At 35.0% G+C, this 72,089-nt stretch overlaps 1 pseudogene across 1 annotated transcript; it reads right to left on the bottom strand.

The window, feature by feature from the left end:
* Positions 1-21,427: 21,427 nt before the first annotated feature.
* On the bottom strand, positions 21,428-22,577 carry LOC116556563 (annotated as a pseudogene). Its single transcript, XR_004271072.1, has 2 exons — positions 22,217-22,577; positions 21,428-21,965 (listed from the first exon to the last, which is right to left on the bottom strand). The product of XR_004271072.1 is annotated as an rRNA-processing protein FCF1 homolog (transcript).
* Between the last annotated feature and the right edge of the window lie 49,512 nt (positions 22,578-72,089).

Genomic DNA, 72,089 nt, shown 5'->3' on the forward strand with positions numbered 1-72,089 from the left:
TAGAATTAGAATGGCATGTTCCTGGAGTTATTGTTAGCCAATGAAGTTAGTAAGGATGAATTTATAACAGGAAACATCCATGTGATTACCAATGCTTTCTATAAAAATGAATCTAACAAAGGATATAAAGGACCTCTTCAAGGAGAACTACAAACCAACCACTGCTCAACAAAATAAGGGAGGACACAATATGAGATGGAAAAACATCCCATACTCATGATTAGGAAGAATCAATATTGTCAAAATGGCCATACTGCCCAAAGTAATTTATAGATTCAATGCTATCGCCACCAAGGTACCTATGACTCTCTTCACAGAACTGGAAAAAACCACCTTAAACTTCTTATAGAAACAAAAGAGAGCCCACATAGCCAAGACAATTTTAAGCAAAAAGAACAAAGCTGGAGGCATCATGCTACCTGACTTCAAACTATACTAAAAGGCTACAGTAATCAAAACAGCATGGTACTGGTAACAAAACAGATATAGACCAATAGAACAGAACAGAGGCCTTGGAGGCAATACCACACATCTACAAACAACTGATTTTTGACAAACCTGAGAAAAATAAGCAATGGGGAAAGGATTCCCTGTTTAATAAATGGTGTTGGGAAAACTGGTTAGCCATGTACAGAAAGTAGAAACTGGATCCCTTCCTGACACCTTGCACTAAAATTAACTCCAGATGGATTAAAGACTTAAACATAAGACCTAACACCATTAAAACCCTAAAAGAAAACCCAGGCAAAACCATTCAGGACATAGGCATAGGCAAAGACTTCATGACTAAAACACCAAAAGCATTGGCAGCAAAAGCCAAAATAGACAAATGGGATCTAATTAAACTCCAGAGCTTCTGTACAGCAAAAGAAACAATGCTTAGAGTGAACCAGCAACCAACAGAATGGGAAAAAATTGTTGCAATCTACCCATCTGACAAAGGGCTAATATCCAGAATCTACAAAGAACTAAAACAGATTTACAAGAAAAAAACAAACAAACCCATACAAAAGTGGGCAAAGGATATGAACAGACACTTTTCAAAAGAACACATATATGAGGCCAACAAGCATATGAAAAAATGCTCATCATCAGTGGTCATTAGAGAAATGCAAATCAAAATCACATTGAGATACCATCTTACACCAGTTAGAATGGCAATCATTAAAAAATGTGGAGACAACAGATGCTGGAGAGGATGTGAAGAAATAGGAATATTTTTACACTGTTGGTGGGAGTGTAAATTATTTCAACCATGGTGGAAGACAGTGTGGCAATTCCTCAAGGACTTAGAAATAGAAATTCCATTTGACCCAGCAATCCCATTACTGGGTATATACCCAAAGGATTATAAATCATTCTATTATAAGGACACATGCACATGTACATTCATTGCGGCACTGTTTACAATAGCAAAGACCTGGAACCAACCAAAATGCCCATCGATGATAGACTGGACAAGGAAAATGTGGCACATATACACCATGGAATACTATGCAGCCATAAAAAACGATGAGTTTGTGTCCTTTGTAGGGACATGGATGAACTTGGAAACCATCATTCTCAGCAAACTGACACAAGAACAGAAAATCAAACACCGCATGTTCTCACTCATAGGTGGGTGTTGAACAATGAGAACACATCGGACATGGACACAGGGAGGGGAGCATCACACACTGCGGTCTGTCGTGGGGGACTAGGGTAGGGACAAGGAAGGGTGGGGAGTTGGGGAAGGATAACATGGGGTGAAATGGAGGCAGCAAACCACATTGCCATGTGTGTATCTATGCAATAATCCTGCATTTTCTTCACATGTACCACAGAACCTAAAGTGCAATTATATATATATCAATCTAAGGCTTTTGTTTTCTGTTGGAGAAAACAAAATTCTGTGCCAACCCAAGAAGAGGAAACTCACAGTCTAGGTGAAGGGGGTGGGCAAATCTAGGAGGCCAGGGAAGAGATATTGGAATTATCTATTTTGGGGTTCATACAGAAGGTACATGTGTATAGGATTATAATGAAGATTAAGAGACTAGACAGAACAAAGAAAGTGAAGAACAAGTTCACAAAGAGTGAGAAACATGTAAAAGTGAAAAGATTCGCTGTTTGAAATTTGGGTGGTGGTGCTCTGCTGTCAGAGAAGTGGGAACTTGGTCATGAGTAAAAGGAGAAAAGCAGAGATTGCTAGAGCTATTAAGATTTAGGAGTTAGGAGGTTATCCAAAGTGTTATTGGCATCTAGGTAGACTCTTTTTTTCTGTATCTAGGTAATCTGCCCTGTGTTGTGAATTCCATGCCTGAAAGGCGCCAAGAGTTTATGTAACAATTTTATAATATATAATAAATTAACTTCATTTCCATGGCACTTTATAATGTGATGTCACAGTGGTCAGTGTCCCTTTCTTCTTAAGACCCCTTTCTTATTATAACAGCACCATTCATTCAGATGTGTTCACTTTTTCTCTGTGAAAGCATCTTAAGACTGTGAAAGATGAAGTCAGCTTATTAGATATTAAAATATTAAGATGTTTGCAAAATTGGAAAATATGTATATGAGAATGTCTTTTAGGTTTGAGCAAAGTCAGTTTGAAATTCTCATGTTGAAAACATCCAATCTAACTGATTTAGGAGCTGAGGGCATTGAGTAAATAGAACAATATTTATACGAATGGGTTATTTAAAGAAAGCAAGGAGTTCTTGGATTGGGCTTCACTCCTTCATATGATTGCCATGAACTCATTTGTAAAACAAATATATATGTTTGTCTTAGGTAACTAAGTCCATCAAACCATAGAACAACAGCCACTAATAGGTTGCCATGACCAAGCAGCAGCAGTTTAGTGGCTCTGAGTCGTGAAAGCAACATGACACCAGTGTGTTTGTCGAGATTCCAGCGCTGCTTTCTCAATGCCACCTGCGTCAGCAATTCATTTGCCAATTGTATAAAATTCCCAGTACTACTGATTTATTAATTTTCCCTTTATAAGAAACATAAAATTCTGTATTGGTTGAAGTTTAAAAAAATCCACCTGTGCTTATTAAGCTAAATAAATTGATTTTTGCATTACAGTTATAAAATGTATAAATGTATATCATCGTTTTGACTTATTTCATTTTTGTTGGAACAGAGTAATAGATACAACATAAAATATAAATTAGAATCTAAGGTCCACAGTGGGAACTGAAATTACTGTTAGAGTTTGAAAAATGAGGTAATATTTATGAAATTATAGCTATTTATTACTGGGCTTCATGTTCAAAGACCTTTCTGCTGATGGTTTATAATCTTTCAATGTGTTATAACAAAGACACAAATATGTGAATAGAAATGTAAGGTTATCTTTTAATGTCTTTTGGTTTTTTGACTACCATATTATTTTCAAAGACTTATTCTATTAGCATGTGTGTATTGTTATTACATTTATTTTCTTTAAGTGGGGGACTACTTAATTGTGCATTCTTAAGATATGTCATTTCCTTTACTTGTGTTTAGGAAAGAATGACTCAAAGGCCCACAGAGCTCTTATGTCTAGAAATTGAATAATTTGGAAACAAAAGTAAAATCTCCCTTTCCTCAGTCAAGTTCCTGAATACAAAATTGACAAATGTTTTCCTTAAAACAGCACACTACTGGGCTGTTTCAATCTCTACTGCTTTTAAAAGCCAGGATACAATTTTTGAAGGGTGTTTTAGTGTGTCCTTAAGGATCTTATTGTACCTTTCTCCTTTATAGTTCTTCCAATTCGGTTTGTCAAGCTGTAGCTTTTTTTAATACCACATATTCCTTCTATCACGTATGTGTTTCTAGTTGTAAAAATGATTGCTCAAAACAAACTCAATGAAAACAAAAATGAATTATATTCTTGTTGCCTTAAATACCATTCTTAATGTGGAAACTTACTATAATCTAGCAGGTTTATTATGCCCAATAGACTTATTTAGAATATCCAGCATAATCATCTGCCTATAGCCACTAATGCAATAGGCAGGCCCTGTCACAATTTTAGAAATACTACAAGCCTTGTTGCAGAAGGAGGTCATGACTGCAATCAATAATCAAGTTCACCTGGCTACTCTTGTAGATTTACTTTAAGTCACAGTTTCAGGAACTGTTTCTTTTGAGATCAATTCCTCACCTTATGACTCAGTTATTTATTTGGACTCTAATATCAGTCCTGATCTTGATAAACAATGAAGCATTTCAATGACTTCAGGATTGGAAGTCTGATTTTCTTATGCTCCCATCTCTGCCATTAGAGACCTGATCCTTAACTTCAAACTGTATGCCACAGGGCTGGATTCCTGTTTACTCTTATCTCTTAACAAGTAGTGGCCTGCTAGCTTAATATATCTGAATATATTTCCTTCCTGGAGGTCCCTGTTATTTGTGCCTCATACGCCAGCTGTTTGTGCCTTTACTGCAGCTCTGCAGGATGATCTGTTACCTGTCATTTTCTCTCAGGATAACTAACTTTTTCTGTCTGGCTGGACTTCCTCACCTCTCCAGAAACATTTTCCCTAGTTTCAGGTCCAGAATCTGTAGGACTTGACCCCTGTCTTGAAATTAAACCTACTGGGAAAAACCATTCAACAGAGAAAATTTAAATCATCCATGTTGGTTAGCATTATCTATTTCAAGATCTCTTTGCAGATGGCTATCAAAAATATTTATTATCTATTATGTATTTTGTTCAAAACTTTCTACAAACCTTCTATTCTCTCTGAAAATTAGACATTAATATCTCCAACATCCAGTAGACATAAGAAGTATAAAAATATAGATAAAATGTGAAGGTTCATTTAAAAATATTTCATTTTATTACATATAATATATATATATATATATATATATAAAGTATAACATTACTGCTTAATCTATTAAAACATGTTGTCTATTTAAGTGAGCCATTGTTAAGTCCATCATGTACAAAAAAATCAGTTAAATGCTGAAAAAAAACAAAAACAAAAACAAAAACAAAAAACCCAGTGCCTCTGTTAAGGTGACATTCAAATTAGTAAATGAAGTAAAAAAGAAAGAAAGAAAGAAAAACATCAGAATTACAGAGAAGAAAAAAATACGAACTTGTGCTTGCCTCTTTCAACATCAATAGATTTTTAAAACTGGAGCTAAGTTGAATTTGATACACATGTTCAATTTGTGCTTGAAAATATTTTTCTCTAGAAAAATGAAGTTTTTTAACATTAAACCCCTTGTCAACTTCCCTAATAGTCTAATCTAGACATGTCACTTTCTTAAATATACCACACATTATTTTCTTGAAATGTATCCATTAACATAATTTGATATAAAACAAACCCATCCAAAAGTGGGCAATGGATATGAACAGATGCTTTTCAAAAAGAAGACATATATGAGGCCAATAAACATATGAAAAAATGCTCATCATCACTGATTATTAGAGAAATGCAAATCAAAACCACACTGAGATACCACCTCATACCAGTTAGAATGGCGATCATTAAAAAATCTGGACACAACAGATGCTGGAGAGGATGTGGAGAAATAGGAACACTTTTACACTGTTGGGGGGATTTTAAACTAGTTCAACTATTGTGGAAGACAGTGTGGCAATTCCTCAAGGACCTAGAAATAGAAATTCCATTTGACCCAGCAGTACCATTACTGGCTATATACCCAAAGGATCATAAATCATTGTATTATAAGGACACATGCACATGTATGTTCATTGCGGCACTATTTACAATAGCAAAGACCTGAAACCAACCCAAATGCCCATCGACGATAGACTGGACAAGGAAAATTTGGCACATATACACCAGGGAATACTATGCAGCCATAAAAAATGATGAGTTCATGTCCTTTGTAGGGACATGGATGAATCTGGAAATCATCATTCTCAGCAAACTGACACAAGAACAGAAAATCAAACACTGTATGTTCTCACACATAGGTGAGTGTTGAACAATGAGAACACAGGGAGGGGAGCATCACACACTGGGGTCTGCTGGGGGGAGCCAAGGGAGGGACAGTAGAGGGGATGGGGAGGTTGGTGAGGGATAACATGGGGAGAAATGCCAGATATAGGTGACGGGGGGATGGAGGCAGCAAACCACATTGCCATGTGTGTACCTATGCAACAATCCTGCATGATCTGCACATGTACCCCAGAACGTAAAGCACAATAATGAAAAAGAAAAAAAAAGACATAAGAAATAAATTCATCATAATGTGGTTCAGAGGAACATATCCATTTCTGGGACAGTAATTGTTAGGATGACACTAGGAAAAATAGTATCAAACAAAATATGAATCTTCAACAAAAATCTTCCAATTTTTAAAATTCTCCTAATAAATAGTAATACTTTTTTAGAGGCAGCATATCAAGGATTTAAAGAATTTGCATGAGAGAACCGAGTAAACAACATCCATTTCTTCCACGTATTTGCTGTGTAGTCTTTGACAAGTCTTTCTCCATCACATCCTTTGCCTGCTTATCCAGACTTTTAAAAAATACTGAATGAGCTCCTTTATAATAAACTGTTTAGTAGTATGCTTAGCATATGGAAATGCCTAATAAACAGTAGTTAGCATTATTGTTATTTTATCTATCAACAATCATCACATTTCTATAGTTACTGACATTTATTTTCATTTCCATTAAAATGCTCTCAAATGCCATTAATAACAGGTAAGATTTTCTCACAGACTTACGTGTGGGAATTTTTAATATTGAATCTGGCTGTCACTTTTTGCTTTTGCTGAAAGATACGTTGAGATATGTAGAAAAGACAAAAACATTTTTAATAGGTTGATTTTAAGTAGTTTATTTCATGACAGTACATTCAGAGCATAGGAAAATTGATTCTTTCACATGCATTCTTTAAAACCTCTTGCCCAGAGGGCCTGTAGCACCATTCTTCATTTCCTACTGTTTATATATCCATCGCATCTTTTTCCTTTGCTTTCTGTATGATCTCCCTATTTCTCCTAATTATTCTGGCAAGCAGAACTAATCATGAATAAATTCATATTTGGGACAAAAGAGAAGCTCAATGGCTAGATGAGACCTTAAGTCTCTCTGGCCCATGGCCCAAAGTAATCTTATCCATCATGAGAAAGAGTCTATTACATCCCAGCTGTGCACAAGGCTAGGATAGGCATTAGAGTAAATTAAATGGTCATGATCTGCCAGCCTGGCAGGAATCTTTTTTTTTAACTTTTATTTTAGGTTCAGGGGTCTATGTGTGGGTTTATTATATAGGTAAATTGCGTGTCTTGAGGGTTTGGTGTACAAATTATTTCGTCACCGAGGTAATAAACATAATACCCAATAGGAAGTTTTTCAATTCTCACTCTTCTTTTGCCCTACACTCTGAAGTAGGCTCTGGTGTCTTTTGTTCCCTTCTTTGTATCCCTATGTCCTCAATATTTAGCTCCCATTTATAAGTGAGAGCATGCAGGATTTGTTTTTCTGTTCCCATGTTAGTTTCCTTAGGATAATGATCTTCAGCTACATCCACACTGCTGTAGAAGGTATGATTTTATTCTTTTTCATGGCTTGTAGTAGTCCATGGTGTATATGTATCGTATTTTCTTAACCAGTCTACCATTGGTGGGTATTAGGTTAATTCCATGTCTTTGCTATTTTGAATACTGCTGTGATGAACATACATGTGCAAGTGTCTTTTTGGTAGAACAATTCATACTTCTTTGGTTATATACCCAGTAATGCAATTACTGGGAAATCACCCACCAAACTGCTTTTCACAGTGGCTAAACTAATTTGCATTCCCACAAGCAGCACATAAGCATTCCCTTTCACCACAATCTTGCCAACATCTGTTATTTTCTGACTTTTTAATAATGGTCATTCTGTGTGGTGTGAGATGGCATCTCATTGTGGTTTTGATTTGCATTTCTCTAATGATTAATGATGTTGAGCATTTTTTCATGTGCTTGTTCAGCGCATCAATGTTTACCTTTGAAAAGTATCAGTTCACGTCCTTTGCCCACATTTTAATGGGGTGGTTTGTTTTGGGCTTGTACATTTGCTCAAGTTCCTTATAGATTCTGGATATTAGACATTTGTTGGATGCATAGCTTGCAAATATTTTCTCCCATTCCATAGGTTGTCTGTTTACTCTGTTTATTGTTTATTTTGCTGTGTAGAAGTTTTTTAGTTTGATTAGGTTCAAATTTGTCAATTTTGATTTTTGTTATGATTGCTTCGGGAATCTTTGCCATGAAGTCTTTTCCAGGTGTTAGGTCCAGAATGGTACTTCCTAGGTTATCTTCAGAGTTTTCATAGTTTTTGGTTTTAGATTTAAGTCTGTAATATATCTTGAGTTAATTTTTGCATTAACTCAACGGGCCTTTGCACCCAAAAGGCATCTGTAAGTGTTGACTTTTTCGCATTTATCAAATGTCCCTTGTGCAATCTCTGTCAAAACAAATCAAGGGCCTGCTTTGGAAAGCCTTGTGTCTTAATAAGACCAAAAGGAAAATATATGCTGATAGCCAGAGTAAAAATATATAGGAGATGCTAGGCATAAATTTATGTATTTCATGGTAAAGAAGAAAAACAAATAGAATATATTCCTCCTCCTTATCCATTGTAGTACCATGACATTGATGTTGCTGACTTACATTGTTGATGGTGGAGAGAAATTTGAGATAACTGGTAATAAGAACTCTTGAAAACACATCCCTGTCTCTCGTTTTACTCAGAAACTCCCTTTTTAGTTATCATTTCCTCTGTGAGTCAGAAAACTTGCATTAAACATATTTAGTGTTCTCAGATTTATGCTTTCTTGAGGGAGCATAAAGAATACAATCTCTGACTTCAAAAATCTGTGAATTCTTCACATTCGGGGAGAGGGCACTCATCTACTTGAAACAATAAATGAACAGTCCAAATTAAAATATCTTAAATTCCACAAGCTATCAAATACACGGCACAGACAGAATGCAATTAGAAAAGTAATAAATCAGAGCAGACTAGCATAGTTAAAGTTTATGGATTCAACTAAATTTTAGGTGAAATTTTACTATCAAATTTAAAATCTTGTTTATATATGGTTGTTTTCTTTATATTCATTCTTATCTTTTTCTTAAATTAAAAAATTATGAGATAATACTCAGGATTTGCAAATTAAATTTAAATAAAAAGCACAATCAGATAATCACTTTCATAAAGTAAAGAACGAAAGAAAAAGGGCAGATGTTGGCATAGATTGCACAGTCCTGTTTAGGGTGACAACATTATAAAACTAGTGACCAATTGAAGGTATATGGAAAACCCTGGAATTTAAGGCATTTAATGAGCAGAAGGGAATCCAGAAGGTAATCCAGAAATGAAGTTATCATAAAGGTCAGAGGAGAATCAGGAGTATGGAGGGCCAAAAGTCTTTATTTTCTGTGTTTTGTAAAAATTTACTAAAGATTTAACAGCTTAAAATAACACCCATTTATGAGATCATAGTTCTATAGGTCAGAATTACAGGCTTAAGGTCTCACATGTATAAAATCCGGGTATCAGCCAGGCTGGTCTGTTATCTGGAGACTGTGGGGAGGAATCTGTATAAGTTCATTCAACTTGTTGACAAAATTCAAATCCCTACAGCTGTAGAATTGAAGTCCAGATTTCCTTTCTGGCTGTTGGTGAACGACCTAAGACTGCTCACATTTCTTCACACATGCCTCCCTGTCTCCATCTTTAAACCAGCACGGGCATGTCAATTTGTCCTCACACACTGAATCTCTCTGAATTTTTTTTGTGAAACCAGTTAGAGAAAACGCCACATTTAGAGAGATCATCTGATTAGGTCCGGCCCACCTGGATACTTTCCGCATTTCAAAGTTAACTTACTTAAGACTTTCATTATATCTGCAAGATCTCTTAAAACGACACCTAGATTAGTGTGTGATTAGATACCTAGGGATCAAGGATCTTAGGGTGGATGCATCTTTAGAATTTTGCCCACCACATCCAGTCATCAAAGAAAAATGATTTCAAGAACATACAAATAAAACCATGTATAAATAACTAAAGTGGGCTAAAGGGGTTACGTACTAAGTAAAAGCCACTGTACCGTTAATCTGGTGGAATATAATGAGCTTTGAGTGAGCTAATTCGAAAAACTTATGGAGTTGAGGAGAGTATTACAGGAATAACAAGACTGCAAGGAAATAAACAACGCATGGGTAGTTGGAAAGCATAAACACTAAATATAGCATAGTCAAGAAAAAATAGAAATTGATGCCTATATGCATTAAGATTAAAGTTGAAGAACCCCAAGAAAAACTTTAAAAAACACTTTACAAAGATGAATTAGTAGAGACAAATGAGAAGTGAACTAACAAAAAACTAAGCAAGACAAAAACAAACGAGAAAGCTCAACAGTAATAATGGAAGCCAAAAGATAGAATATTATTTTCAAATTTTTGAGGCAAAAATAATTGTCAACCTAATAGTGTTTGTGTAGAAAACCTGTCTTTCAACAAGGAGAGGGAGGGAAAAAAACAAACTTTTATTTTTTTATTTCTTTACTTATTTGCTTACTTGTGAGACAGAGTCTTGCTGTTGTTGCCCAGGCTGGAGTGCAGGGACACGATCTCAGCTCACCACAACCTCTGCCTCCCTGGTTCAAGCAATTCTCCTGCCTCAGCTCCCCAGGTAGCTGAGATTACAGGTGAATGCTACCATGCCCAGCTATTTTTTTTATTTTTTTCTATTTTTAATAAAGACAGAGTTTCACCATGTTGGCCAGGCTGGTCTGGAACTCTTGACCTCAGGTGATCCACCCGCCTCGACCTCCCAAATTGCTGAGACTACAAGCATGAGCCACTGTGCCCAGCCAAAAAACACATTTTAAGGTACATAAAAACTGAGAGTTTAATCATAAGTAAGCCTACAGTTAAGGGTTTTCTAAAACATGTACTTGCTAAGGGTAATCCTTAAAATTGAAGCGAAAAGAGATATAAATGTACATATTTCTAACTGGTATTGTTTGTATAAAATTATAATAGTAACAACAGCAGCAACCATAATAAGTCTAGAATATGGAGCTTAAAAAGAGCTGATACAACATACTCAACACAGTCTAACATATAACAACATGTCAAAACCTTGATGACAAAAATTCAAGGGTTCTAGTGTCTTTACATTATTCAGCAAGTATTTCAATTACTAATTTTAGACTATGTTAACTAATTAAATGTGCAGGATGAAATATCAAGTATGACTAGTAAAAAAAGGATCTGTATATTTTCAAAACCAGTAGAATGAAAAATAATATATTAAAGTGAACAAACAAATCAATCCACAAAAACAAATAAACCAAAAAAAAAAAAAAAGCAAGAAAAGCAAAAAGAGGAAGCTCAGAGAAAATGAAACAAATATAAAGGGGAAAGAAATTTGTAGAAACAAATCCAGGTATTATCAACATTTATTATACCTGTTATCGTGCATAAAACATATGTGGCTAGAAGCATGCATACCAGACAAACTAGAGTCATGTTTATCAGAGAAAAGCCATAGAAATAGGAACAGTAACAGGTGTGCATCACTGAATTTTAGGGTCACAAAGAGTTATTTCACAGTAGGCCTCAGAATCTGGAAGAAGGTTCTCACACATGAGCTGCGGAGCTTTCAAGTATTGTGAATCAATGAGGAACATCATTCCTTTCCCATGGTTAGATGAGGAGCCAGACTATGATTGCAGAACCTTGAATTCAGCCCTACCCTGCAATCTCAGCATTCATGGTAGGTGGTATCCATTTTCCACTCCTTCTAGTTCATGTCATGTGATTGCAGAGAGATATGTCAACACAGCAGCAATATTTGACATGTTTCCTTTATATAATGAGGGGCTGGGATCCAAACTCTAATATGGACGAAGAGTGATTTTCTTAGTCATTAGGCTATAACTCATTTCCTGGAGTTTTACAGGAGTGTATTAACTCTTTTTTTTTTTTTTTTTTTTTTTTTTTTTTTTTTTTTTTTTTTTTTTTCTGAAAACCAACCTGGGAAAAGTTTACACTTAACCCTCAATAACACATTAACTAAGATTATCAATTAAGAGGAATAGTACAGTACTGTACTAACAGGCATCACACATTTGTTTTTCGCCATGATTAATATGTTGTCTTTGCTTTCAGGGTTTTTAATGACCGCAGCAAGCAAGTATACAGTTTACCCCTTGAAAGACAGGGTCTTGCCTCACCAAGGCTGGAGTGAAGTGGCTCTTTGAGGCTAACTACAGCCTCAAACTCCTGGGCCCAAGTGATCCTAAGCCTCCCAGTGGACTGTGTAGACAGCCTGATGGATTCTCATGGCACAAGAAGATTAAACAATGTCTCCAATTTTAATAAATTTCTGCAATCCAAAAACAAAAAACACAAATTTTCCAATTATATGTAAATATCAAATTTCAGTCTTATGTTTTTCACAAGAGCTGCACTTAAAATCCAAGGTAAAGTAAAGATTGAAATTAAAGTAATAAATAAATATCAAATGAAATTACATTTGGGTTATTTATATTAATATAGGGAAAAAATAGAAGTAAGCAGGAAAAAATTTAGTATATATTAAGTATATATATGTATTATATACATATAATACATATATTATATATATTTAATAATGTTAGCTCACTCAGAAGATATTAAAACTCTAATTTTTGTATCTGGTAAGCTACCTACAATATGTGAAATAAAATTGCCAGAACTCAATTTGAAGCAGACAAATCCATTGACATAGTAGATTTGAACATAACAATTTCTGACAAGTTGCCATACAAAAAAGACAGTAAGATATAGAAAATTTAAACAACGAAGCGTAAACAAACTTTACATAATGGCAATATGCAGAACTCTGCAGCAATTATTGGAGAATATACATTATTCTTAAGTATATACAGGACATTTACAAAAATGGCCACCTAATCCATAAATAAGTATTACAAAATTTCAAAAAACAGTGCTATCTGGACCATTTAAAAATAGCTCATTGATCAAAAAATGAGTCACAATAGAGATTTTTTAAGTACTTAGAATGACCTTAGAATAAAATGCCATATATCAAAAGACGACAGGCCTTGTATATCAGAAGTTTTTTTTTTTTTTTGGAGATGGAATCTCGCTCTGACACCAGGCTGGAGTGCAGTGGTGCAACCTCAGCTCATTGCAACCTCCACCTCCTGGCTAATTTTTGTACTTTTTAGTAGAGACAGGGTTTCACCATGTTGGTCAGGATGGTTTTGATATCTTGACCTCATGATCCGCCTGCCTCAGGCCTCCCAAAGTGCTGGGATTACAGGCGTGAGCCACCGCACCTGGCCCAGAAGACATTTTTTAAATAGCAAAGACTTAAATAGTAAAATGAAATTATGCCAGTAGTAATACAAAACATATGTGAATTCCTTTAATATGTATAAATGGGTAAAACATTCCTTACTATAATTCTAAATCTAGAAGCAATAAGGAAAATTATTAATAAATTTGATTACATTAAAACTGTGGATAGTATAAGTAAAAAAAGGTGGGGAAGGAAGGAAGGAAGAAGGGAAAGGAGGACAAAAAGCAAAATTAGATAAAATATGAAGGCAAATATTTCTATAATATAAAGTACATTTAAAAAAATAAAGAAAAAAATCCAAAAACTGTACAGGAAAAAAATGGGTGATGATATGGAAAACTAGTCACAGGAAAACTACCAACAATGACAATTATACAAAGTATTATTTAATCACATATTATATATAATAAGAAAAATACAAATTGATACTAAACTGAGGTATCGTTTTTAAACTTAACAAAACAGAACTCTTTGACAACATACTCGGTTGTTAAGGCTATAAGGAATCTGCCACTTTTATACATTGCTAGAGGACATACAAAATTATATCACCTCAATGAATCTGGCAATAGCAAATTATTAATTTGAAAAATTACATATGCCTTTAATCTTTGAACCAGTAATCCCACGTCTAGAAACCTATCCCAAAGTTACATTCATTGAAATGTGAAATAACTCGTACACAAGGCTATTTATTTGTCTACTATTTACAAAAGCAAAACAATTGTAAAATGAAATAAGGACTAATGAAATATGTTAAACTCTTTGGGTAACTTTTGGGTAACAAACATGTGGAAACTTTATAAACACACACACTCATATACATATGCACAGATAACTGATATTTTCAGAAACAACAGTGAATGATAAACCAAAAATTAATTAAAATAAATAGTAACCTTTATTGGGAATAGTGCTATAATAAACATGGGAGTGTAGATATCTGCTGATTTCTTTTTCTTTTCAATATATATCTAGTAGTGAGATTGATGGATCATATTGTAGTCCTTCAGATGAAAGGAAAAGACAATAAAAATACTGGGAAGAACAGAACTAAAAGTTAACCATGTTCTAATGTGTCTTATTTTATAGTTTTGACACCAGAACCTTGATTGTGTATTATATATTTGAAAGAATACACTAAACACAGTATTTCTAAAAGTGAAGCAATCCCTAAAATAAAAAGTAAACCAAAACTCACCAAGTTTACATTTATCAAATTGGTGGAGTAATAGCAAGGATATTTACCTCAATTAAAAATGTTATTTTGATTTTATATACCTAGGTTGAACCAAGCATAATGACCACTGAATCTTAAGTTGTATCTAGTGATATTATTATTAAGTTTAATGTTGGTATAACTTTGAAACTATTATAAATATACATACTCCACTAAATACAAAGTAGATTAAAACATATAAGTAGTTATACCAATATTGGGAAGCAAGATTTTCAGTACAAAAAATAAAGATATAAATCAAATAAGCTAAGTAAAATCCTGTAATTTTCATTTAAATTTAGAAAATATGACATGAATTTAGAAGTTTTATTCTAAAATAAATAAAATATATGCCTCTTAGCTCTCCAATGATATGCCCTAGAAACTTGGGAAAGTAGAAACAGCAAACCTACCACCCACATGTGGTTTCCAGATATCATTTTCCACTAAAAGGCATTTCAAGAACTCCTTGGAGATATATCTGACTCTCAGCCAAGATGATAAATATCCAAAAGCAGCCTAGTCATCTTGTCATTTTTGAAACCTCAGATCACAGAACATAAAAGGACATGGGAGGCAACTAGAAGGGACTGATTAAGCAAAGATTAAAAAAAAAAATTGAGCACCAAAAAGAAGAATGACAACTGAAATGTATCAAATCTGTAAAACTGAAAAATTCATAAATATACTTAATCCTTTGTTTATATCTTGAGATTTTACTCAGGATATCAGTGTATTTTTCAAAAAAATTACATAAAATGTAAATAATCAATAATCAAAACGCAAGTGCTGCACAGCACCACTTGGGGAATATTCTTGCCAAAATAAAATAAGGTAAAATAAAATAAACTAGTTGAACATCTAGATCTAACTCACAGTTACAAGAAACTTTAAAAAAAAAATATTTCATGGGAATTTTAAAGACACAAATGAGACAGAATTTTATATGAACAATAGACTCAATCAAAAAATTATAGCAATTAAAATATAATAAAGAAGATAAGATCAAAAATTCATCAAATTCTAAACAAATACACAATGGAGATAATCAACAAGACACATGTTAGTTGATTTTAAAAAGATAAATAAAAATGCACAGATGCTGCCAAAATCAATCAGGAAGCACAGCAGCATATATAAACTGCCAAGTCAGAAAAAGGAAAAAATACAAAAGTAGATATAAAGTGCAGATTACAAAAAACATGATGAATTTTATGTATAACAAATGTGAGAATGTACATGAAGCAGTCAATTTCCTAGATAATAATAATATGAAATTTAACTCAAAAACATTGTAATAACAAATAAGTGGGATCAGTATTTTAAAATTTTAAATGACAACAAACAAAAGCCGAAGTGGTTTTCAGGCAAATTTACCAAATTGCAAAGAAAAGATAAATCAAATTTTATAAACATATTTCAAGAGAATAGAAAAAAAGGAATAGAATACTCCACAACTAATTCAATGATTACAATATACACTCAATAGCTAAAACGGATTATGGCAGAATAAGAAAGACAAACTGGAGGCCAAAACACTTACTAACATAAATTCAAAGATCCTAGACAAAATATTAGCAAATAAAACCCATAGTGTACAAAGAAAAACTCCACATAGTGACCAGTTTGGCATGATTGAGATGCATTTTTATAACAGTGTACCGGCTGCTATGTTGAGAAGAGACTGGCATGAGAGAAGAGGGAGAAGGAAGAAGCACAATCAAGAGCAGGATTGCCAGATAAAATTCGTATTTGCTAAATCTAATCAAGCAACTCTAGTTAAGCGATTATTGCAATAATTGAGATGAGGCATGTTGGTGGCTTATACCAAGATGGTGGAAGGGCAGATAGTGAGAAGTGGTCAGATTCTGGAAACATTCTGATGTTAAATACCACATGATCTCACTCATATGCAGAATCTAAAAAATTGATCTCAGAGAAGTAGAAAGTAGGACAGTGGTTACCAGAGACTAGGGAGGATAGGGGGAAGAGGGGAGAAGGAAACATTCGTCAACAGGTACAATGTTACAGCTATATAAGAGGATTAAGTTCTGACACTCCATTGCACAGTAGAGTGACTATAGCTAACAACATGGCACTGTATATTTCAATTAGCTAGAAGAGAGGATCTTAAATGATTTTACCACAAAGAAATGATAAATGTTGAGGTGATGGATGTGCCAATTATTCTGATTTGATCATTACACTTATTCTGATTTGATTATTACACAATGTGTACATGTATCAAAACATTACATTGTACCCCATAAATATGTACAACTATTACATGTCAGTAAAAAAGTCAACATATTTTTTGATGGATTAAATGTGAATTATTTTCTGTCCTTCTGTCTGTCGCCACCTGCCCCACAGTGTTCTAGGCTTTGATCTTCCTTTACTGCAATTCCGAAATCGCCTTCTGCTTGCTCTGTTTCTTCTAACCCTGCCCCTCTACAATTCCAAATTCCAGTCTAAGTAATATTTCTAAAAGTGTAAATCTTATTATTTACTACCTAAGTCCTTTCAATGACTTACTTTTGCTCTTTGGGGAAAGTCTAACTCCTACAAATAGATGTCATTCACTCTCTGGCCCCATCACCACATGGCCATCCTCAAGGGAATCTCTTCCGCTAAGCAAACTCCACTTTCTGTCTGGCTATATTCTATTTATTCTCTAGTTCTGAACCTAAAGGTGTCATTCTCAAAAAAGCCATCATTAAGAAAGGTTTTGTTCCATTTCCATAGGATCCCATAATATCCTAGTTTCTCCTATCATAACATGTATCAAGTTACATTATAATCATTTATTTAATTGAAAGTTTCTTCAACTGTTCATTAACTTTGAGGCAGTGTGCAATGTAATTGTCTTGTTTATTATTGTTTCCCTAGACCTTAAAAAACATCTGACATGGAGTACATAACCAATAAATACTTTAAAAGAATGATTAAAAATTAGCTAATTATGTATTTGCATTTCACATATGCACAATGGTCATTGAGACCTCCAAATTAACAAATGAAGGTGCTTCATAACAGCACACTAATGGTGTCACGAATTATTATATTTGCTAACAATTTGTCCTTAGAATGAGTTTATTTTTTCCTTAACTTAAAGAATGAATTTGTATTATGTCACAAAACTTAATTTTAACAGTACATTTTGACATTTTACCTTAAAAATAATTACTTCAATCTCTGCTTAACTATAACTTACTTTACTTCCACAATGTGAAAATAAAACAGATTTTTTATTTCTACATGTTTCATTTAACTAGCAATCAGTAAGATGACAGAGAAACAGACAGATTAGATGATATTTCTTTCCTCTACTGTAACAAGTAGTGAAAGACCGAAGTGACTCTAAAACGGAAGTCAATGAGACAGAAGGATTATAAATGAAATAGGGACATATTTAAAACTTTGGGGAAGGAATAACAATCTAAGTTTGCATGTGACTGATAAAATGAACTTCATATCAAAATAAAATTAAAGATTTATAACAACAAACTGGAAAGTGTAAATTTATACTCTTTTTAAAAGTTGTATCTTTTCTAGTTCTAGCACTAATTTGGCCCAGCACCAATTCCATCCTACTACCAGACTTACTCATGGAAAAATCTAATAGGTAACCTCCAATGCGAAGAATTTAATTTCTAACAACTTTTCTCTTCTTCTGTGATATCCATTTGAGTAATAGCTGATCCTGTGATGTGGAACACATTACGGCTGCCCAAAAGTGAGGAGGATTTCAAAGATATCTAGAATAGTGCTATCAGAACAATTGAGCTCAGTTAAAATGGATTCTCACTGTCTAAAATCTGACAGTACAGGCATAACACAGAAAATACTATTATAATTTATAACAAGTTGAATCTGTAAAGCATGACTCTAATTACTATCATAAAAAGAAAATTTACTATTATGTTTGACAAGAAAGTTGTAATACAAATGAAAAGTGATATAGTAATTATATTTAATTTACTAGTTAATTTTAAAGATAAGGGGGTATAATATATAAAATATTTTTCAGTTAATTAAATATCTACCTATGAAGAATAAATGTATATAGATCTTAAGCCAAATTGTTTAAGAATAGTAAGACCTTACCAAAATAAATTGATTGTTATTGGTGGTCTTTCATCATATTTAGGAAGAAAGAAATTTTAAATGGTTTAGTAAGATGAAGAAAGAAACAAATATTTCACCAAACATGGAGAAACCCTGTCTCTACTAAAAATACAAAATTGAGCTGGGCATCGTGGCAGGTGCCTGTTATCCCAGGTACTTGGGAGGTAGAGGCAGGAGAATTGCTTGAACCCAGCAGGCGGAGGTTGCAGTGAATGAAGACCACGCCACTGCACTCCAGCTTGGGCAACAGAGCGAGACTTTGCCTCAAATAAATAAATAAATAAATAAATAAATAAATAAACCTCTATCTACTTACAGCCACTTATTATATATCTTTTCAGAAGAAAATTTAACAAATATGTTTATAAAAATATTCTTAGTTTAATTGTAACTTCTTTTGGGGCTTAGTGCCAGTTAATATTTTCCAGGCTTATACATTTGTGAGTTATTTCCTCTGTCTTAATCATTTCCAAAGTTTTTAATAAATCCCATATATGATGACTCAAAGACTTGTATCTCTATTGAAGAACCCTTCTTAGAAAACCAGACCCAATCATCTTACTGAAATTGTCATTTAAATGTCTCAAAGCAAACTCACATTTAGCAGTCCCCCACACTATACATGTAACTTTCTTTCCAACACTGAAACCACCTCTTCTATTTTCTTAATTAATAGAAAATAGTGAAAAAATTAATAGTGAAAAGCATTAATGTTCAATAAATTGCACACACCCAAAACCAAAAAGCTTTTAGCCCAGTATATCTTTTTTTTTTCCTTTTTCAATTTTTATTTTAGGTTCAGGGGGTACATGTGCAGATTTGTTACATGGAAAAATTGCGTGTTGCATGGGTTTGGTGTACAAATGATTTGGTCACCAAAGTAATGAGCATAGTTCCCAATAGGTAGGGTTTTTAGCCTCAGTCTTTTCTCAACCTTCACCCTCAAGCAGCCTCTGGTGTCTATTGTTCCCCTCTTTGTGTCCACGTGTACTCAATATTTAGCTGCTGCTTTGAAGTCAGACATTGTGGTATTTGCTTTTCTGTTCCTGTGTTAATTTGCTTCGGATAATGGCCTGCAACTGTATCCATGTTGCTGCAAAGGACACGATTTCATACCTTTTTAAGGCTGTATAGTACTCCATAGTGTATTTGTACCACATTTTCTTTGTCCAGTCCACCATTGATGGGCATCTAGGTTGATTCTATATCTTTGCTATTGTGAATAGTGTTGTGATAAATATATACGTGCTTGTGTCTTTTTGGTAAAATTATATTTTGCTGGGTATGTACTCAGTAATAGGATTGCTGGGTCAAATGGTAGGTCTGTTTTAAGTTTTTGAGAAATCCCCAAACTGTTTTCCACAGGGGCTGAACTAATTTACATGTCCACTGGCAATGTATAAGCATTTTCCTTTTTCTGCAACCTTACCAACATCTGTTACTTTGTGGCTTTTTAGTAATAGCCATTCCGACTGGTAGGAGACAACATCTCATCATGGTTTTGATTTGCATTTCTCTATTGATTAGTAATGATGAGCACATTTTCATATGCTTGATGACCGCATGTACATCTTCCTTTAAGAAGTGTTTGTTCACATACTTTCCTCATTTTTTTCCTAAAAAGATGCAACAAAAGTTTTTTATTGTAGATTGACAATTTATAATTATATAAATTCATGGGTTACAAAATGATGTCAAAAATTGTGGATACAATGTGGAATAATTAAATCAAGCTAGTTAACATATCCAAAACTTGAAATACATTTCTGTGATGAGAACATCAATTTTGAAAGGTATAATACATTATTAAGTATATGCACCACACTGTATAACAGAACTCAAAATAACTATAAAATATATTCTTCCTATCTGAGATTTTGTACCCTTTGATCATCATTAATTTTTTTTTTTTGAGACAGCATTACTCTGTCACCCAGGCAGTGGTGCAATCTCAGCTCACTGCAACCTTTGCCTCCCAGATTCTCCCGCCTCAGCCTCCCCAGTAGCTGCAACCACAGGCACAAGGCACCACACACGGCCAATTTTTTTTTTTTTTGTATTTTTAGTAGAGATGGGGTTTCGCCATGCTGTCCAGGCTGCTTTCAACTCCTGACCTCAGGTGATCCGCCCGCCTTGGCTTCCCAGAGTGTCGGGATCACAGGCGCGAGCCACTGTGCCTGGCCTAAAATTTTTATGAGACAAAATATCAATTTCAAAAGAACATCAAAAAGTGAGCAGGCCAAGCACGGTGGCTCACGCCTACAATCCCAGTACTCTGGGAGGCTGAAGGGTATTTTTCTGTAGTAAAAACAAAAGTTACTAAAAATACAAAAAATTAGCCAGCTGTGGTGGCAGATGCCTATAATCCCAGCTATTCCAGTGACTGAGGTAGGAGAATCTCTTGAACCCAGGAGGTGGAGGTTGCAGTGAGCACCACTGCACTCCAGCCTGGGCGACAGAGCAAGGCTCCATCCCAAGGGGAAAAAAAAAAAAAAAGTATTTGTCTCTAGTAAAAATACCAAAAAAAAAAAAAAAAAAATTAGCTGGACATGGTGGCTCGTGCCTGGAATCCTAGCTATCTGGGAGGCCGAGGCTGGAGAACCGACAGAATCCGGGAGGCAGAGATCACAGTGAGCCAAGAAGACACCACTGCACTTCAGCCTGGGCAACACGAGTGAAATCTCATCTCAAAAAAAAAAAAAAAGAGTGAGCATATTTTTAACCATCCTCAGCTCATAATAGAGCAAACAGGTCAGCAGAATAATAATTCATGCTATTGCATGTGTAATGAACTGGCAACAAGAGAAAGGTGGTCGAAGAAAGTTAGAGAGGAACTGTGTCTTGTAAGAATTAAAATCTAGGGGCTCCATAATCATCTGGCATCTGTTCAACGTTGTATCTATGGTTAGAAATGTACGTGACAGAAACTCCCAGGAATCTCATGGATTCTTCTTTTAAGGTCCGGGTCAACTGTGGCCACAATGTAACACTTATGGTGAGTTACTCTCTGTACTAAGCAGTCATCTGCGTAGGTTCCTTTGTGTGTACATGGTAAACGTTCAAATCTTGGATCCTTGGCGATCCTTAGAGCCACTTGATACTTCTGCCCAATTTCTCAGTTTCAGCCATTATATAATCAGTTATACAAGGGACACACTTGGCATACAGACAGTCCATCATTGACTGCACTAAGTCCTGTTTGGCTTTTATGGAAAAGTTGATAACGTTGGTATCAATGACAATGTGGAAAGGTGGGCCCAGCTGTGTATTATATAGCTAGTGCTCGACTTACGACCACGGTCGGACTGCAGACCGGTGGTAACACGATTTGGTTGTAAGTTGAGTAGGCTATATGTACAGCTGAAATGGTGCACGCGGAGATGGTAGTGCTGCCGGAAGCTGGTCTGCACTGTCATACAGCCAGCTGCGCAACGTTTGCGCTGCCAGACGCGGAGCAGTCGTGGCTAGCGATTGTGGTCGTAAAGTCGAATGGTCGTAAGTTGCATAGGTGGTGAGTCGATCAATACCCATATTGGAAAATAGGAAGGGCGTTGAGGAACCCCTCTTTCCTATAACACACTGGGATCCTTCTTCTCTTTTTAGGTTTTAATCTATCCTTTTCTTTAAGCTTCTGATCTCTGAGACTAAGCATTCGCTTCATGGTCGCATACTTCCTTGTTTTCTTTTGCTTCCCCATAGTCAGGCCACACTTCCGCCCATGTTTTAATGGGATTGTTACTACTTGCTGAATTGTTTAAGTTCCCTATAGCTTCTGGATATTAAACCTTTGTCAGATGCATGGCTTGCAAATATTTTCTCCCATTCTGTACATTGTTTACTTTGTTGATAGTTTTTATTTGCTGTGTGGAAGTTATTTGGTTTAACGACGTCCCACTTGTCTATTTCCTTTTCTGTTGCAAGTACTTTTGGAGACTTTGTCATGAAATCTTTGCCAAGCCAAAGCCTATGTTCAGAATGGTATGTCCTATATTTTCTTCTAGGGTTTTAATAGTTTTAGGTCTCATATTTTTGTCTTTGATCTAATTTGAGTTGATTTTTGTGTATGGTGAAAGGAAGAGGTCCAGTTTCAATCTTGTGTGTATGGCTAGCTAGATATCGCAACATCATTTATTGAATAGGAAGTCCTTTCCCCATTGCTTGTTACTATAGATTTTGTCAAAGGTCAGATGAATTGTAGGTTTGCAGCTTTATTTCTGGGTTCTACAACCTGTTCAGTTGGTCTATGTGTCTGTTTTTGTACCAGTACCATGCTGTTTTTGTTACTGTAGTTTTGCAGTACAGTTTGAAGTCAAGATAGTGTGAGTCCTCTGTCTTTTTCCTTTTCGCTTATAATTGCTTTGGCTATTCATTCTCTTTTTTGGTTCCATATGAATTTTAGAATAGTTTTTGTTCTAAATGTGTGAAAAATGATATTGGTCATTTGATAGGAATAGCATGGAATCTGTAAATTACCTTGTGCAGTATGGCCCTTTTAATGATATTGATTCTTCCTATATATGAGCATAGAATGTTTTTCCATTTGTTTGTGCTGTCTTTTATTATTTTTAGCAGTGTTTCATAATTCCAGTAGAGATCTTTCACCTCCCTTGTTAGCTGTATTCCTAGGTATTTTATTATCCTCATGGCTATTTTGAATTAGTCCAGGACATCTTTCAAGTGTCCACTTTTTCCTTGTCTATCACTGTCACTCTAATCCATCATCTCTGGAGGTACACAAATAAAATAACACCTTTAATGGTTTTTGTATATTTAAATTGTTCTTTTAAAATATATTCCTTATACCTTCAAACAGTGTGAACTTTAAAAAATGTGAATCTGAACATGTCAGTAGTACACACACACACACACACACACACACACACACACCTTAATCAGTTGTTTCCCATGTTTTACAGATAAAGACTGAAGATATTAATATGGCATATAAGGCCATGCATGATCTGTCTCCTATCACTTCCCATACCTCTTGTGTCCCCCATGACTCCCTTTTCTCCTCTATAGTCACAGAGGGTCTCTAACCATGTCATGGTTACTCTCTTCCCAGGGTGTCTGAATATACTTTTCCCTTCTACCGAATGAGCCTAATTTTTCATGCTAATCGTTAGATCTTAATTCAACTAAAACTTTCTCAGAGATCCTTTTTGACTGCCTTTATGGCTCATATCTCCCAGTTGTACACACTGTAGCACTTCCTAAATATAACAAGGAGCATTATATGAAATTTGGCCTATTACTTTATAGTAAGTTTTAGCACAGTGTCTGCCCTTCATAATGGTGCTACAGATTACTATTATTAAATATTTGATGAATATTTGATACATAATTTATAATTATGCTGGCTAGAATATATATTCAAGTGTTTCTTATGAGTTAGCTGAGATAGCATGAGTGATTCACTTTCTCTCCCTATGTACATGATTAACAAACTACCTGGTGCACGTGTGTGTGTTTGTGTGTGTACATACATCTGGCATTAATACATATATATGTATATATTTATATACACATACATACATATATGCATGCACATATATATGTATTTATTAATTCCTTTCTCTCTAGAAATATATCAGATTTTACTCTACTTTCTCCTGCACTTATTAAGCAGAGGTTTCAAAAGTCATTTTTATTCTTTGGAGTAAAAGGGTTATTTTCCTCCTCTTTTGATGATAGGATTATTAATTTTTTCTTGAAACGTTTTACAAATTCATTAGGATAAGACTAAGTATTTTTCTTTTTTAGTTTTACATAAGTTTTTGGTGTACACGTGGTATTTGGCTACATAAGTAAATTCTTTAATGGTGATTTGTGAGATTTTGGTGCACCAATTACCCATTTATACACTGCACCATATTTGTAGTATTTATCCCTTGTCCCCTTCTCACTCTTCTACCCCAGTCCCCAAAGTTCACTGTATCATTCTTATGCATTTGTGTCCTCATAGATTAGTTCTCAGATATCAGTGAGCACATACAATGTTTGGTTTTTGATTCTTGAGTTACATCACTTAGAATAATAGTCTCCAATCTCATCCAGATCACTGCAAATAGTGTTAATTTATTCATTTTTATGGCCACATAGTATTCCATCATATATATATATACACACACACATATATATGATGTATATATATGATGTACATAGAGATATATATATGATATATCACGTATATATATGATATATGTCATATATCATGTATATATATGATATATATATACATGATATATACACATCCGTTCCTTTATCTGCTCATTGATTGATGGGCATTTGGGTTGGTTCCATGATTTTACAATTGTGAATTGTGGTGCTATAAACATGTGTGTACAAGTATCTTTTTCGAATAATGACTTCTTTTCCTCTGGGTAGATACCCAGTAATGGGACTGCTGGATCAGATGGCAGCTCTACTTTTAGTTATTTAAGGAATCTCCACACTGTTTTCCATGTCAACTGTACTAGTTTACATTTCCACCAGCGGTGTAGAAGTGTTCCCTGTTAACTGCATCCAGGTCAACATCTACTGTTTTTTGATTATGTACATTCTTGCAGGAGTAAGGTGTTATCGCATTGTGATTTGATTTGCATTTCCCTGATCATTAGTTATGATAAGCATTTTTTCATATGTTTGTTGGCTATTTGTATATCTTCTTTTGTAAATTGTCTGCTCATGGTCTTAGCCCACTTTTTGATGGGATTGTTTGTTTTTTTCTTACTGATTTGAGTTCATTGAAGATTCTGGATATTATTCCTTTGCCAGATGCATACATTATGAAGATTTTCTCCTACTCTGTGGGTTGTCTCTTTACTCTGCTAACTGTTCCTTTTGCCATGCAAAAGCTCTTTGGTTTAATTAGGTCCCAGCTATTTATCTTCATTTTTCCTGCATTTGCTTTTGGGTTCTTGATCGTGAAACCCTTGCCCAAGCCAATGTCCAGAAGGGTGTTTCCAATGTTGTCTTCTAGAATTTTTATGGTTTCAGATGTTAGGTTTAAGTCTTTAATCCATCTCGAGTTGATTTTTGTATAAGGTGAGATCAGGATTCAATTTCATTCTCCTACATGTTGCTAGCCAATTATCCCAGCACTATTTGTTGAAAAGGTTGTCTTTTCCCAACTTGATGTTTTTGTTCTCTTTGTCAAAGATCAGCTGACTGTAAGTATTTGGATTTACTTCTGGGTTCTTTATTCTCTTGCATTGGTCTATGTGCCTATTTTTAAACCAGTCCCATGCTGTTTCGGTGACAATGGCCTTATAGCATAGGTTGAAATCAGCTAGTGCGATGCCTCCAGATTTGTTCTTTTTGCTTAGTCTTGCTTTGGCTATGCAGGCTCTTTCTTGGTTTCATATGAATTTTAGAATTGTCAATAAATGTGATGCACCACATAAACAGAATTAAAAACAAAAATCACATGATCATCTCAATAGATGCAGAAAAAGCATTTGACAAAATGCAGCATCCCTTTATGAATAAAACTCTCAGCAAAATCGGCATGCAAGGGACATATCTTAATGCAATGAAAGCCATCTATGAGAAACTCACAGCCAATATAATACTGAATGGGGAAAAGTTGAAAGCATTTCCTCTCAGAACTGGAACAAGACAAAGATGTCCACTCTCACCACTCTTCTTAAGCATAGTACTGGAAGTCCTAGCCAGCACAATCAGACAAGAGAAAGAAATAACAGGCATCCAAATCAGTAGAGCAAAGGTCAAACTGTCACTATTTGCTGACGATATGATCACTTACCTTGAAAACTATAAGGACTCCTCCAGAAACCTCCTAGAGCTGATAAAAGAATTCAGCAAAGTTTCCAGATACAATGTTAATGTACACAAATCAGAAGCTCTTTTATACACCAACAGTGACCAAGCAGAGAATCAAATCATGAACTCAACCCCTTTTAAATAGCTGCAAAAGAAATAAAATACTTAGGAATATACCTAACAAAGGAGTCAAAAGACCTCTACAAGGAAAACTACAAAACACTGCTGAAAGAAATTATAGATGACTCAAACAAATGGAAACACATCCCATGCCCATGGATAGGTAGAATCAATATTTTGAAAATGACCATACTGCCAAAAGCTATTGACAAATTCAACACAATCCCCATCAGAATACCACAATCATTCCTCACAGAAATAGAGATATTTGTCTTGGTAAACAATTTCACTTTTACAAGTCAAACTTTTTTTCAGTTGTATAATGTTTTTCTAAATTATATTTTTAATAGATATTCCTTCATTATTTATTGGTTTTGATCTCTTTCTTAGGAACACAAATTTTCTCATTCTATTTTCCACATGTCTTTTCTTGTGGTTTATAATTGGCTTCTTCTTTTCTTATTATTCTGTATCACAGAAAATGTCCTAGGTTTGTCCTCTATATCATAAATCAATTTCTGTAATACCATTACTATGTTTCACTGTTTGTAAGACTCTATTTCAGCCTGCAACATTAAATCTATTGTCATGTTTCCCTGTCTCACTGTACTCTTTATGCATTTTTTTCTGACTTTAAGTCAACTCAGTGTTGATCATGGTGTCTCACATTTTCATCATCACTTTCAACTCTCCTACTGAGAACATAATAGAGTATCAACCTTCCAAAACTGATTTAAGTTCATGTGGCACATCTTTCTAAAAAAAATCTGGGTTGTGGTTTGGTTTTGTTACTGTTGTTTTAGGAACTTGCTACATTCATGAAATTAAAAATACAAAACTTTGTCTAGTGTTATGTCAGTTTCAGACCTAAATCTGTGAAATTTTACTTCCCTTAAGAGTCATGCAACAGCTATTAGAATAATTTTCTTAATATGAAAAACAAGGAGATAAGTAGTTAGCCTATCCTATAGCTGAGGCAAAATAGTTTTTATTGTTATTGTTTTATAATTATATCTGTTTTGTGTAAGATTTCTGGTTTAAGGAAGTAATACTTATTTTACCACCCAATTGTTTGCCCATGGGGACATCTGTTTCTAGATAATGTTAGGAATTATTTGATTCCTTCATTAGCAGAGATATCAAATAAAAAACTGCATATCCAAGGAACACCATTCCCACAACTCTCTCTACTAGAAATGGGATTAATTGTAGAATGAGAGGCATGAATGAGACAGATTAGAGAGGACAGGTAATACAGTCCTCTCTTTTTTACTGAGAGCTCAAGACCAGGCTGGGCAATATAGCAAAACCCCATCTCAACAAAAAATACAAAAATTATCTGGGCATGGTGTTGCATGCCTATAGTCCCAGCTACTCGAGAGGCTGAAGTGAGAGGATCACTTGAGCCTGAGAGGTCAAGGCTGCAGTGAGCTGTGCTCACAGCACTGCACTCCAACCTGGGGTTGGAGTGAGATCCTGTCTAAGAAAAGTATTAAATAAAATAAGAAAAGCACTAAATTATAAAGAAAAAAAATACAAATTGTTGAATCTATAAGAAGGTAATGTAACAATGACCTAGTGGTAATAGTTTCTGTCATTTACTAGATATTAAATTTTGCTGAAGAAAAAGAAGAGCAAAAAGGTCTTCTGAATCTTTTTAGCTAATATAATGAAACTTCGAAGGAGAGGTGCTTTGATTGGTTTTAAATTTTTAAATATTAATAATCCCAAATGAACTTAGATAATTTTCATGCATTTATTAATTTACTTAAATATATATATACTGAGCATTTACTATGGACCAGACACAATTTTTTAACTGGTGGGTAATAACAAACAAAAAATACAGACAAAAATCTCTGACCAAATTAAGCTTATACTTTAGTAGGAAAAAGAGAAAACAAATGAAAAGGTGATATGTTTATGTTTATGTTGGTAAACGCTAAGAAGAAAAGTATTGGTATTGCAGATTGGGTTGAGGGGAGTGTGAGTGTTTACATTAAAATATAATAAGACCTTCTTCTCACTCAGATGAGATCACATAATACTCTCTCATGTCTATGTAATTTTGCCTGCCAACAAGGTTAGCATTTTTGTTACAAACAACTTTGAATTAGTTCACTTGACTTAGCAAATGGTTGGTGAAGATTCCAGAGTTTCATATTACAGAACAGGGCATGTATACTATACATGGGAGACTTCTAAGTGCAGGTGTAGTTAGTGATTCACCTAGAGCAGACGAAAATTTCAATATTGCTCCTGTGGGGAAATAAAAATTCTTATTTTGTGCAACATCATTTCCCAAAGGCCAGCCAGACTTGAGTCAGCTGCTAAGCGTATATTGAAATAATTACACAAATCACTGCATGGGCTTCATTCGTATTCACAAAATGACATTTGGAAAATATCTACCCAAAACAATTTTGGTTGGGGCAGATTTACTACTATCCTGTCATTTCCAAAAGTAACATATGGAAAATATGATCAGTTATTTCTAGAGACAATTCCTGGTTCATGACATTAAGATCCTTTAGTCTGTATTCAGAATGCATTTCTCTTTGCCATCACACAAGGATATATATCTAATTAATCCACAGGCTGCATCTGAAAATTTAAATGTAACTTAAGATAAAAGTAGACTAAAATCTAGCTTTATTTTGCACTGTATGACAGCAAAACCTCATGTGATTACCCACACGAATATGAAAATTCAAGCTTTTATAAACATGAATATCTTATATGGGTCAAAGTATAACTTTCCATTAAAAATATGACATGAAAATATAAAATGAATGTATATTAAATATTTTATTCAGCTAATTAATTAATGAGATATAACCACTTAGATGGTAAAACTGACTCTGAAAGCATTTGATAAGAAGGGGTTTACATAGTTTATTCAAAAAGCCATCTCAAAATTTTAGAGTAGGACTGATAGATTAAATACAAATTTGTTATGGTCATTTGGGGCAATTAAGTTGCAACCATGGAGGTTCTATTTTTATCAGACAGAAATTTTAAGTTAGCTAGTAACTTCGTAGTGTCTGGGTTGTGATCAAGTAGTAAATAGAAAATAGATATATTCTCCTGAAAAAATACATAATCCTCAGGTGAGCTCATTAAATAATGTCTCAGAGTAACATTGAAAAGACATACCACCCACCTTTTTTGGCCTTCTTTCCAGTTTTAATAATTTTTAATAGTCCCCATGCTTTGGTCATCAAAAATCTTTGAATATTGGTTAGAAAAAAGGGCTGACCTCATTATAGTTTAGTCTGATTATTTTCACAGATACAATGGTGGCGTTAGCTACATATGCTTCCTTGATCACATAGTATTTAGCAACTCACAAAAATATTTTGTTTGTAAATGTTATCAAAGACTCCAGGGTTGAACCACTTAAATGACTCTATAGTCTTTTTCTTCATATGGGGATTAGGACGTCAAGGCCATGAAAATCTCTCCCCTAGATTTCACTATGGTAACCATAGATTTAATAAAATTCTCTCTCCTCAAGGTCCCCCAGATATACAAAAGTTCCTTGCCTGCCAGAGAGTAACCTTCCAATCACTTCTGAGGCTGAATCCCTGTAAGACAGGTACCAGTATAGATTCCTGTGAAGGTTTTGTAGACATTTGCTGCCTTTATTCACTAACGATGGGCTTGCTGTACCTGATTAAAAATGATTCTTTCCCAACTAGAACACTGGACAATCACTTTGTCCAATTTGAGGTAAAATGGAGACAAATTCTTATGGAAACAATGAACATAACTATCGTCACAAAAAAATCAGTAAAAACATTTGTTTCTGAATTATGAGATTTTGACTCCATTTTAAAATGTTTCATTTCCATTTTAAAAGCATAATATTCTAAACCGAGAGGAAAAGATCAGGAAAGATCAATGACTCCTTATGTACTTATCAATGGATAAAGCATTAAAACATAGACCATATTCCAAACTTCATGGATATAGTTCATAAACTAAAAATGGGTTTTACCTTTTAAAATGTTTGAAAAAAAGTAAAATAGTAATAATATTTTGTGTCATAAAAGTTATATGAAACTTCAGTGTTCATAAATAAATTTTATTGAACACAGCCACACATATTCATTTACATATTGTCTATGGCACTTTTGTACTACAATGACAGAGTAGTTGTGACAGAGACCTGATAGTGTGCAAAGCCTAAAATGATCACTATCTGGAACTACAGAAAAAAAAAATGTGCTGACTTTTGTTCTAGAGCTCAATAAAGTCAACACAAAGCACTGAAAAATTTTCTGGTGAGATACTGAATCTCTGCTCTCTGAGCAAATTACACAGACAGTAAGCTTTTTAGTACTCCTTATTAAAAGAAGACTAAGAACTTCATGATCAATTGTCATTGTAATAGAAAGCAAAATAAAAGATTCCTAATCTCATTTCTTTTAAAATTATCTTATGAATAAGTTCATCAACATTGAGCAAAATTTGTCAAAATATTAATACATTTCAATGCTTCTCTTTAGTTCCATTATCTGCAACTATTACAAACCAAGACAAAATTTACTGCTTCAAAAATTCTGCAAGTTTTGATATTATCCAGGTTTTGTCTTTTACTATCCTCTTTCAGATTTCTGAACAGAAATCATAATTTACATACTACTCTCATTTTTCTTTGATAAACAGAACATATCATATTATATTCCATATGCTCTTGCGCTTTTCTGCTATCACTGATTTTAGTAGACTCTCAGTTTCACACAGTAGCTATTATCTTTTAACCAAATTAACTAATTTTTTTTTTCACAAACACATACAAGAAACATAGGAATAGAAAAATGATAATCACCTATCATAGAAAACAATTAGCAGATAAGCAAACTCACAAGTTCATATAATGTGGCTAACTGCTACTGACATAACTTATACACCTTCAGGTAAACAAAGAATCTGAGAAATTATTTACAGATATCCATAAGACAAAACATAATTACTGCTGACATAAAAACTTTGTCAGAGGAATAAACACATACTTTCATATTTTTCTCAATCCTAACTATTGTAGAGAAATACATTTACTTAACTGATTAATAAATTGATACAAACAGTTTAGGAAGTTTAGAATTACTGGTCTTTTCATAAGAAAATGAACCAAAAGTAATTTGAAAATAAGATGCATTGTGACAAACAAAACACATGAAAAAAACTTCAACATCACTGATCATTAGAGAAATACAAATCAAAACCACAAAGAGATACTCTCTCATGCCAGTTCAGGACATAGGCATAGGCAAGGACTTCACGGCTAAAGCAGCAAAAGGATTGGCAACTAAAGACAAAGTAGACAAATGGGATCTAATTAAATGCCAGAGCTTCTGCACAGCAAAGGAAACAATCATTAGAGTGAACTGGCAACCAACAAAATGGGAAAAAATTTTTGCAATCTACCCATCTGACAAAGGGCTAATATACAGAACCTACAAAGAACTAAGGCAGATTTACAAGAAAAAACAAACAAACCCATTCAAAAGTGGGCAAAGGATATGAACAGACACTTTACAAAAGAAGGCATCAATGAGGCCAACAAACATATTAAAAAATGCTCATCATCACTGGTCATTAGAGAAATGCAAATCAAAACCACACTGAGATACCATCTCATGCCAGTTAGAATGGTGATCATTAAAAAATCTGGAGACAACAGATGCTGGAGAGGATGTGGAGAAATAGGAACACTTTTACACCGTTGGTAGGAGTGTAAATTAGTTCAACCATTGTGGAAGACAGTGTGGCAATTCCTCAAGGACCTAGAAATAGAAATACCATTTGACCTAGCAATCCCATTACTGGGTATATACCCAAAGGATTATAAATCATTCTATTATAAAGACATATGCACATGTATGTTCATTGCAGCACTGTTTTCAATAGCAAAGACCTGGAACCAACCCAAATATACATCATTGATAGACAGGATAAAGAACATGTGGTACATATATACCATGGAATACTATGCAGCCATAAAAAACGATGAGTTCATATCCTCCATAGGGACATGGATGAATCTGGAAACCATCATTCTCAGCAAATTGGCACAAGAACAGAAAACCAAACACCGCATGTTCTCACTCTAATTGTTGAACAATTAGAGAACGTGGACACAAGGAGGGGAGCATCACACATGGTGGTCAGTGGTGGGGGCACTAGGGGAGGGACATTGGGGGTGGGAAGAGTGGGGAGAGATAATGTGGGGAGAAATACCAGATATAGGTGATGGGGGAATGAAGGCAGCAAACCACCTTGCCATGTATGTACCTAAGCAACAATCCTGCATGATCTGCACATGTACCCCAGAACCTAAAGTACAATAAAAATAAATAAAAAATTTAAAAAAAGAATGGTGATTATTAAAAAGTCAGAAAACAGCAGATGTTGGTGGGGTTGCAGAGAAATAGGAATGCTTTTATGCTGTTGGTGAGAATGTAAGTTAGTTCAACCATGTAGAAGACAGTATTGCAATTCCTCAAAGATTTAGAATCAGAAATACCATTTGGCCCAGCAATCCCATTACTGGGCATATACACAAAGGAATATAAATCATTCTGTTATAAAGATACATGCACACGTATGTTCATTGCAGCACCATTCACAATAGTAAAGGCATAGAATCAACCCAAATACCCATCGATGATAGACTGAATAAAGAAAATGTGGTACATACACACTAATGAATATGATGCAGCCATAAAAAGGAACAAGATTATGTCCTTTGCAGGGACATGGATGAAGCTAGAAACCATTACCTTGGCAAACTAACTCAGGAACAGGAAACCAAACACCAAATGTCTTCACTTGTAAGTAGGAGCTGAACAATGAGAACACATGGACACGGGGAGGGCAACAACACTTACTGGGGTCTGTTGGGCGACCCAACAGACCCAATGAGGGCGAAGGTGGGAGAGCATCAGGGAAAAGAGCTGATGCATGCTGGGCTTAATACATGGGTGTTGGGTTGATAGGTGCAGCAGACCACCCTGGCACACGTTTACCTATGTAACAGACCGACCCATCCTGCACATGTACCCTTGAACTTCATCTTTAAAAAATAAGATGAATTGATTGTATTGTAATTAACACTTATAAAAATTAGAGAAAAGTAATATGGCTGTATTCAAACCAATCTAATTTGGGCAAAACTTTAATTTGAATACATGAACTTAATTTCTTGTGTAAACAAGCTCACGGTTTCTATTTTAAAAGTTTATTTTTCTCTTAAAAGGTTGGCACATTTAACGTCTCAAATACTTTATTTTCTGCAAATCTTTGGGGTAGATACAGAGATGCACTTCCAAATCTCTATGAACCCATTAAAATAAAGCCCCATTATTTTGGAGACTGTATGATCTAATTTAATAATACCCTCCAGAGATATGAAAATATTCCAAATCAGAAAAAGCTTTTCTCGGTTGGCTACTCTGACACTGAGAGAGCTTGCAGTTTCATATTTCCACTTCAACCAAAATTCAAAAATAAACATAGACGTATAAAAATAATGTCTTCAGATAACAAACCACTGTTTGGGGCACTATGACTGTCAACCTGCTACAAGGGGACTTTTGTTTATGACTTCCATGGAGTGAGACAAGCAGGTGGTATGTGGCTCCTCACCACTGGCTCTCATGAGGCTAGAGGCAGTAGAACCGATATCCCGGTTGCAGCCCAAGAGGGGTCATCATAACATCATTTTGAAACACCTTTTATTGGACATTGAAGGCTCATGCAGAGGTAGCCCCTATAAGATTTTATTCTGAAATTCCCATGGGATTCCCACTGATTTTCATCTTTTTCTACCCATGCTGTTCTGGCTGCTTTGTGAGGTTGATTCTGCCTCACCTCTGATGCACTATCTCTTAAAAACAAAAGCCACATCCCCATCAAGCTACCATGGACCTTCTTCACAGAACTGGAAAAAACAACCTTAAACTTCATATGGAACCAAAAAAGAGCCTGCATAACCAAGACAACCCTAAGCAAAAAAACAAAGCTGAAGGCATCATGACACCAGACTTCAAACTATACTACAAGGCTACAGTAATCAAAATACCATGGTACTGGTACCAAAACAGAGATATGGACCAATGGAACAGAACAGAGGCCTTGGAAGTAATGCCACACATCTACAAGCATCTGATCTTTGACAAACCTGAAAACTGGGAAAACTGGCTAGCCATGTGCAGAAAGCAGAAATTGGACCCCTTCCTTACACCTTATACAAAGATTAACTCCAGATGGATTAAAGATGTAAACATAAGACCTAACACCATAAAAATCCTAGAAGAAAACCTAGGCAAAACCACCTAAAACATAGGCAGAGGCAAGGACTTCATGACCAAAACACCAAAAGCACTGGCAACAAAAACCAAAATAAGACAAATCGGATCTAATTAAACTTAAGAGCTTCTGCACAGCAAAAGAAACTATCATTAGAGTGAACCAGCAATCAACAGAATGGGAAAAAAATTTTGCAATCTACCCATCTGAACAAAGGGCTAATATCCAGAATCTACAAAGAACTTAAACAAATTTACAGGAAAAAAACAACCCCATCAAAAAGTGGGCAAAGGATATGAACAGACATATCTCAAAAGAAGACATTTATGCAGCCAACAAACATATGAAAAAATGCTCATCATCACTGGTCATTAGAGAAATGCAAATCAAAACCACATTGAGATACCACCTTACGCAAATTAGAATGGCAATCATTAAAAAATCTGGAGACATCAGATGCTGGAGAGGATGCGGAGAAATAGGAACACTTTTACACTGTTGGTAGGAGTGTAAATTAGTTAAACGATTGTTGAAGACAGTGTTGCAATTCCTCAATAATCTAGAAACAGAAATACCATTTGACCCAGCAATCCCATTGCTGGGTATACTCAAAGGATTGTAAATTGTTCTACTATAAGACACATGCACACCTATGTTCATTGAGGCACTGCTTACAATAGCAAAGACCTGGAACCAATGCAAATGCCCATCAATGGTAGACTGGATAAAGAAAATGTGGTACATATATACCATGGAATACTATGCGGCCATAAAAAAGGATGAGTTCATGTCCTTTGCAGGGACATGGATGAAACTGGAAACCATCATTCTCAGCAAACTGACACAAGAACAGAAAACCAAACACTGCATGTTCTCACTCATAGGTGGGTGTTGAAAAATGAAAACACATAGACACAGGGAGGGGAACATCACACATCAGACCCTGTTGGCAGGTGGGTGGTGGGGGGATTAGGGAGGGATAGCAGAGGGTGGGGAGACTGGGGAGGGATAACATTAGCAGAAATACCTAATGGATGTGACGGGGGGATGGATGCAGCAAACCACCATGGCATGTGTATACCTATGTAACAATCCGGCAAGATCTGCACATGTACCCCAGAACTTAAAGAATAATAAAAAATTAAAATTTAAATTTAAAAAGCCACAGTATATGCATCTGAGATGGAGATTCACAAGGGAGCTTTCTACTAGAAAAAGAGAAGATAGTGTTGACACATACTTGCTTGAATTTACTAATGAGGATTCTGAAAAGGTAACAACTCTGGACCAGTCCAAGATAGAACACCAATCTAGAACTAAGATTTTAGTTTCAGGTTGAGCCTTTATTATGATATCCAATGACAGCTACTGCTAAATTTTTTCCAGGGATGGTTGGCTTCAAGAATGGGGTAAAATATGGCTTACTAAATTTATCACCAAGCTGATTTTCTAAGCCATTTGTGAAGTTGTTTGTAAGCGATAAACTCTGGAGTCTTGTGTTCAGATTTTATAGCTAGTTTGTTTAAATAATTAATTTTACCATCTCATCAATTTTATAATATTTGTTGTTAAATATTAAGGGATTATGATGCTATGCTCTGTGTATGCTCTGGTTCAAGGATTCGTGGTTGGTCTGAAAATGTAATTGGATTTAGGATTGAATACTATTAACTCTACTCAGAACAACTGTTATATAAATAAACAATTTTTCTTATGCAAAACACAAGTACATACATATTCGATAGGTAATATTCAATAAGCTGACTGGATGATATACAATTTCTCTCTCTCTTTAGTAGCAAATAACTGAACTAACAGGATAATAATGAAATGAATAACAAAGCTCATAAAACATTCACTGAAATGGTGTTTTCTCAAGTTTTGCTTCACATACTATTTTAGCTAATTCCTTCTGATTTAACCCAAGTAATTTTATTGTTACGTTTTTACCATCATGTTTGGCAATATATGTGGAAGGTTATATACTACATTATTTTTACCTCACCTAGAAAAAAGAAAGCCAGAGTCATATGGAATATGTTTTGGTTAAGAAAATGCAATGTTAAATAAATGATATTTTTTGATGATCATTACAATTTGTTTGCACAAGTTGGTTTAATCCATAATATTATCAAACAATCTCTTTAAGCAAAATATAAATGAATTATGTGATCACAATAATAATAAATGATCCTTCTGTTTTTCTAAAAAAAATAAATACTAGTAATTATGTTCCTACTTCTGGGGTAAATAAGCCAGTGAAATTTAGGAATTATTAATAATCTAACAAAGAGCAACTTCTGTGCCTATGTAAGATACCTAAGAATAAATCCAAGAAAAGTTTCGTGAAATATGTATGAGTGATATTGCTAAAAGGTATTGGAATACCTCAGCACATTAAATTAATGGTTAAGAGGATTCAATATCAAATATTCAATTGTTCAAAATGCAATTCCAACAAATACCCAAAAAGTATTTTAATGGATACAGAGATCTCTGATCTTGTGGTAATTGAAAATAAAACTTACAGGAAATGGCAAAGGGGCTGGCCAAGGGTTCCTAAAAAGAAAAAAATAAAAGGTGAGAGAAGGCACCTATTCTCTCATAAAATGAGACTTAATACCAAACACTAGTAATTAAAATATACTGTACTAACACAAAGATAGACAAGTGAAGATGGACATAACCTTTTGATAATGTCCTATTTCATAAATATGTGGGGAGGTGTCACAGGTGTTCATTTTATTACTGTTTTATAATAACATATGTTACATATATCCTTTATGTTTATTATTTATCTATTGCTGCACATTACCCCAAGTCTTAGTGGGTCAGTCATTCAGGAGGAGCTTAATGGCTTAGATCTGCACTCAGGGACTTTCACGAGGCTCAGTCAGATGTCAGCCAGGGCTACTGTCATCTTAAGAATTGACTGGAGATGAAAAATCTATTTCCAAGGTTCCTCACACTCAGTGCTGGTGATGGCTATTGGCAGGAGGCCTCCATTTTTCCTTATTGCACCTGTCAATGTTCTGCTTTAGTTTTCTCATGATGTATTGGTTGGCTTCCCCCAGAAGAAGTGATACAAGAGAAAGCAAGATGGAAACCACAATGCCTTTTCTGATCTAGCCTTGCAAGTCACACACAATCAAACACCTATTCAATATGGGAGACAAATAAGGGCATATATACCTAGAATATGGGTCATTGCGGGGCAGGCATCTTGAATGTTGTTTTTCACAGTACATTTCATATGTTACATTCACAAAATTAAATTTAAAAATGTTTCTTCTGGACAATATCAGGAAGATCAATGAATATTTCATATATTTTATCTCCCTAATTATGCTGAGTTCTCAGAAAGAATGGAACTGTTACAATCATGTTAAGGATTACCTCACTCACAAGAAAAAATGCCACAGAGCTTATATACAATACTTATTTATGGACTAAATTTTATGAAATAAATTTACCAAAAATTGTTGGGTACCTTGGTAAAATAACAAAAGTCTCCTATCTTACATAGCCATAAGTTAGTACAATATTATAGAGAGTATTTCCAGTCGTTTTGTTTGGGGTTTCAACACAATTTTTCCTTCCTAACGATCAATCAATTTTGAGGAATGTTTCATTTATTCCTTCTGTAATCTATAGTAAGTGAATATGATAAAATGAAAGCATTGCATTACTAGGTAAACTTTGTATCTAAATGCTAATATATTCAAATGTTAAAGGAATGTTGCAATAAAAATATGCTGTTATTGTGTGTCAAAAGAATGATTTAGCAAACTGCAATATTGATTTTGAAAACATTAAAGTTAACATCATTTCTTTTTCAAAAATCAATACAATTATTAAGAATTTGCATCGTTAATGAAATTTTGCATACCCCACGTACCCTGTTGGTCATATAAGCCTGATTAAGACTATGTAGTTCAGTAATAACTTTTCCATGTTGATATAAAAGAACTGTCATCTATAATTCTTCATGACTTCTTTAGGTAGTCATTTTATTTCAATAAATTAATTTATTTGATGACCATTAACTCATAAAAATCATAAATTTAAAGGTCAAAAAACATGTAAACTTGTTCTAATCAACTGCATCACCTTGCATTAAATCTGAGAAAATGAAAACTACAGGGGAGAGCATCATTTACCTAAAATCAGTTAGGAAGTTTTTGAGAGTGAAGATTAGATTACAATTTAATAAAAGGATTGGACATTATGCTAGGTATTTCAGAGATGCAAAAAAAATTCTTCTTCATTTCAGATATAAAACAATTCAACAAGGACATTTACAGAGCATTAATTATGGTCCAGGCACTATAATTTTAAAAATGAACAAAAATAAATTACTGCTTTCCAGAAGATGAAAGACATGATAGTAACAAGAGGAATAGCAATATTTATAAATAATATATGTGATTAGGAGACTTGCAAACAATAACTACTGTAAAAATCCAAACATGGAAAGAAATGTGTGCCTGAATGTTTGCAAGGACAGTCTTCAACACAGATATAATATATGAATCGGAATTTTTGGTGGGTTAGTAAAATTTGGATTGTTGCAAGAGAGAGTTTTGAAGGACAATGACAGTCAGAGGTTAATGAGGCAACTGGTACTGGGTGATTTCATTGGGGAAGAGAACAATTAGGGGTTTAGGCACCTGCATCAATGTTGTCACATTTGACAAGAATTTTGCTATTAACTATTTTGTGTTTTCTTTGGAAACCTGTTTGAAATAGTCATTATTCTGTTTTAGCAAAAAGCTGTTTCTTAGAATTCTGTCTAGCACATGGGAAACACTCCTGAAATTTAGAGTCTTTAGCAAAATTTATTAAGATGGAAGGCCTTCAACTTATAAAAACAAATCCCAGTGTGCATATATATCAAAATTTACTAATATGTAATTTAATCTAAGTGGAGAAGTAATCCAACATTGGCTTATTGTTTAAAGGATTTTTAATTGTTATTCTTTATTTTTTCCTGTGTTTCTTCCAAAATAATGTAAATTTAAAATCTCTTGTTAAGCTCCAAAATTGTTGTTCCTTATAAACTGAGTATATATTCCATTTTTTCCTCTTTGGTAGAAGAACCATTATACCATGTCTATTTGAGTAAAGGAAAATATGATTCTCTCCTATATCTTGTAAGTAAAAGATTTAAAGTAAGAGAATATAAGAAAAGCAAGACAAACAAAAGTGATGGTAGGAAGGGCAAAGTTTGATTTTCATGAAGATATTGTGTATTTAACTATTTTTCTATCTATGTTTTTGTTTTTTCTTTTGTTTTGTTTTTGTTTTTTTGAGACAGGGCTTTACTCTGTCATCCAGGCCGGAGCACAGGGGTACAATTTCGGCTTACTGCAGCCTTCACCTCCCAGTTTCCAGTGATTCTCCTGCCTCAGCCTCGTGAATAGCTGGGACCATAAGCGTGTACCACCATGCCAGGCTAATTTTTGTGTTTTTATAGAGATAGGGTTTCACCACATTGTCCAGGGTGGTCTCAAACTCCTGACCTCAAGTGATCCTCCCATTTTGGCCTCCCAAAGTGCTAGGATTAGCAGTGTGAGCCAGTGCGTCTGACCCCTATCTACTTTCAAAACAAGATAAACACAAAAAAAGCTACTTACCTTGTACCATATAATATTAAATGAAAAGGAAAAATATTGTCTCTGTGCTAAGCATGCTCTGTCTCTTGGATTGTAGGAGGTTCTAGGGATTTGGAGGCTGATAAAAGAGAAAGGTGTGTCCATGAGACGGCAATAGAACACATAGGTTATACAGGGAGATAGGTCTCCATTCAGAGAAAGTCCCTCACAGCACAAGACTGTCCAGAAGCTACTGACACAGGTCAATACTCACAAGGTGATGAAGATCTGGGAACTCCCTCAGGAAAGGGAGTTTGGAGAGGGGGCTTATATGGGTAGGTGATATTACTCAGCAGTGCTCAGTCTCTTGGTCAAAGCGCTCTAGAAGGCAGCAATGGCTTGGGATCTTTTAATCTCAAGATTTACTCTGTCTAGCAGAAGTTGGGTGAGGTTTCATGAGGTATGCAAAGCAGGTAGGCTCAAAATGGCTGAAAGTCTGCTTGTTTGGGTTATTTTTTAAATAACTAGAATATACAAATATTTTGCTTTGGTTCTAGGATCCTTTTGAACTAGCAGGTCTCAGCCTGCAGTAAAGAAATACATGATACACAGAGTCCACCTTTGGCTCATTTATATAGCTTAGATATTCTGCCTTGCATTGGAAGAGCCATGCCACAGGAGAGGCTGACTACAGAAACCATCTAGTAACCCAGATCTCAAAGGCCTTGTTCATCCAGTAAAGTTACATTAAACCAGCTTGAATTTGTTCGAGTCGATTATATTTTATAAACTAATTTACTATATGAGATGAGAAAGATTATGATATGCTCATGATGGTCAATCCATGTTGTAACTTGCAAGTAATAATTTTAATTATATAGTCATATATATATATATATATATATATATACACACACACACGTGTTTTAAAGAAAGTGGAAGGGACAGATTGGGGAATGCTATCTTTAAATAGTTATAGATAGTTTTACTATCAAGATTTTGCTTTGAGACAGAACACGGAATAGATATTTTTAAAAGATGAAAATAAAAGATCAGGTCACATTAGAAACAGATATCACCAAACATGTACTTTGGCCAGAATAAGGAAGTACTAAGTTAGCTTATTTAAATTAGAAGTATGGATATAGGGTTGGAACATAGAGTTAAAAGCTCTCAAGAGAGAAGGATATGCTCCATCAAATCTTAACCCTAAGCTAGCCCTATACAGAATTTGCATCATACCAGAAGCAGCACAGTGTAATGGATTCATTCCTCAGTGGGTTGCATATAAAGACCAGTCAAGACACGAAGAGAAGTAGACAGTGAAACCTGCACAAAAGTTAAAGTAATATAACACAAATCAATCCAAAATATCATGAATAAATATAAGAAAATGTTTCTTCTCTCTGTGGAATTCAGTGAATTTAGTAAGGCTTTAAATTCCAATCCAAAATCCAGTATATAAAAGCTTAGGTGATGTTGGTTACAATAACTGCCTTCAATGTGTCAAATGGGCTCTTAGTGGACAAGGAATAGTTAATTCTACTTTCAGTATGAGTCACTTGTTAGTAGACCGTACTTTACATCCACTGAGATAATCTCACTCTAAGTCTATTATGTTTTAAGAATTCTAATCTAATCAGAATAAGTGAAGGGAAATTAACTCTGACACCTTTCAAGCCTAATTTTTAAAAGTGATTTTTGTAGCGATATTAGTGAACAATACTTTGCAAAGCATTCCTTTTTGAAGATAAGACATGGAAGACCCTCTGAGGAAGATAAACAGTTAAAATATTTATCCACTCATTCTATGTGTGGTTGCCTGTAGTCAAATCTAAGTGAGCTCACTTCTGAAGTGATTGAGTTTTTTGAAGGTAAAATGTCCTTAAACAACATTGCCAGTGCTCTCCTGCTTATAGACTAAACTCAGCATCAACTGTTTATTTCACTGGAATCCAATTTCATTTTAATTGAAATATATGATGTAAAAAGTTAATAATCCATTGAAGTTGCAATTTGCTAAATGGTACCCCAGTGGCTTGAAGAGTCAACATAGCTTCTCAAAATATCTAATATACCACGAGGGAGTAATTTTTCCCTTGATGAAACCAATTCAGTATGTGTGTAAATTTCTAGATATTGTTTGCCTATGAAGTCTAATCAGTTTCTTATAATGGTTCCTTTAGAAAAAAAAGACTTTTAAGTAAAAGAGACATTTCTATGAATTTTTCAAATAGAAAAAAATATGCATTAAATTTTAAATGAATAACACAGAGAGAGAGAGAAAAACTATTTGATCTTTGTTCCCAGCTCAGGGTATAGAATTCCTAAAACCCTTGAAATTTTTGTGTAATAATGGTAATAGGACTATATTTTCTTTTAATTAGGTAATGTGTGATGGGACCCTAGATATCTGAAGGACAGGGGCTGGTTGTGAGAAAGACCAGGCAAAGACCAGGCCTTGATTAGAAAGAAGCTTGTACTTGCTGACTCATCTTACTCACCTCTGGGAAAAAGAGTAGGATGGAAGGTTGAGTAAATCACCAATGGCTATAATCATGCCTATGTAAGGAAACCTCCATAAAAGTCCTGAAATGACAGGCTTTCGGGAACTTTTAAACTGGCAAACACATTCACATGCCATGAAGGTAGCATACTCCAATTCCATGGAGACAGCGTGCTCCTTCTGGACCTCATCCTATGTACCTCTTCATTTGACTGTTCACTTCTATCCTTTATAATAAACTGTAATAGTAAATATAGTATTTTCCTGAGCTCTGTGAATTATTCTAGCAACTTATCAAACTTGAGGAGGAGGGTTGTGGAAACCCCTTACTTCACAGTCAATTTGGACATAAAAAAAGGTGGGATAGTATTTTAGATGTGCATGTGTGTGTGTGTGTGTAATGTTTATATCCATAGTTTCTGGCTCAAAACTTCCTTAGGCCTTTTTATGGTCTTTTGTTATAAAATTGAGGCGCTTTAGGCCTCAGGAGCAGCCTCAAGAAATAGAAACTCACTTTCTTCTGTTCGCCTTTTGCCTGCCCAACATAAGACACTAATCTGATTGTGGGTCAAGAGACCCTCATTACAGAGAGGATCCTACTCTATAACCTGGAGGGAGGAAGGCTTCACAGAGAGGCCAAGAGGAGTCTGAAAAGACAGGACTTGCTGGGTGTTCCCACTCAGTCTCTTAGTATGAGACCATACTATTTTCATCCAATCATATTTCTACATTGTTGTCTATCATGCCTATGTAATGAAGCCTCCATTAAAACTCAGAAGAACTGGGTTCAGGGAGCTTCCAGATAGCTGAACGTGTGTAGACTTCCAGAGGGTGGTACTTCCAGGGAGGGCATAAAAGCTCTGGGTTCAGGGAGCTTCCAGATAGCTAAACATGTGGAGGCTTCTGGAGGGTAGTGCAACCAGGGAGGGCATGAAAGCTCTATGCCCTTTCCCTTATACCTCTCCCTATGCATCTTTTCATCTGCATCCTTTGTAATGTTGCTTATTATAAGACAGTAAATGTAAGTAAGTGTTTCCTGAGCTCTGTGAGCCACTCCAGCAAATTAATCACACCCAAAGAGGGGTTAGTAGGAACCCCAACCTGAAGGCAGCCAGACAGAAGTTCTGAAGGCCCAGACTTGTGACTGGTAACTGAAGTTAGGGGAAGTCTTGGGGACTGAGTCCTCAATCTGTGGAATCTGACATGGTCTGGGTAGATAGTATCAGAATTGAATTGGTTTATACCCAGCTGGCGTCTGAGGCTTGTGTGTAGTGAGGGAGGAATTCCCCACACATTTGGTCACAAAAGTTTTCTTCTCTGTTGTTAACTGTCATGGTGTAAGAGCAGAGGAAAAATGATTTGTTTTTTTTTTTTTTTTTCCCCAAGCAAGTGGATAAACTAGAAACCTGATACTTCTGACTGGCACTGAAGTGATGACAGTCTTATGTGACTTAGCCCATAGCCTATGAAGTCTGATACTAACTCTGGGTAGTTAGTGTCAGAAATCAATTGAGTTGAGGACACCTACTTGGTGTCAGAGTTGAAGAAGTAATGTTGAAAAAATAAAGATCACATACTTTGTGTCAGGAGGGAAAAAACATCTCCCATGCTCTCTTTATATATGTATTAAAGTATTTTAAAGCATTTAGACCTGAGATTTAAAACCCAAAAGTTAAGTTCTAAACTTTTAACTAAAATGATCAAATTGTTCTGTACTCAAATGTAATTAATTTAGATTCTCTGACTTAGGATGATATAGAATCAGAATGTTAACATTGAAAAAACCTTAGAAGGGAATAGGGAATAACCTGACTGTGCTGCAGATGCAGGTACTTAAATAAAAAAGATTACATTACTTGTTTGAATTAATATAGCTAGAATCCTTGGAACTAGAACTAGAGCTCAAAACTCCCAATCTACAGTTACTTGTCATCATTGTATGTTAGTCTTCATTAATATGTATGCTTTAAGACAGCATATATTTCATTACGTAATAACCATGTGAAAAAAAATACAGTATCCAAATAAATGTCCAAAATTAAACAAAAAGTCTTTCAGTCAAGATAACAGATCAAATACACAGCCTTTTCTCTTCCTCCTCCTAAGAGCCATTAAATGGCAGAAAAGAAATGGAAAAAATATAAATCCACAACAGAAATAATGGAAGAACAGGGATTTCTATGAATTTCCTGCAACACAGGATTTCATGGGCTCATGAAGCAATAGAGGAGCACAAAACTAGAATATGCATGAGGGTAAATAGCCAAAGAGAAATTTGATCTTCCAATCAAAACCTGAAAAAAAAAACTCAAAAAATGAAAGTCTTAGCTATACAAGATAAAATAATAACATTTGAAATGTCAGCAATATTAATTAGAAGAATGATAAAAATTGAAATATTATTTTCCTGCTTACTGCCTCTCCCATGGAATATAGAAAAGTAAATTAGGCAGATGTGCCAACACAAAAACTCTTCAGTGCCAAAAATATGTAATTAAAGGTGGCACAAGGCATTGACTACCTCAGAAAAAGTGTGATTACACTCTCAGCGTATTCAATTACCTGCAATAAAATATAGAATAAACATAGAAAGAAGAATAACTAAGAATAAAACCACTGAATTATTTGCATTGAGACAGGAAGTTTTTTGTAATGGAGTAGAATACCACTGTCTCATTAAGATAATTTTTGTCATTAGGTGATTCTCTGAAGGTTTACTTACTCTTCACTTAATTGTTTATTGACACGTGAAACTAACATTATTTCCTATCCCTATATTAAACAATACTGGTACCAGGAATACTTTCTTTCCCTATCATAAATACTATACTGATATTAAGGAAAAGTACATTAGTATCCAAGAACTATCTGGCCCTCAAAGATAAAAACAATGAACCAAATAAAAAGAGTTTTTATCAAGACTAACAGCTTGCTTATCAATATTTATTTCAAGCCTCTGTCACACTGTGCCTACCAATAGAAAGCTATTAAGTAAAAACTCTGTCCACTCTCAACCAGTTCCCCATGTTGCAAGATCCACCTTAAAGTTATCCATTTCAGGCCTCTAAAATCTGCAAACATCCTTTCTTTATTTCACCATTTTAAGATTTTCCTAAGCCTCTGTTAAGGTGTTCTTCCTTACCATAGTAACTGTAATGAACGTAAACTTGCTTGATGAATAGATATTTCTGGTGGTCTTCACAGAATGTTCAAAGTCTTCTGACATCAGTCACTGCATAAACATTTGTTATGTGCTTAGTATATGCCAGGGATACTAGTGGGATTTCAAGGAAATGATAATACATAAGAGCCTTTACACTAGCTTGAGGCACATCCTAGAATGAATTATTTCCAGGTGTGGGGATCTTAATAACAAAATGTTATTCTGCTTTTCTTTTATGATGGACCTGACTCTCATTTAGAGATTGATATGGTTTTTACCTGTGTCCCCACCCAAATCTCATCTCCAATTGTAATCCCCAGGATTTGAGGGAGGGTCCTGGTGGGAGGTGACTGGATCATGGGGGTGGACTTCCCCCTTGCTGTTCTCATGAAAGTGAGGGAGTTGTCACAAGATTTGGGTGTTTAAGAGTGTGTGGCAGTTCCCCCTTCATTCTTTCTCTCTCCTGCTTCACCATGGCAAGACAGGCTTCCATTCCCTTCACCTTCTGCCATGATCATAAGTTTCTTGAAGCCTCCTTGTCATGCTTCCTGCAAAGCCTGTGGAACTGTGAGTCAATTAAACCTCTTTTCTTCATAAATTACTCAGTCTCAGGTAGTTCTTTCTAGCAGTGTGAGAATAGAATAACACAGAGGTGTAATCTAAAACTTGGAAATAATTGACCAGATTCAAAAGAACTTTGGGAAATTGGCTAATCTTGACTCCTCAGTTTGTATTCACTCTCTATTGGATTTTCTCCTAAATCAGAACATTATGGTACTAATCCAGAAAATTAGACCATATAATTTTAGACATTTTTGTAGTCATGGACATATATTTGATTCATCCAGTTCAGGCTGGTATACAATGCTGAGATGACTGGTTAAATTTGGCACATAGCTTGAGGCCATGGAATAGAATATACTCCATTGATCCATAGCAGATAATTCAATCTTATTACTAGTAAGTTGTAGCCAACTGGCGAAATATCCCCAGGGTAAGTTCACATTTCTGGCTTGTCTGAATTCATGAATTTTCATAGTATTTCCAGAAATAGGCTCGCCTCCTAGGAAAAGTGCAAAACAGAGCTTGGATGATTGGAGTGATAAAGAAAAAACACCCTTCTCCCCTGTGCCAATGCCTATTTGCCTAGCACTAGAATAAATAACTATACATCAATTTTAGGCTTGAAATTATTCCTTTGGCTTATCCTGATTAATTATAAGGGGACTAAATGTTGCTTGAAAAGTACAAGTAGGGCCGGGCGCTGTGGTTCACACCTGTAATCCCAGCACTTTGGGAGGTCAAGACAGGAGGGTCCTGAGTTCAGGAGATCGAGACCATCCTGGCCAGCATGGTGAAACCCCATCTGTACTGAAAATACAAAAATTAGCTGGACATGGTGGTACATGCTTATAATCCTAGCTATTCGGGAGGCTGAGGCAGGAGAATCGCTTGAACCAGGAAGTCCAAGTTTGCAGTGAGGCAAGATCATGGCACTGCACTCCGGCCTGGGTGAGAGAGTGAAACTCCGTCTCAAAAAAAAAAAAAAAAGGAAAGAAAAGAAAAAAAAGAAAAGTACAAGTAAATGTTACTCAAGTTGGTGTGATATTTTAAAAAATTGAAAGCATTGAAAGTCCTTGAGACAAAAGCAATTTTTACCTTCCTGATTGCCGTAATAAGAAAAGTATCTGACTAGGAAATGAGATATGAATTGGGATACAAAGGGATTTTTTTATTTGAAAAAAATCCATGTCATTTTTCTCTGGAGAATTCTCTTCCACTGGAAGAGTTAAATCTTTAATTAAAACTTGAAGTATCTTACATTTGTTAACTGCATTTATTCATATTCATTAGGTACTATCTAAGCCCATTTTGTTACTACTGTAAACCAATTTTCTGATTTACTCAGTGAGAAAACTCAAAGAATTTAACTAAGTTGGCCTTAAGTCATCACAGGTCTAGTTTAGGATGAAGCTATTTCTGGAGAGAAGTTATTCTAAATTCAAATTCAGTGTTCCTTAATCATGTTAAGAAGTGGGAAGCCATTTTCTGAGTTAGGCGTGGAAAAATAACGTAGTGATATATAAGGATCTACAAGGGAAATTAGAGGGAGTTGAGGGAAAACAAAGCAAAAAAGCTATTATTTACTAAGCTATGTTCTACTATCATCATACAGATTGGTGCAATGTTCATCTTCTGCAAGAGCTGTATTATAATCACCTAATTTAATTTTCATTGAAAATTTTTAATGTATACATCATTATTTCTACCTTGGCTATAGCCATGGTTCTTTATGCTCATCCTGCTCCTCTTCCTGGTACTCTCCTGTTCCTTAGAAAACCCAGAGGGTTATTAGGAGTAGTTTGAGTCTTAATAATAATGAAGAAGCAGTGGGATGCTCAAAAGTTGAAAATTATAATGATAATTGAACACAGATGGAAGTATGTTAACAAAAAGTTGGGGATACCAAAGCTAAGAATATATATTTGACAAACAAAAACTCTCCACAATACAATGAGTACTAACATGATTGTTATCAGAGAAGATTTCAACAGATAATATCTTGTCAGTCAAGGGTACAGAAATCTTTGTTGTTGATTTCCAAGACACTTTATTCCATTATCTTTAGAATTCCAATCTTTATGTCTATAATTTTACATCTTCTCCTTCAAATACAGTATCTCTACTCTATGGTAGGCCAATTTTGGATGTCTTATTATTGCAGATCTTACAGGCAGGCATGCATTTGGTCTAAATATAAATATTTCACATCCCACACATAATACAAATATTTGAAATGCCTCCACACACTAGGATGATACTTTCATAAAAACATTACAAATATTGGAAGAGAGGGTGAGTTAGAAGGAAACACTATCTTCACATATATTTTTTTCTGCAGGTCTTGATTGGCTTTTTGTTAGTAGACTTCTGCTAGACATACTCTACTCCTAGAATCTAGGAAGCAAAAGAGGCCAGCAGAAAAAAAAGAAAATTGTCTTTCAAGTCAGAATGATTATGATATGAGTTGAACACATCAAGAAATGTTAAATCCAATCAATAAACCTGAACTAGATTGTCTCAAAAACAGGCACAGGCCATATCAGTGGAAGCTAGTGAGTAAAATGTTTCTCTGTGCAATAAATTTAGTCTCATCTATACTGTCTTAATGGTTATCAGCCTGTGCAGAGAGAATATGGTTCCCAGCTAGGTCTTGTGTGCAGATTAAGCAATTAGATTCTATGGTAATAATGTTGCTAAAATTGCACTACATTTATAAATTTAAAAATTGGGTTTCCGGAATAGGAAATCTGTGTGGGCATGTGAAAGAGACAGAAAAAAAAAAAAAAAAAAAAAAAAGAAAGGAGGAAAGAAAACAAATGAAGGAAGAGAAATATTCAGAATACAAGATATGCTTTAAAAATGTTTATAATTTGTCTAAGTTTTCCAGTTTGTCAGTGGTAGAATAGAAATCTAGATTCAGACCTGCCAAAGTCTCTAATCCATGCTGCCTCTACAATTTCTATCACTGACATAATTATCACAATAGATTATTCCTACTTTTTCTCCCTTTTTCTGAAGTTACAATCTTTTTTAGGTTTCTATGATTATAAGTATTATACAAAATCATTATTATAACCCAATATTTATTTACATGTTAGACAAGAAGACATTAGAACTGAAGAGCTCAAAGTTTGAATTTTTAACAGATTTTCTAAATTCTTACATTTCTGAATTATTTATGCTATTCAGATTCTTTGGTATTAATAGGACATCTTTTGTAAGCCTTCCAATTATTCATAACACAGACAAAATCATTGATAATCTACTAAACACTGATTGAAATCCAATTAGTAACTTAAATAATGCTTTACCAGTTTGCAAAGATGAATGGTTGCATCTATTATGAAGACATTAAAATGTGTTTTACATTCTAATTACCATCAATAACATAAGGAATAAGCACTTTTATTAGTCATGAGGAAATAACATGAATTTTAATATCAATGAAATATAAATATTAATATCTGCACTCTGTTCATGGTGTTTATTAAATGTCCCCCAAACTAAAGTTCTGCATATTTAATTTCACTGGTAATTCCCTGCCAAGTTTTAGCTACAGCACATTCTTCAAAAAGTGATCATTTCTACTTAGACGTTATATATATTCATTAATCACTCATCCATTAATTCAACATATACTTATTAAACTTCTTTGGGCCAAAGTTTCTTCTTGACACCGAGTTTATAGTGATAAACAAAATAGAATAGGATGGTGCCCTTTTAGCCACTGAACGGAACAATAAACAAATAAATAATTATTTATTATTTTTCAGGAAATGGCATAAAGAAAAATCAAGCATTGCATGGGAGTCTAGATATTATTCAATGTCTTTAACAACTGATTGACAAATTATATTCAATAAATGACCACCAGACTTAGTTTTGAAGTAGCATCTTACAGGTGCTCTTCTAGGCAGATTTTTGGGGTCCTTGGGAGTAAAGTTGAGGCATCTAGCAGCAAAGGTTCATTTAGGGGGCTTGGGAGGCTCTTTTCTGGCCCTTATGAAAATATAATAAAATCCCACCACAGCATGCTATGTGGCATTCAAAATTTTATCACATAAAGTATGGTGTCATTATATTGTGAGTTTAACAACAACAAAAAATAATATGTTTTTCGAATGACCTGAACTGCTAAAAGCAAAAGTAAAGAGTGTAAAACCTATACTTTACTTAAGTGACTATATACTAAACTTAGAAGTTCTAAAAGAATCAGATGTCCATCACTTTCTAACCCTCCTATTTTCCCCATTCTCAATACAAAATCTTTTCCCAGTTGCATTTAAGAACAGGTTATGAACAAAAAACCGGTTACTATGGTTTGAATGTTCTCTCCAAAATTCAGATGTTGCCAATGTGATAGCATTTTTTATAGTATTAAGAGGTGGCATTCTTACAAGGTAATTAGTCCATTAGGGATTTTTTCTCATTGATGAAATAAAAGCTGTTAAAAAGTGACTTTATGCAGTGTTCAGCAAATGTGTTCTCTTGTTTTTCTGGCATGTAATGGTGCAGCAAGATAGTCCTCACCACACACCAAATGCCAGTGCCTTTATCTTGGACTTCCCAGCCTCCAGAACTGTGAATAAATAATTTTTTGTCCTTTATAAATTACCCAACCTCAAGTATTCTGTTATAACAGCATAAAACAGGTTAAGACACAGGTGTTGGGAGTGCCAATCACCAATCGTGCTATATCCAGAGCACATTATTATTGAGTTCTACTTTATATCAATGTTTTAACTTCTGAAATATACTTGAAGATAAAATATATACTTAAGTTGAAACAAAGATTACCATCTTGTTACATCTACTCTTTGTTCTTAATCTTATTTTCTGAAGCAACACAGCTTTCTAAAGACAGTAATAATGTCTCAGGTTTATTACTGTGAGCTATACTATGAAGAAGGCACACACCATTTTGGCAATCATATTAATATGACACAATAAATTTACTTTTAATTCAAATGCTTTGGCTACCCCACCCCATCCATGTGGCTTTTAGCTTCTTTTCTTAGAACACACACACACACACACACACACACACACACACACACACACTCTTCATCTACTAACATATATCAGTAAGTCTACTTTGTTTTCTTAGGTGATGTTGACTTCAGGGCCCTTATCTTGGTGCTTTCCTCAAAGAATATAATTGCTTTTAAGAGAAATCTGGGCTACTCAGAATATAATGTGTTCACTGATATATATTATATGCATGCTACAAGTATGTATGTCGGTTCTTCTTCCTAAATATTTGAGAAGTATTCAATTTTGTTTTCTCTCACTTGACTTCTGTCTATAGTTTCAAAATAATGCCATGATTTTATTTTCCTGAATGGTCTTTTTCCCCATTTTGACAGCTTATTTTCTTTTGAATATTTTTTGTCCCTTACTATTGGGTGTTTTTGAAAAAGAAAAGCCTATTCTTAAAGCTTTCTTTCATATATTTTCCAAAGAAAAAATTGTACCAATGATCACAAAATCACTATCATCAGAATATCATCAGATTATCTGCACCCTTCTAAGGAAGTGGATAATTTGTTGATTGATTGCTGCCAAGTTCAATACTATACAAGAAATTTGAGGTTTACTGGGACAGAAACAATATACTCTATAATTTCTCCATTGCTGCTAGTAAATCTACTTCTGTTCTTAGCAAGTAATATTTAAATGCATGTCAACAGAGGGACTTTGAAAATCTGGAGAAAGTCAAAAAACAATATCATCTTTAGTTAATGTTTAAAAATATTTTAACAGATTAATAGAAGATCCATACAGAAAGTAAAATACATAAATACTTGAATCAAGAGACGTAACACAACAGGCTTACCAAGAGCTCCTTCATTAATTTCATGCTTCATTATTTCTTTAGTATGTGACTATACATTCCTGCGAAAATACACTTTTCCCTTTATGTATTTTTGAAATTTATGTAAATAAAACTACACAATTCATATCCTTTTGTGTTTGATTCTTTATATTAAGCACGTTGAATGCAGCAGCAATTTTTTTAATTTCATCGCTGATGATGTTCTATCAAAGGAGTATGCTACAATTTATTCATTCTACTTTTTATAAATACGTAAATTATTTTCAATTTGGGGATATTATTAAAATGCTGAAATAAATATGTTTGTATATACATCCTGATGTTTAAGTGAATGCTTCTCTAAAGTATATGTTTAGGCATAGAATTCCAGATCCATTGGATACATGCCTCTTTAAAATTACTGAATGATGATAAACTGTTTTCTAAAATGGCTTTACAATTTAAATTCCACACAGCAGTTCATAAGAGTTTTCACTGCTTCACACTATCCCCACCAGTTAGTATTATCCTACCTTTGTTCCAACTACCTATGAGGTGTAGAGCTATCATGTTGTGTGTTTAGCATTTCCCTGACAACAAATAAGGTAACCACTTAATAGATTTTCACTGGCTATTCGATTTCCTATTTTATTCTGTCTGCTCAAAATTTTGCCCATGTTTTTTCTATTGAGCTGTGTTTTTCTAATTAATTTGTAAGAGTTCTTTAAACAAATTGATTGCCAGTTGTATATGTGGCAAGTTTATTTTCCTATTCTGTGGCTTATCTTTTCATTTTTTGTATCTTTTAATGATCACAAGTTCTTAATTTTAATATTGTCAAATTTATCAATCTGTTTCTGGATATTCAATGCCATTTCATCTTATTTAAGATACATTTACTTTCCAGAATTCTAAAAGATATTATATTACAGTTTTAAAGTTTTGTTAATTCATATCTTACATTTAGAGCACTAATCTATGTGGAACTTATTTTTGTTTATTATGTGAAGTAGGGGTTCCATTTGGTTTTATGTCATAAGGAAAACCAAGTTTCTGAGCACCATTTATTAAGAGTACCGCTCTTTCTCATCTTTATGCAAGTGCTGTGTCTGTAATGAATCAAGTAGCTGTATATACAAGAGTAATTCTGGGTCTCTGTATTCTGTTCTTTTGGCCTATTAACATATCTTTGTATCCAAAAGACTTAATAACTATTTTTTGTAACTATATTTCTAGAATTGCCTCTTTGCATCCCATCTGTTCTATTTCAGGTGCAATGGAGAAAAAGCGTATCAAATTTATAACAATTCTGGCTAGGTGTAGTGGCATACTCCTGTAGTTCCAGCTACTCGGGAAGCTGAGGCTGGAGGATCGCCTGAGCTCAGGAGTTTGAGACCAGCATGGGCAACATTCTAAGACCCTCATCTCTCAAGAAAAAAATACATTCAATTTATAAATAAATTTGGGGATAATTGGTATCTTTATATTATTGCCTGTTCCTGTAAACATGATATACTCCTCCATTTAGATACATTTTCTTAATAAGTCTCAATAAAACCATATGGTTTCACATGCAGACTTATTGGATGTCTTTTGCTAGATTTACTCCCAGGCAATTTCAATTTTATGCTATTTAAATTAAAGTCAGATTTTACTTTTTTGTTATCCTGTTTATATATAAAAATATAACATATTTACATGTATTTGTTATATATATAAACTTTGTTAATATCACTTATAGATACAATGATTTATCTGTTTATTATTTCAGATATTCCTTATATATAATCATAACACTTATGGATAATGACAGTATATTTTTTGATTCCTTACATATATTTTTCTTTCCTTACTATACTAGCTAAAACATTGTATAAAACAATATTGTATAAAAGTAATGATAATGTTAGTTTTTATGTCATTCCTATTTTCTAAGAGAAAACTTTTAGTATTTCAGAATTAAGTATGACATTTGCATTTTTGAATAATTTCTGTGGTTCAAATGTCCCCTTCAAACTCATGTTGAAATTTAATTCCCTATGTGGCAGTATTGGAAGTGGGGACTTTAAGAGGTCATTAGGTCATGAGGGCTTTGTCCTCATGAATGGATTAATCCATTAATGAATTAATAGATCAATGGTTTATCATAGAAGTGGGACTGGTGGCTTTATAAGTAGAAGAATAGAGACCTAGAACATTAGCATGCTCTCCCCTTGTCATATGGTGCCCTGTGCCACCTTGTAACTCTGCAGAGTCCCCCACCAGCAAGAAGGCCCTCATCAGATGCAGCCCCTTGACTTTAAGCTTCTTAGCCTCCACAACTGTAAGAAATGAATTCCTTTCCTTTATAAATAATCCAATGTCAGGTATTCTGTGGTAAGCAACAGAAAATGGAATAATTCAGTAATTATACTTGATTATGTTGAGGAAGTAGCCTTCTATTTCTAGTTTGCCAAGTTTGTTAAATCATCAGTGAATGTTAAATTTTATCATTCATGCCTTTTTTATTTTTTTAAGTTGCTAATATAACATTTTAGTTATTCATACAGTCTTTGGCACATTTCAGTATCAAGGTAATTTAGGAAAATAAGATTGGAAATGTGTCCTATTTTTTATTCTCTCAGAGTTTGTATAAAATTGGAATTATTTCTTCTTTGAATATTTTAGAGAACTAATCACTAAGGCATTTAGCTCAGAATTTTCTTTGTGAAAAAATTTCTGATTACGAATTTGATTTCTATGTTTTTAAAATTATTATAATACAAATATAAAATAATAGGCAAAGAGAACATCATAGAAAGGCCAAAGCCAGCACTGAAATAATTTAAGAAATATGATAATTTCTTTTCAGTTAGTTTTGATAACTTAGCTCTTCAGCAGTTTGCACATTTAATCTAAGAATTCAAGTTATTGCTAAAAACTTGTTTAAATCTTTTTTAAATAACTTCACGCATTATAGAGATATTCCTTTTTTATTACTGTGGTTATCTGTGTCTCACATTTGCAATGTATTAGCCTCATTTAATTTTGTGTATCAGTCATTTCAAATAGTCCCTAATTCATGGTCTCTAGTAGACGTTTGTTTTCTATTTGTTGATGTATTATCATTACCATTTGCTTCTAAATTATTTAGGCTATTGTACTGACATTTTCCCCACCAAATTGACTTGGTTATATAGTTTATTAACTTTTAACTTTTATTTAATTAATTGTTTTTTGACACAGAATTTCTCTCTGTGTATGTATTGCCCAGGCTGGGGTGCAGGGGTGCAATTATGGTTCACTGCAGTCTCAACAGCCTCTTGGCTCAAATGATCCTCCCACCTCAACTTCTGAAGTAGCTGGAACTACAGGCCCATGCCACCACACCTGGCTAATATTTCAGTTTTCTTTTGGAGATATGGGGTCTCACTATGTTGCCCCGGGTTGCTAACTCCAGGGCCCAAACAGCCTCCCACCTTGGCCTCCCAAAACGCTGGGATTGCAGGCATGAACCACTACACCTGGCCTTTTATTTTTGATGTATACATTTAAGACTGTAAATTTCTACTAAATACTGCTTTCACAACATTCCAAAGGTTTTGGTGTGCAGTATATTTTGTCATCACTTTTATATTATACTCTTTTCTAACTTTAGTTACTGTTGAGAAATCAGCTATGATTTCTGTAACTGTTGTCCATTTGAAGACAATATTTTATTCTTACTTATTTTAATTATATGCCTTTATAATTTTAAAGTTTTACTGTAATGTGACTGTGGCTTTTTTTCATTTATTTATACGGTTTGGGACTCGTTGGCTTTATTATATTTATGGATTATAGTCTCATAAATTCTGTAAGAGTCTCACACATAGTCACATCAAGTATTGCTTTGGTCACTTTATTTCTCATCTAAGTTTTGGGATTCCAACTGTGGATATATTAGACCTTCTCATTGCATGCTCTATGATTTTTACTCTTTTTGTTGCATCTTTATTTTTTGTCTTTAGGTGCTTACTTTTTGATATAGTATGCTGAATTATTATTTAGTTCACTCATCCTCTCTTCAGCTGTTTCTAATGGGGTTTTGGTATTTAATTGTAAGTGAGGTTTACTCTCATTTAATCTCCCTAGTAACCTTGGAGGTTGTTTCTAGGATTAGTCCCATTATATAGACAGGGAAATTATGACTTTCAATGATTATGGAATTTGCCCATGTTCTCATAGCTAGTGACAGTACCAGCATTATTATCAGCTGGTCAGATTACAAAATTTTACTTGGAAAGAAACAAGTAAAATTGTTAATAGAGGCCAGACATAGTTGCTCACTCCTGTAATCTCAACACTCTAGGAGGCCGAGGTGGGAGGATGGCTTGAGGACAAGAGTTCAAGACCAGCCTGGACAACAAAGTGAGACCTCATTTCTACAAAACATGAAGACAAAAAATTAGACAGCTGTGGTTCTGCATGCCTATAGTCCCAGCAATTTGGGATGTTGAGACAGGAGCACCACTTGACCCCAGGAGGTCGAGGTGGCAGTGAGCTGTGTTTGTGTCACTGCACTCCAGCCTGAGTAACAGAGTAAGACCGTGTCCCAAGAAAATAAAATTGTGAATGGAAGTGTAAACTGAAGCTTAGGTCATGACTTTGCTAATTCTTTTTTCTACCATGAAAATATTGCCCATGATCTAACTAGCTGATACTAATATTTGACACTAACATATTAAATGTTAATATTTTTAATTGCCTGAAATTTGTATGTTATACATTATGTGTACATTTATTTGTGGTTTACACATTATTTCTTTCTGTATGCTTAGGTGAGAATGCACAATTTCTTTTTAACCCCGATATGAGAAAATTGCCAAAGTATATGTTAAAATTATATTGGTTTTACTTTAACCAAAGTTTTATTTACTATGAATCCAAAAAGGTGAAAACATACTAAAATTCAGAGCTTGATGTAGACTTACTTTTTAAAAGAAGGAAAAGGGAGGGGGAAGTAGAGAGAGGGATGAAAACAAGGAGGGAGAGAGGAAAAAGGGGGAGGTGGGAGAGGGGAACAACTATCAAATCATGGAATACTATACAGCCAGAAAAAAAGATGAGATTGTGTGGTGGTTTTCGGCAACATAGATAGAATTAGAGACTATTATCCTAAGAAAAATAACTCAGAAACATAAAATCAAATATCACATGTTCTCACTTATAAGTGGAAACAAAACAATGGGTACACATAGATATACAGAGGGAAACGTTAGACACTGGGGACTCCAAACAGGAGAAAGGGGGAGGGAAGTGAAGGTTGAAAACTGACCTATTGCATACGATGTCACTATTAGGGTGATGGACACACTAGAAGCCCAAATCTCACCATCATGCAATATATCCATTAACAAACCTGCACATGTACCCCCTGAATCTATAAAAAAAGAAAAAAAGATGGAAGTACCCTCAAAAATAAAATAAATGACTATAAAATTATCACACAAAAAAATAAAACCCTAAAGAACATTTGTTATAAATTTCATCTCCTTTTCCACCTTGTAGGTAAACCAGGAACTAATTCCACATGATATAGCTGATGGGGAAAGAGGCATAGGCACCTCTAAAATCAGAAGAGTGAAAAAAAATGTATAAGCCCTCACCTATCTATAGCTGACTGAATTAGCAAATATTGACACTTCAGCAGAATACACTAAATAATAGAGAGCAAAGCGCTTCTGAGAACATCTTCATGTTCTGTGCTCTACTGAAGTTCACTGCAGATACACATTTTCGGAAGTCTCACCTAAGCATTTTTTTTTAGCACAATGTAATATTGCTGTAAAGCACCTTACTGAAATATCAATTTACCTATTCAGAAAGTGCAAGTCTATGTCCCACATTTTTTGTGATATATAGTAAGCCCTCACTATAATAGACAAACAAGTAGGAATACTTGTTATTATTTTTGAATATGTGAATTAGGTCAGAGTTTCCCAGAACAGTACTTATTTAGAGTGCTGTCATGTCATAGTAAGCAAGTTTACCCTTATTCACACCAACACCATAAAGGAAATGTAATTTTGGAAGGAATAGTAATGTACAACCATTTATAAAGCTGACTATAAAATCCTATTTAAGCAATGTCATTGTTGGTTGCTGTATAAATGAATACATTATTTAAAACTGGGTATGATCTAAATAAAAATTAATCATGAACAAACTATGCTCACAAAACAACTCATATTCATAGAAAATTTTAGAATTATGAGTTAATTTATTTTAATTTTGGATATGCCTAAGTTGGAAATATTAGGATATTGTATAGTTTTTGTGATCAACAGGTAAATGCATCATTCAAAAGCAAGGAAAGAGCAAGATTATAAGGTTAGATGTGTTCTTAAATTGTTAAACCTCAAATTTGGTCAACTATATTTCTGAATATTAGGAACAAAATAATAAACGAGACCAATAACACTTATGATTGGCTAAGTCTGGCATTGTAACGTTATAAAATGAAAGTTGATCAAGATCATACCAATAATGTGTACTAGCATTTTTAATTTATTTTAATATTTTATATATATATATATATATATATATATATATATACATATATCTTGATAGTCTCATTCTTTTGTTTCTTTGATCCAATGAATAAATTCAAAAATGATGTTTTCACTGTAAATGAGAATATCTTCCAAATTTGATATGGGTCATGCTTTGAGAGTAAACAATAACCTAAAATGTGAAACTAACTTAAGAATATATGACTAAAGATTTGAAGACAGCCAAATAGGAACAGCTCCGGAGCACAGTTCCCAGCAAGAACAGTGCAGAAGGCAAGTGATCTCTGCATTTCCAACTGAGGTACCAGGTTCATCTCAATGGGACTGGTTGGACAGTGGGTATAGCCCAAGGAGGGCAAACCAAGGTGGAATGGGGTGTTACCTCATCCATGAAGTGCAACAAGCTGGAGGGCACTCCCTCCTACCAAACAAAAGCTATCAGGGACATTTCCGGCCACCCCAGAGCTCTGGTTCCGATGCTGCACTTCTCCCGTGATCATTACTACCCACAGACCAGAAGATTCTTGCATGCCAACAGGCACTGTGGATTACCAGGGCAAATCTGGGCAGCCGATTCAGCCAGCACCACCAGTTGCCAGGACAAATCTGAGCAGTCATTTCGACTGGCTCCTGGAGCATCTGTCAGACAGAGTCACCCATATCCCAGAGAGAAAGGGGGCTGAAGTCAGGGAGCCAGGTGATCTGGCTCCATGGGTCCCAACCCCACAGAGACCAGCAAATCCCACTCTATTGGGATTTTCAGAGCCAACACAGTAGTTTGAGCTAGACTCTGGATGATCGAACTCCGTGGGAGCGGGGCGTCCGCCATTACTGAGGCAGCTCTAACCTTACCTGTGTAAACAAATGCACAAGGAAGTTTACACAGCAACTGAGGAGAGCCCACAGTAGCTCAACAATTCCTCTGCAGGCAGACTGTGACTAGACACCCTCTTTGCTGGGCAGGGCATCTGTGAAAAAAGCAGCAGACTGTCAGCAACTTATAAATAAAACCACATCTTCTCAGGACAGATCACCTGGGAAAAGGAGCAGTTGTGAGTTCCACTGCAGCAGACTTAAACATCCCTGCCCAGCAGCTCTGAAGGGAGCAAAGGAGCGCCCAGCACAGCACTTGAGTTCTGACAAGGGACAGACTGCCTCCTCAAGTGGCTCCCTGACACCTGTATATCCAAAGAGTCACCTCATACAGGAGAGCTCTGGCTGACATCCAGCAGGTACCCTTCTGGGATGAAGCTACCAGAGGAAAGAATACACAGCAATCCTTGCTGTTCTGCAGCCACTGGAGGTGATTCCCAGGCAAGCAGGGTCTGGAGTGGACCTCCAGCAGTCCTGCAGCAGAGGGTCCTGTTAGAATGAAAACTAAAAACAGAAAGAAATAGACTCAACATCAACAAAATGGACGTCCACACAGACATCCCATACAAAAGTCACCAACTTCAAAGACCAAAGGTAGATAAATCCACAAACATGGGAAAAAAAAAACAGCGCAAAAAGGATGAAATCACCAAAAACCAGAACGTCTCTCTTCCTCCAAGGGATTACAACTCCTCATCAGCAAGGGAACAAAACTGGATGGACAATGAGTTTGACGAATTGACAGAAGCAGGCTTCAGAAGGTGGATAATCACAAACTTCTCTGAGCTAAAGAAACATGTTCGAATGCAATGCAAAGAAACTAAGAACTTTGAAAAAAGGTTAGACAAAATGCTAACTAGAATAACCCACTTAGAGAAGAACATATATGACTTGATAGAGCTGAAAACACAGCACGAGAACTTTGCAAAACATACACAAGTTTTAATAACTGAGTCAATCAATCAGAAGAAAGGATATCAGAGATTCAAGATCAACTCAATGAAATAAAATTAGAAGGCAACATTAGAGAAAAAAGAATAAAAAGAAATGAACAAAGCCTCTAAGAAATAAGGGATTATGTGAAAAGACCTAATCTATGTTTGATCAGTGCATAGGATTGTGACAGGGAGAATGAATCCAAACTGGAAAACACTCTTCAGGATATTATCCAGAAAAACTTCCCCAACCTAGCAAGGCAGGCCAACAATCAAATCCAGGAAATACAGAGAACCCACAAAGATATTCCACAAGAAGAGCAACCCCAAGGCACATAATCATCAGATTACCAGGGTTGAAATGAAGGAAAAAATGCCAAGGGCAGCCAGAGAGAAGGGTCAGTTTACCCACAAAGGGAAGCCCACCAGACACACAGTAGATCTCTCGGCAGAAACTCTACATGCCAGAAGAGAGTGGGGGCCAATATTCAACATCCTTAAAGAAAAGAACTTTCTTTTTTTTTTTTTTTTGTTTGAGACGGAGTTTCACTCTTGTTACCCAGGCTGGAGTGCAATGGCGCGATCTCGGCTCACCGCAACATCCGCCTCCTGGGTTCAGGCAATTCTCCTGCCTCAGCCTCCTGAGTAGCTGGGATTACAGGCAAGGAAAAGAACTTTCAACCCAGAATTTCATATCCAGCGAAACTAAGCTTCATTAGTGAAGGAGAAATAAAATCCTTTATGTACAAGCAATTGCTGAGAGATTCCATCACCACCAGGCCTGCCTTATAAGAGCTGCTGTAGGAAGCACTAAACATGGAAGGAAACAACCAGTACCAGCCACTGCAAAAATGTACCAAATGGTAAAGACCATCAACACAATGAAGAAACTGTGAAAACTACTGGACAAAACAACCAGCTAGTATCAAAATGGCAGGATCAAATTCACACATGACAATATTAATCTTAAATGGAAATGGGCTAAATGTGCCAATCAAAAAGACACAAATTGGCAAATTGGATAAAAAGTCATGACCCACCAGTGTGCTGTACTCAGGAGACCCATCTCACATGCAAAGGCACACACAGACTCAACATAAGGGGTGGAGAAAGATTTACCAAGCAAATGGAAAGCAAAAAAAAAAAAAAGCAGGGGTTATAATCCTATTCTCTGATAAAACAGACTTTAAACCAACAAAGATAAAAAGAGACAAAGAAGGGTATTACATAATGGTAAAGGGATCAATGCAATAAGAAGAGCTAACTATCCTAAATATATATGCAGCCAATACAGAAGCACCCAGATACATAAAGCAAGTTCTTAATGACCTACAAAGAGACTTAGATTCCCACACAATAATAATGGGAGATTTTAACACTCCACTCTCAATATTAAACAGATCAATAAGACAGAAAATTAACAAGGATATCCAGGACTTGAACTCAGACCTGGACCAAGTGGACCTAAAAGACATTTACAGAACTCTCCACCCCAAATCCACAGAATATGTATTCTTCTTAGCACCACATTGCACTTACTCTAAAATCAACCACATAATTGGAAGTAGATCACTCCTTAGCAAATGCAAAGGAATGGAAATCATAACAACCAGTCTCTCAGACCACAGTGCAATCAAATTAGAACTCAGGATGAAGAAACTCACACAAAACTTCACAACTACATGGAATCTGAATAATCTGCTCCTGAAAATCAACTGGATACACAATGAAATGAAGGCAGAAATAAAGATGTTCTTCAAAACCAATGAGAATGAAGACAACGTATCAGAATCTCTGGGACACACTTAAAGCAGTGTCTAGCAAGAAATTTAGAGCAGTAAATACCCACATGAGAAGTGAGGAAAGATCTAAAATAACACCTTATCATCAAAATTAAAAGAACTGGAGGAGCAAAATCAAACAAATTCAAAAGCTAGCAGAAGACAAGAAATAACTAAGATGAGAGCAGAACTGAAGGAGATAGAGACACAAAAAAATCCTTCAAACATCAATAAATCAAGGAGTCGATTTTTTGAAAAGATCAGCAAAATAGATAGACTGCTAGCCAGACTAATAAAAGAGAGAAAATTGAATAGATGCAATAAAAATGATAACGGGGAGATCATCACCAATTCCACAGAAATACAAACTACCATCAGAGATTACTACAAACTACTCTGTGCACGTAAGCCAGTAAATCTAGAAGAAATGGAAAAATTTGTGGATACTTACACCCTACCAAGACTAAACCAGGAAGAAGTTGAATCTCTGAATAGACTAATAACAAGGTCTGAAGTTGAAGCAGCAATTAATAGCCTGCCAACCAAAAGAAGTCCAGGTCCAGATGGGTTCACAGCCGAATTCTACCAGATGTACAAAGAGAAGCCGTTACCATTCCTTATGAAACCATTCCAAACAATACAAAAAGAGGGAATACTCCCTAATTCATTTTATGAGACTAACATCATCCTGATATCAAAACCTGGCAGAGATACATATAAAAAAGAAAATTTCAGGCCAATATCCATGATGAACATTGATGCAAAAATCTTCAATTAAATACTGGCAAACCAAACGCAATAGCACATCAAAAAGATTATCCATAAGATCCAGTAGGCTTGATTCTAGGGATGCAAGGCTAGTTCAACATATGCAAATCTATAAACATAATCCATCACATAAATAGAACCAAAGACAAAAACCACATAATTATCTCAATAGATGCAGAGAAGGCCTTTGACAAAATTTAACAGCGCTTTATGCTAAAAACTCTCAATAAACTAGGTATCAATGGAATATATCTCAAAGTTATAAAAGCTATCTATGACAAACCCACAGCCAATATCGTACTGAATGGGCAAAAACTAGAAGCATTCTTTTGAAAACCTGAACTAGACAAGAATGCCCTCTCTCACCATTCCTATTCAACATGGCATTGGAAGGTCTAGCCAGAGCAATGAGGCAAGTAAAAAAAATAAACGTATTCAATTAGGAAAAGAGGAAGTCAAATTGTCTCTATTTGCAGACAACATGATTGTATATTTAGAAGACCCCATTGTCTCAGCCCAAATCTCCTAAAGATGATAGGCGACTTCAGCAAAGTCTCAGGACATAAAATCAGTGTGCAAAAATCACAAGCATTCCTATATACCAATAACAGACAAAGAGAAAGCCAAATCATGAGTGAACTTCCATTCACAATTGCTACAAAGAGAATAAAATACCTAGGAATACAACTAACAAAGGATGTGAAAGACCTATTCAAGGAGAACTATAAACCGCTGCTCAAGAAAATAAGAGAGGACAGAAACAGATGGAAAAACATTCCATGCTCATGGTTATGAAGAATCAATATCATGAAAATGGCCATGTGGCCCAAAGTAATTTATACATTCAATGCTATCCCCATCAAGCTACCATGGACCTTCTTCACAGAACTGGAAAAAACCACCTTAAACTTCATATGGAAACAAAAAGAGTCCGCATAGCCAAGAAAATCCTAAGCAAGAAGAACAAAGCTGGAGGCATCATGATACCTGACTTCAAACTATACTATAAGGCTGCAATAATCAAAACAGCAAGGTACTTGTACCAAAACAGAGATATAGACCAATGGAACAGAACAGAGCCCTTGGAAGTAAAACCACACACCTACAACCATCTGATCTTTGACAAACCTGACAAAAACAAGCAATGGGGAAAGGATTCCCTGTTTAATAAATGGTGTTGGGAAAACTGGTTAGCAATGTGCAGAAAGCAGAAACTGGACCCATTCCTTATACCTTATACAAAAACTAACTCTAGATGGATTAAAGATTTAAACATAAGACCTAATACCATAAAAACCCTAGAAGAAAACCTAGGCAATACCATTCAGCACATAGGCATAGGCAAGGACTTTATGACTAAAACACCAAAAGCAATGGCAACAAAAGCTAAAATAGACAGATGGGATCTAATTAAACTTAAGAATTTCTGCACAGCAAAAGAAACAATCATTAGAAGAAACTGGCAACCAACAGAATGGGAAAAATTTTTTGCAAGCTACGCATCTGCAATATCTAATATAGGCGACCGGGGGATGGATGCAGCAAACCACCATGGCATGTGTATACCTATATAACAATCCTGCATGATCTGCTCATGTACCCCAGAACTTAAAGTATAATTTTTAAAAAAACTTATATTAAAGATTTATAGAAAAATTCAAGTGAGTCATTGTACAGTAACCTAAATGAAACATAAGATTTTAATTTTCCAAGTGTAAAAATTTGCTTGAGATCTATATTTCATTTGAAATGAAAGTGGAAATTATCCTTACATCATCCACTTAAGGATATCATGTCAGAATGTAGATATGCATTATTATAACTGGAATGTGAAGTAGATTTTTGTTTCCCACCATGACAGTGTATGTGCAGAGAGATGTGAGTGAAAAAACTATTTTACGGAACAGTGGTGGATGCCATACGTCACCAAACATCCAACCATCTGAACACTTACAATTTACTGACCTTTTTCAATTGAGAACTGCACATAGGTCCACTCCACAGCAGCACTTTGCCTGTTGTACCCTGTTGAAGCTTCATGCTTATGTTTTGTGTGAAGAAATGCTCTTGCTTTAAACCCTTAGAGAAAACTAACTGAGTTTAAACATAAAAATTTTCAGGACCAAAAAAAAAAAAAAAAAAAGGTACCTGCACAAACCTTTTAAAGAGAGAGGCAGAGAGAAAGAGAAAGACTCACTTATTTATAAAGCAGCATCTGGATAAAAAGTCGTTACAGAAAATTCCACGGGTTTTTAAAAGTTTGCTTTAAAACTATCTACTCTGAATGCTAGGTAACTCTCTCCGTTTGCTATGTATCATTATCAAAGTCTAAACCAAAGCACACACGTCAGATTGAATCAGTAGTAAAATATGGTCAATTGATTATTCACAAATGTTTTAAAACTAACCATTGGTTGGAGCAATGTAGCTCATGTTTGGTTTTCATATACATGTGTATGAGTAGGCACAGCCAAAGCAAAACTTTATTGTGCTCTGATGTCAGACTTTATTTTGATTGCATTCTGTTAGATTTTAATAGCCTGCAGCTGTGTGAATATAAGGGCTTCCTTCTGCTCTTCTAAAAAACAAACTCTATGTGGTAGAAGATAATTTCCTTTAGTCTCACTTGGAACCACCATGTAAGAATATAAAATCATAGCATTTAGCCTCAACTTCCCTCTACTCTCTCAGTTCTATAGAAACAATAAATTCAGCAGAGAAATGGTATGAGAAACAAAAAATCATGTGATTCTCAAAACCCGGATTACTTGAGGTTGCTGTGGCAATTATTTTTTAAAAAGTATTTTAATACAGTTTAACCTAAAAGAAGATACTTGAAGTGTTAAACCCTATTGACTGCTTTGACACTGTTATACTTTATTTACTCCTTATGGGTTATTTCTTGTAATTGTGAAAGCATATCCAAGAAGAGAGGCAAACATAGATATAGATTTAGGCTGTGTCCAGCAGTTTAAATACTATATGTGTTATGGAAAAAAAGATTATTAAATTATATCTAAGTTTTAAAATTGAATTTAATGCTCCAAACTTTGATATAAACTTACATTAACTAATACTTCTTGCCTCACTTTATCTTCAGATTCTCTTAGATGTTGAAAAAAAACCATTTTTTAATATGAAGCATCTCTCTCTTTCTGTTTTGTTCCTCGTCATATTGAGGAAATTATTTCTATAGGGATTATAGATCCAAGATAATAATTAGCAGGCTGGCCAAGAACAATCCTTGAGGTAGATGGATTTGTGTGTGTGTGTTTATGGCTAACTTCATTACCTTCTGTAAACAATTTAATCTCTCTGTTCTTTATTTTCCCAACTTGCCAATGGGACTAGTTCAAGGAATAATTGTGAAGATAGAATGTCCTTCAAGACTTCTGATTCAATATAATTAGATAGAATTATTGCCCTATATTCTGTCTCAAATATTCTCAAAAAGAAAATGTAAAGAAAAAACTGGAAAATAAACAATACAACAAATGATTTTTTCAGTTTCCCATGATAAACAGTGAGAAGCAAGAACTGAAACAATGACATGAGTTCCCAGTGCCACCCCAGATCTTCTCGAAGTTAAAAATCAGTATTCTAAAAGGCATAACCAATGTCCCTTTATTAGAACACCTTGAGTTTTAAGGTCACAGGAAAGGTTGTTTAGGTCACAGCAGAGGCTGTGGCATGATACCACAAAGCCATGGGGGGGTGGAAACTAAAGAAAATTATGCATTTGGCAAGCCACAAGCCATTTCTCTTGTTTACAATCTTGCCTTTTGCTAGGGAAGGTGGCGGTGAGATGGGTGTTAAGTAGACAAAGAATGAAGGAAGGTCTGTGGATGCCAAATACTAGTATAGAGAAACATCTGTTCTATAAAGCTTTGTATCCAACATCAAAGCAATGTATACTCCCAGAATAAATAGCCCTTTGAAAGAAGAATGTGAAAGAAAAGCCCGAATAGAAAGAATGGACTTCACTTCCTTTCCATTATTTGTCAGCATGTAGCCTGCCTCAATCAAAGATGAATAGAAAAGGAACCAAAATAGTATTTATAATAACTGAAAAGGCAAGTATAGGCTACAAATCATAAAAAGGAACTGCCTAAATCAATATAGAAATATTTGGGACAAACTATTTTGCAAAATCTCTGAAATATAGACAAAATGATTTGTGTTAAAAAAAAAAAAAAAAAAGAACATAAAGAGAATACAAGTGTAAGCACGCAAAAAGAGATTGTTAGAAGCAATCTATCTATGGCCAAATATGGAAGTCAGCGAGTTTTCTCCCTAAAAAGCAGTTATAATGCTGAACAAAACTGATTTAAAATAGAAACATTGTCAGCACTCTTGAAATTATCCAAAAGTAAACAAGAAATAATCTGAGTAGTTTTCATCCAATGCAAAAAGGCAGGAAGGAAACTTTCTCAGTCCATTTGGTTGCTTAGCCCATTGGGTTGGGTAATTTATAAACAAAAGAAATTTATTGCCCACAGTTCTAGAGGAAATTTATTGCTCACAGTTCTAGAGGAAGAGAAGTCCAAGATCAAGTTACTAGCAGATTTAGTGTCTGATTATGGCCCATTCCTCATAAACAGTACCTTCTAGCTATGTCTTCATATGGCAGAAATAGGGAACAAGCTTCCTCAGATTGCTTTTATAAGGTCACTAATCCCATTTGTAACAGCTCTGCCCCCATGACCTAATAACTTTCCCCAAAGTCCCCAGCTCTTAATACTGTCACAATGGGGATTAAGTTTCAACATTCCAAGCAGAAAGTAAGGGGAAAGGATCAAAGGTCTTCCCCTCTGAGATTGTTTTGTTCTCCAAGACAAAAATCTTTCAGAATATTCACAGCAATATTGTCTTGGGTTTCATTATCCAAAATCTCATCACATGACCACTCCTAGCTGCAAAAGAGAGTGGAAAATTAGCATCTAACATTTTTTGGATCTGGGCACAAAAAGTACCAGGGTATTATCAGAAAGAAATAAAGGGTGGATAGATGTTAGATAGATCAACGTGTCTGCCAAAACTGCTTTTAACTAAAGTAGCATTTTATTATGATCCAATATTTCTAAAGTTGTATTTGTCTGAAGTTTTACCAACATTCACATAGAGATGAGAGAAATTAAAATCACCAAGTGCCACTGATGTTTACTTCTGAATGGTTCAATATGGGAAAATACTTTTGCTTTTATCTTCATCCAGTGCTTTGATCATTTTTGAACATGTATCAATTTTATAATATTATTAAAACAATTATTCTTTTAAAAGAGTTTTTAAAAATTTTGTAAAAATCAAAATGTTTTCAATGATGATGTATTAGTCCATTCTCACACTGCTATAAAAAACTACCTGAGACTGGGTAATTTATAAAGAAAAGAGGTTTAATTGGCACATGATTTTCCATGTACAGAAAGCATTGCTAAGGAGGCATCAGGAAATTTACGGTCATGGCAAAAGGTCAAGGGGAAGTTGGCACATCCTACATGGCTGGAGCAGAAGGAAAGAGAGAAGGGGGAGGTTCCACACACTTTAAAATAACCATATCTCATGAGAATTCACTCACTATCATGAGAAGAGCAAGGGAAAAGCCTACCTCTATGATCCAGTCACCTCCAACCAGGCCCCTCTTCCAACTTTGGGTATTTCAATTTGACATGAGATTTAGGCAGGGACACAAATTCAAATCATATCAGAGAGTATTGTTCTAGTAACAGATGCATAAGAAAAGGCATTAAAACTAGTTTCCAACATAGAATATACTGATATCCCTGAAGTTTCCTAGACTTTGAGAAAAGTGATCTGAGCACAAAGAAATTCATATTTCTACAATAAAGGTGCATTATGTTACATTTTTAAGAAAATGTTGCAGAGAACAGATTTTTTAAATATCCAATTTAATTTTTTAAATTGCAATCAATGCTGATTACTTAATAGTTCGATATATATACACACACATACACACACGTATGTTATAATTCCTTCAGAGCAACACAAAGAGACCAAGATGCACACACACACACACACACACACACACACACACACACACACACACTTGCTCTGAAGGCTGGGTTATTTGTAAAGAAAAGAGATTTATTTAGCTCAAGGTTCTTCAGGCTGTACAAGAAGCATGATATCAGCATCTGCTTCTGGTGAGGACCTCAAGTTACTTCCACTGAGGGTGGAAGGGGAAAGGGAGCTGATATGTAGAGATCACATGGTAGGAAGCAAAAGAGAAAGGAGAAAGATGCCAGAACCTTTTTAACAAGCAGTTTTCATAGCAACAAATAGAGCAATAATTCATTCATTACCATGTGGATAGTACCAAATCATTCATGAGGGATTTGTCTCCATGTCTTAAACATTTCTCACCAGGCCCTAGTTCCAACAATGGGGATCAAATTTCAACACAAGACTTTTCAGGGCCAAACCACGTCCAAAACCACAGCAACATGACATATAGCTTTTATTAGAACTCTATCAATCCAATATAAATAAGACAGAAAATCAGAACAGCAGTCCAATGCTAAATTCATAAAATCCTTGTATATTGTTCAATGAATGTTTGATCCCATTCCTTTTTCTGCAGAAGGTACTAACACTTCAAACTTATAACTATTTCTTCCCATATCCTAATTATATCTAATTGACTTGGCAGAGCCTCCAGGAGGACATTCCAGGATCGAGTAGCTCCATGGACAATTTCCATCAAAGAGTTTCCTAAAAAGAACTATTAATCTATACCAGTAACTGGTCAAAATAGTTCTACTAACCAAAGATGTTGCCTCCCTTCACAAAGAGTAAGTCAGTAAAAAATTAGCTAACACTCAACATCTGATTTTCTGCAATCTCTTCTCCCTCTTTCATTTTTCCCTGGAAAGATGAAAGAAGTGGATGAATAACCACCAGGCATAATTATCATTTGTGTCATCGCTAAGGATTTTAAACAAGAGTGCTATGAATAAATCAATAATACATTGGGAAACATTGATTATATTAAAGTATAATTAAGCCAAATACCCTAGTCCAATGGTTACAAAACTGTGGCTCCAAGACTAGTAGCATCAGTATCACCTACAATCTGTTAGACATGCAAATTTTGGGTTCCCTACAGGGCCCACTGAATCAAAAACTTGTGTGGGTAGACTAGCAATCTGTAGCTTAACAAGCCGTCTAGACGATTCTGTACATCCCTTAAGTCTGAGAACCCCTGTTCTAGTCCTTCAGCCTTCTCAATTTTCCCCAGGTCTTTACCTCTTTTTCCTTTCAATTCAACTTGTGTTTTTATCTAACCGGTGGTTCCAGATGGGATATGACTTGTCCTCATACTAGAACTTAGTACTAAACTTCTATTTTTACCTTGGTCTTTATGATGTATATCAATTTACAATTATATATGTCTAGAAAAGAGGAAAATGAGAAACTTCCCCAATATAATAATGTTTTTGTTATTGTTATTGTTGTTGAGATGGAGTCTGACCCTGTCAGCCAGGCTGGAGTATAGTGGCATGATCTCAGCTCACTGCAACCTTCACCTCCCAGGCTGAAGAGATTTTCATGCTTCAGCCTCCCCAGTAGCTGGGACTACAGGTGTGTGCCCCCATACCCAGCAAATTTTTTGTATTTTTTAGTAGAGATGAGGTTTCACCATGTTGGCCAGGTTGGTCTTGAACACCTAGCCTCCAGTGATCAGCCCACCTTGGCCTTCCAAAGTGCTGGAATTACAGGTGTGAGCCACCGTGCCTGGCCAAATAATGGATTTTACATTGGAGTGCAGAGCCCTAAATGCCTAAGGCTTAGCTTGTCCTCTAAAGGAACATGATTCTGGAGGTTAAATTTCTTCCCACAACTCTTTTATTCACTGCTATTCTTCCTGCTAAAAATGGTGCAAATGGAGGGGGCAGGAGAGAGGAGATTAAAAATCAAAGAAAAATTGATGGTTCTCACAAATGAGAACACCTATGGTTGCTAACTTGGAATTTTCTTCTTCACTTTTACCTACACTTTAGTGATGAAAAAAGCTATTTGATCTATTTGAAAACAATTTAAATTTGAAAAAAGATATTTAAAATTATTTCAATTGAACGTTAGGGTCACTGGATTCAGCTGTATTCCTTACATTGTTTTTAAGGAAGCATGAATGACTGAGCTATCTTTGCAACCACATGCATTTGTCAGTTCATTAGTATCAACTTTTTATTTTTTGGTTTCTCTTCATTCTTTCATATATACTTTTCATTCAAGCTATGAAAAATGTAGGAGAGGTGTATCTTGGCATCCATATGTAAAATCAGCTTATAAAATTCCGTTCTCTGTATTCTATAATACAAAAGTCACTCCGTATTTCCCTGGAGACATATACCAATTTCAGTTAAGTTAACGTCACATTTTCTCTAGAAGACTCTTATCATCACTATACAAAACTATGCAGGTTTTTTACATCTTAAACTATTTACATTTACATTCTCATTTCTAGGACATCCATTTATTGGAAAATTTATTTGGGTTAAAATGTGACCCAGATAAACCAGGTGAAGTGGCTCAGGCCTGTAATCCCAACACTTTGGAAGGCCAAAGAAGATGTATTACCCGAGGTCAGGAGTTCGAGACAAGCCTGGCCAACATGATGAAACCCCGT

The sequence above is a fragment of the Sapajus apella genome, unplaced genomic scaffold (assembly GCF_009761245.1).
Source record: "Sapajus apella isolate SASKATOON/1434 unplaced genomic scaffold, GSC_monkey_1.0 scaffold17, whole genome shotgun sequence".
Lineage (NCBI taxonomy): Eukaryota > Metazoa > Chordata > Mammalia > Primates > Cebidae > Sapajus > Sapajus apella.